This window comes from Solanum pennellii, chromosome 6 (assembly GCF_001406875.1).
Source record: "Solanum pennellii chromosome 6, SPENNV200".
Taxonomy (NCBI): Eukaryota; Viridiplantae; Streptophyta; class Magnoliopsida; order Solanales; family Solanaceae; genus Solanum; species Solanum pennellii.
In genome coordinates, this window is record NC_028642.1 from 3128443 (window position 1) to 3200305 (window position 71863).

General features: G+C 35.4%; 6 protein-coding genes across 6 annotated transcripts; 4 read left to right on the forward strand and 2 right to left on the reverse strand.

The window, feature by feature from the left end:
* Window positions 1-3731: 3731 nt before the first annotated feature.
* LOC107022064 lies at window positions 3732-4887 on the reverse strand. The gene is made up of 2 exons (XM_015222786.2): window positions 4584-4887; window positions 3732-4074 (listed from the first exon to the last, which is right to left on the reverse strand). Exons 1-2 carry the CDS (start codon window positions 4750-4752, stop codon window positions 3842-3844), a joined length of 402 nt encoding a protein of 133 aa, XP_015078272.1. The 5' UTR covers window positions 4753-4887; the 3' UTR covers window positions 3732-3841.
* A 5641-nt stretch (window positions 4888-10528) lies between these two features.
* On the forward strand, window positions 10529-22831 carry LOC107022040 (elongation factor Tu, mitochondrial-like). Its single transcript, XM_015222753.2, has 12 exons — window positions 10529-10933; window positions 12249-12324; window positions 12431-12523; window positions 12600-12674; window positions 19449-19553; window positions 19644-19734; window positions 19841-20046; window positions 20304-20387; window positions 20882-20944; window positions 21039-21101; window positions 21514-21754; window positions 22556-22831. The coding sequence occupies exons 1-12, from the start codon at window positions 10746-10748 to the stop codon at window positions 22624-22626; spliced, it is 1356 nt and encodes a 451-aa protein (XP_015078239.1). The 5' UTR covers window positions 10529-10745; the 3' UTR covers window positions 22627-22831.
* Window positions 22832-24004: 1173 nt separating this feature from the next.
* On the forward strand, window positions 24005-24855 carry LOC107022061 (heavy metal-associated isoprenylated plant protein 32-like). The gene is made up of 3 exons (XM_015222784.2): window positions 24005-24025; window positions 24164-24239; window positions 24428-24855. Exons 1-3 carry the CDS (start codon window positions 24005-24007, stop codon window positions 24853-24855), a joined length of 525 nt encoding a protein of 174 aa, XP_015078270.1.
* A 5871-nt stretch (window positions 24856-30726) lies between these two features.
* LOC107022010 (mediator of RNA polymerase II transcription subunit 33A-like) lies at window positions 30727-43884 on the forward strand. Its single transcript, XM_015222710.2, has 12 exons — window positions 30727-31113; window positions 32247-32357; window positions 35329-35676; window positions 35866-36185; window positions 36263-36354; window positions 36719-37055; window positions 37424-37634; window positions 38341-38455; window positions 39876-40037; window positions 40661-41318; window positions 41786-41992; window positions 42493-43884. The coding sequence occupies exons 1-12, from the start codon at window positions 30836-30838 to the stop codon at window positions 43662-43664; spliced, it is 4011 nt and encodes a 1336-aa protein (XP_015078196.1). The 5' UTR covers window positions 30727-30835; the 3' UTR covers window positions 43665-43884.
* A 3415-nt stretch (window positions 43885-47299) lies between these two features.
* LOC107021966 lies at window positions 47300-50207 on the forward strand. Its single transcript, XM_015222676.1, has 3 exons — window positions 47300-48073; window positions 48136-49072; window positions 49222-50207. The coding sequence occupies exons 1-3, from the start codon at window positions 47300-47302 to the stop codon at window positions 50205-50207; spliced, it is 2697 nt and encodes an 898-aa protein (XP_015078162.1).
* A 16227-nt stretch (window positions 50208-66434) lies between these two features.
* Window positions 66435-67187, reverse strand: LOC107021967 (probable serine/threonine-protein kinase irlF). Its single transcript, XM_015222677.1, has one exon. It carries the CDS (start codon window positions 67185-67187, stop codon window positions 66435-66437), a length of 753 nt encoding a protein of 250 aa, XP_015078163.1.
* Between the last annotated feature and the right edge of the window lie 4676 nt (window positions 67188-71863).

Sequence of the window (71863 nt, forward strand, 5' to 3'; positions counted from 1 at the left end):
AATTTTGAGTTGATTTGAGAAAGAGTGGAAGAAAAAAAATGAGAATCAACAATTCTGTAATATAATTATTTATTCTTAATTAGAGATCTCAGATTTAAGTGTTGAGTCTGGAGAAAAATATATTAAAAATATCGTATTTATGTAATCGCAATTTAATTATAACTTGAATATAGATATCAAACATCGAAAAAAAAGAGAATGACACAACAAATAGAGTAGGTATATCACTTTTTTTCATCTAATGTATTTATTATGTAGTAGTTGTTGTATTTATGGTGCATGTTCATGTTATAATTATGGCACACCTAGGGATGTTCATGGGGCGGATCGGATGAGCGGGGTGGATTGGAGTGAGTTTTTTAAAATTAATGTGGGGCGGAGAAAGTTACGGGTACATGTAATTTCATTTGAGTTCAAATTTAATTTTAACTTTTCACATGTATAGAGTGATAAAACATTATTTACTAAAATAATATCACTAAAACTACAAACATATTTAAGATAATAAATGAAAATGGTTCAATAAAAAATATTACAATTTCTTGCATGTTTTTCAATTGACCTCTAAAAACTAAAATTTTAAGTAACTATACTATTAAATTAATACAACTAAATGAAAAACTGATTTTTTTTATAAATTTTATTTTTAATATCAAACATAACTAAAAAAGTATTTAGAAAATTAAATGGGGCGGATATATGCGGAACAGGGTGAGACAGATTAAAATGAAAAATATTATTATACAAGACAGATTAAAAATTTTACGAATTAAACTCAATCCATACGAACCCCACCCTACACGACCCCATTGTCAACCATAGGCACATCTTTAAATTAGAAAAGGACACATGATCATTGGTATTTGGCTCTAACGTGTACTGTCTTTTGAGAAATTTGAGTAGACGTTTGGCTAAAATAATATTTTAAAAAAAGAAAGAAAAAAATGTGTAAAGAAGTCTATCAATTATGATTTCAACTATATAATTTTTTGTATTTGTTAGCACATAAATATTATCGCTTACAATGCTCAATCAATTATTTTTTTAAAAAAATTGATTTCTTATACGTAATCCTTACATTAAGCGCACTCTCTCTATTGTTAATTTTCCATTTCGGTGCACAATGTGGTATTTAAGTATAACTTCAAATAAATTAGTAAATTTTTTATTTTTGTTATTTCTTTTAAAAGGAAGAAATCGGGAAGAATCATTGAATATATTCGTAATTAATTAATAACTATATCTTGTTCATTATAAAAATGATAAGCCTGTGTTGAATTTTATTTTTTTTATAATTTAGAAAGTTTACAAGTATAAAGTATATTTCATATATATTTATTTGCTAAAAAATAAAATATAATTTTAAAAAATTATGTTGAAAAGTCCATTCAAACTTTTCCAAATGGTCCAATAATTTACACAACCAATCAATTCAAACTTATTTTTTTTATTGTATTTAATTTGCACACGATTAAGAAATAGCTAGAAGTATTGATGTGAAACAAAAAGATGATATGACAAGTAATTGGTGGGAATTAAAGATTATTTGTATATAGTGGCAAAGTCAAATATAATAGAGGAGTTTTAATTACATTGTGTAATAAGATAATAAGGAAAAATACAAAATAATTTTGTATACATATAAATTATTGAATAAAAAAAACTTTTAATTTAGTGGTGAAAGTGGAGCAAACATACTTAGATATGTTATTTTGCAATTTTCGATATTTTCTTTAGAATTTTTAACTTTGTTAGTAATTACATCAAAAGGTGAAATATAATATCAATGGGAGGAATAACTCAAAATACTATAACAATAAATAGGGTAAAATGTATTCATATTTGAATCCAAATATGTGAGGAATTTATGTTATATTATAAAAATATTTATTATTTATGTTAACATAATTTTTTAAATTAAATATAACATTTTTTTGGAATTAAGAAAATGGTACGGTCTTTGCCTCTTTCTCAACCCGTTTTTCTTTTCTTCTTTTTATTCTTCTGCTTCTTCGTCTCTTTCTTCTTTTCTTTCACTCTTTTACTTTTTTATCTCTTTCTCTGGTGTTATTTATCTTCCTCCTCTTTTTTTTTTTTTAATTCTTGTTCTTTTCTTTAAACTTTTCATCTAAATAACTATATTTCTCAAATTAGTTGTTATCCATGTCATTATTTTTATTCAAAAACAAGATGAAAAGAGGAAAAAAAGACCGTAAATTTGTATAAAATCACGTTTTTAAGCAGAAATTTCAAATCTTTAAAATTACACAAGCAAGAGTTCACCATTGATGGTCATTATAAAACTTCAAATTTTGAATTCATTATTTGAATTTTTAGGAATTTGTGATAAGTTTGAAAAGGTAGTTCCTACAAATAATTGAAAATGTCGTTTGAAATTTATATCTCAATTTTAAGAAGATGTGATTAAGTTTATAATTGATATTAGAAGAAATACTAGATTGAAATGAATTAAATATAGTATTGTCTTGCAAATGTATTAAAGTTGAATTAGATAATACAATTTAATGCAAATTTAATTCATTTTGAATTTTTTTTATTGATTTGTAACTATTGGATACTTAATTGATTCATTATTGATATAACTTATCAGTTTATTGATCATTGTCATATCTTTAGTTTGTTACGTTTTCCATTCATTCCTAATTCTCTTTTCTAATTTAACTTTAAATACCGTGTAATGCAATTTTAATGCAACTTTAATTCATTTCACAACCTTTTGATTTATTTGTTTCTATCGAATACATATTTAATTCATTATTGTACAAGTTTAATTCACTCTACAGGTCATTGTCTTGTCAGTCATAGTTACGTTTTCCATCCATTCTTAATTCTCTCTTCTTATTCAAATTTAATACCGTTTAATGCAATTTTAATACAAATTTAATTCATTTTGCAGTTTATATTCATTTGTTTGTTCCTATTTGATACTTATTTTATTCATTATTGATGTAAGTTTAATTCACTCTATAAATCATTGTCTAATATTTTATTTGTTACATTTTTTTTATTCATGCTTAAATCTCTCTTTTACCTCAACTTTAATACTTGTGTAATACACTTTGTATTTTTAATTCATTTTACAATTAATCGATTGGTTTGTTACGATTGATTACTTGTTTAATTCATTATAAATACAAGTTTTATTCAGTTTACATGCAGATCAAAGAATGCTCTTTTGTTTGCTACATTCTGCATTCATATTTAATTCTCTTCTAATGATTCAATTTTAATATGTTTCTAATACATTTTTAATTCAAGTTTAATTCATTTTACAGTTTCTTATGCCTCTTCATTTGTTACGATTATCATATTTCTCTTCTAATAATTCAACTTTAATATGTTTGTAATACATTTTAATTAAAGTTTAATTCATTTTACAGTTTTTTATGCATGTTCGTTTGTTATGATTATATTACTTGTGTAATTAACTATTGATACGAGTTTTATATAATCTAGAATCATTGACTATTCTACGAAAAGAAAGCGAAAAAGAGCAATAGTAGGAGAGGGAGAAAGGAAAAAAAAAGCAAGAAAAAAACGGACAAAAGAAAGAAAAAAAGAAGAAGAGAGAGCGAGACACACAAAAGGAGAAAGAAAGAAAGAAAGAGCGAGACAGAGAAAAGGAAAAAATTAAAGAAGTTGCTATAAATGATAATATTAAAGAGTATATTTAAAATAAGTAATTATATTTTAAAAGGAATCTATTCACGTAATTAATTCATATATAATTATACAACATAATCATGTCAAATACATTAGAATATATCTAAACATTATTCCCACAACATCAATACAATACCATATATCATAAAACAATATATTATATATGATCGCTACGATTAACAATTGTTGTAGTTCTAATCTTGAGCTTTGCTCGATTGATGTAATGAGAAATTGTATCATTAAAACTATCTCTTCTTATCGTAGGCTTTTTAGAACCACCATCATCAACCATATCAAAATTTGATGTCATTGTTCTCATCTTGTTCTTCACTCGATTAATATAACCAGAAAAGTATTTGTCATTATGACTTTTGTCACTAGACTTGTTATCTGTTAGAAAATTTTGAAGAAAAAATCAACATTCAAATAATGATCACTATAAATACAAACAAGTGTAAATTTTGAAATTCACTTCTTGTTGACAAAATAACATACAAAAAGAAGTACAATTTTCACGACTTGAATTCGTAAAGCAAATTTAAGATTTGAATTTTATGAATTTTGATTTGAGATTCTAGACATGTCATTTAACCTATTGGATCAAAATCGATCATTCTTACTTATTAAGTGTTCATATATATAAAGTCTGAACCAAAACTATAAAATTCTGATAAACTTATTATATATTAACACTTTGCATCTACCCTACTCACGGCATTGATGACAACACAACAATAATAACATATTAAGTAATAATTTCACAAGTAAAATCTGAAGAGAATAGAGTGTACACAGATTTTATTTCCATATCGTGAAGCGTAAGACTACATGATATGTTAACAATTACTAAATAATATTAAAAATGAATGAATAAAGATAAAAACATTAACAAAAATCACCTTTAATTTCCTGCTTTTGATGAACTTTTCCTGCAGCATGATTGTATTCTATAAGCACCATGTTTGATTTTGATTTCCCTTTTATTTCATCAGAACTTTGGCTTTGTTTCTTTCTATTATCCAATTTGAAAATCTTTTTATATTGGGAGTCTTTGTTGTTCTTTGCCATTTTGATTCTTGAAATTTCAAGAAAACACTAGGCAAATATTACTAGTAATTTGTGAGTTTGACAGTATTATTGTTGATAAGAAAGAGCTTGGTTTAGAGCATATTAATAAGAGGAGATTAATGATCATTATTGAGGAATTAATATTGTTCTTTTGTACATTAACCAACATGTGACACTTATGTTCTTTGTGAATAAAGACTAATTACTCCCTGGATATTCCACATAGTATATAATATATGCCAAGAAATTATTAATTAATCTTATCATTTTCGATTTACGCAAAGGTGTTTGATTGTACTAAACACGTGAGACAATAAGGGTCGATGGTATGCAATTTTATCATGCATTTTCATCAGAGATTATTTTCATAACTCGAACTCAAATCTGTTATCTAAAGTCACATGACTATAATTTTACTAGTTATGTCAAGACTTTTCTTATAAAAAAAAACAAAATTTTGAAATTGTTATTTTAAATATGTTATAAGTTATTCATTAATGGTGAAACAAAATTTTTTATTAAGAGAACTAAAAATATAAAAAAATTAATGTATACAAATAAAATAAAATAAGTTCAACTTTATCATATATATAATATAATTTTTTCGAAAAATTCGGATAAACGCTAACCTTGATGATTCTTGTTAGTGGCCTATCAATAAAGGGATCATATTCGTGACTTTCAACATGTTTTCACTTTTTATTGATAAAGATAGAGACATCTACTATTATAAAAGCATAATTAGTTAAATTCTGCAAATTATTAGAATAAATAATAATGACAATAATGATAATAATAAAAGAAGTGGAATCAGGTTCTTGAGGGGGTTTAGGTGGGGTGGGGGTGGTCTAAAGTTGTGTAGAGTATATTTTTTTTTTTTGGAGGTTGATCTTAGTTGGAGAGATTATAATATTCTATGATATAGCATATTTTTCAATTGAGTTTCAACTATTGATAAGACGGTTATATTTTTTAAAAAATTTTAAATTAGCGATTATACTTTTTGTCAAATTTCAGCTTAATTTGGAATTTTTTTTAAAGATGTAAATGCATATAAAAACATCTCCTATAAGCTTTATGATCGGACAATTTTTGTAATAAAAAAGATATTTAACGATAAACTTAACTTGTTCGAAGATACTATCATAGATAAGACATTTCTATGTAAGGGAAAAGGTATTGTAATGTATATTCCATTGCTCCTCCTTTTTGTAAAGTAATTATAATCTGAATCACTAAGCTAGCGTTTGGCCATAGATATTCAAATATTTTTGGCAAATATTATTTGGATGAAAATTTGGGTGAAATTTTACCATGTGTTTGGCCATAGAATTTGAGAAACATATTTCATTTTTTTAAGAAATATGATTTATACCCATAAAATTTTAAAACTATCAAACTAACCATAAATTTGTATTACATAGCACAATAGAAATCTCACGTAACAAGATTTATGACTTCCGCAACAAATCAACAAGAATCATTACAGTAAATATTCGTATAGTGAAAAGGTCTTGGTACAAATCATGATAATGAAAATACAACTAATATAAATTCGGGAAAAAAAAGAGAAGAAAACAAAAGGAAATAAATATTGCAATACAGCGCAAGCAACTACTATTTTCACTTGCATGTCACATTCATAGTTGTTCATGCCTTGTCTTAGTATTCTGAATCTACTTTTCCACGCACCAAAAGTTCTTTCAATTACATTGCGCAGAGAAGCATGTCTATAGTTAAATAGCTCTTTTCCATTCTTAGGCTCTCTTTCACTTCCTCGGTAGTCCTTCAAATGATAGCGCATTCCAATGAATGGAGCTAAAAATCTTCTTGTGTTCCGTATACCAGCATCAACAACGCAATATTTATCTACCAAAATAAAATAAATGCAATTCATGTTTTATTTAGTAGCTAGTTCATTAAGACTAACTGTAACAAAGGAATGTATGAAATCAAAAGAATGCATGTAGAAGGGAGCTAATTGGATTGGTTGGTGTCAATAAATATATTATTTTTGTAAAATAAAAAGTTTAGGGTAAAAATTGAATTATCTAATTTTAAATTATTATGTAAAAATATGTTTTCTAATTTTTTTTAATCATATAAAAGTCTTTTGATTTAAACTATACTATACACCAATTATTAGATATGACTTTTCTCCTATAAAGAGTATTCAACTTGAGCCAAATTAATAAATAAGTAAATCTCATTTGTTGATATTTTATAGTACTAAAGATATGAAAATGACTCTCCAATATATTTTATTATATATAGTACAAGGGATTGAAATATGATATAAATATCACATATTCAATCATCTGTATGTTATATTTATGCAAAAATACTTCAATTTTAGTTATATGAATCTGAATCACATCTTCAATCATATGTACTTTAAATTCATGCAAAAATAATTTCCGTTTTAATTATATACATTTAAAGTTTGATCATATACGTGGCCTCTCAACTTTCAATAATATTTTTACAATTTTAAAAGACGTATATATTTAAATTTATCCCGAAATTAGTAAAGCAAACTTACAAATTTTCAAGCATTGTGAATTCAACTAAAATGATGATCTCTAAATTGGTTTTATGTGTACTCAATTCAAATATAATTTAAATTTTCATACAAAGTTTGATGTATTACAAATTAAATTCAAGAACAAATATGATAGTTAATGTATTAGGCAACTCTTCATATATTAGGACATGTACTTGTTTAAAATTGGATCTTGAATGAACTTATGTAGAAACTTAATACGTGGAGAAGCTTCTAATTGAACTTTACGCTACAGTTTCACTTATGATCTTATTTTCAATCCATCTCATTTTTAATTCTCGAACTTCGATATATATATATATATATCATTATTATGGTATTTGGGATAAATATCTCGTCCTTTGATGAATTTCACATGATACTTTCCACCTTTAACTAGCAACATACATTAGGTACAACCTGAAACCTTATAGTATTCAACTCACGTTAGTAACCACTAAAATCATACCTTAATCTTTAGCCTGAACTCATTGGTAGCCCTTCTAAAATTGGCATCAATTTTTACTTAGACATCTCAATTAGACTTTGTTTATTTTAGACACCTCATGTTGAGTCTCGCTGTGTCATTTGACACTTTTTGCTGACTTGACATGAAATTTTCCTTCTTCTTCACTTTTTAGCTCTGCCACTTATTCCTTCCCCCCCCCCCCCCCCCCCCCCCNCCCCCCCCCCCCCCCATGAAAATTCATGATAAAAGACTTACAAAATATGAAAAAAATAAAACAAATTATCACACTAATTTTAAAAATGTTTATAAGAATAAATTTTTTAAAAGTCATCACACTAATTTTAAAAAGATTTTTTAGAACAAGACACACATTTATTTTCAAAAAAATTAGAAGAATGTCCTATATAATTGTCAAATCAATTAAAAAAAACCTAAAATCTAATGATTTTTTTAAAAAAAAAATGGAAGAAGAATAAAAAAAAATGATTGCAGAGTTGTTTGAATAATTTATTGGATAAATTACCTATATACACATCTTTATTTTCCATAATTTCTATTATTTCCTATCATTTAAAAATATTTCTAAAATTCCTCTTTTTCCTTTCAAACCCATTGTTCCAGATACATAAAGTTATACACGTTTTTTCTTTCTATTTTTACTCCTTATTTCACTCCCTCAACCTCTTCCTATTTTTACTCACTCTATCTCTTCCTATTTCACTCCATCAATCTTTAATTCCTTCATTTTTAAATTTTCAGATTTAATTTTCTCTATTTTCAGTAATATCTCTCCACAATTTTTTTCAAAACAACTCAAATTTTCGCTTTATAATTTTTTCCAAAGAATTATCGGATTCTCCTCCATTTTCACCTTCACAATATGCATAAGGGAAAGGTAAAAGATATGATGTATACATATTGTTTCCTGCAAAAAAATCAGTTTTAGGAGACCCTCTTTTGCTGGTGAAACTACATTATGAAATGAAAAGAAGTAGTCTCTACCAAATGTATCATTTTATCATGTATCAAGTGTTGCTATGTATCTTCTACGATTATTCAAATTTAGAAGAATATGTTTCCGTACACAATATCAAATTATATTAGTGATACATTTGTGAGCGAAGAAATCGAGGAAGGACACATGCTCGAGCTTTAAATCTATTGCTTTACAAATTTTCAAAATTCCTCATTTTTGAGCATTAAATTAATGTATCAACGTATCAGAATAATGTATTATGTATAAAATGTAATGTATCTTACTTAACGATTAATGTATCAACACTTATTTTAGTTATGATACGTAGATTCAAATTTATACTAAATGTATCTGATACATAACAATTACGAAACAATAATGTATCGATCTCAAACAATTACTATAGTGTATTTTTTGAAAAATTTAAAGTGTTGTATTTCTCAAATAAAATAACAGACATAAATAATAATGTATCAAACACTATTTTTTAGTTATGATAAGTAAATTCAAATTTATACTAGATATATCTTATACATAAAAATTACCAAACAATAATTTATCGATCTCAAACTTAAAATCTTATGGGAAACACTTACTTATTTAATGTATCTAGTAAAAATATAATATTTATCAATTCAATCGAAATGATCTTCATGATCTCAAACAAAAGAACATACATAAATAATAATATACCATACACTAATTTTTTAGTTATGATACGTAAATTTGAATTTATACTAAATGTATCTGTAACATAACAATTGCCAAATAATAATGTATTGATCTCAAACCTAAAATTTCATGGGCAACACTTTCTTATTTAGTATACCTAGTAGAAATACAACACTTATCAATTTAAACTGAAAGGATCTTCATGATGTATCTTCTCGAAAATTTTGATAATTTTTAATCAAAATTGAAAGAATCTTCAATGAACTAGGAGAATAATTTTGAAATTCAAAGTTTTCGTCAATTTTGAATCAAAATGGAAAGGATCTTCAATGACTGGAAAAGAATTTAGAATCTCAAAATTTTCGATAATCTTGAATTAAAATTAAAAAGATATTCGATGAACTTGAAGATTTACAAAAGAAATCGTTTGTCCAACAACAATTCCATACAATCCTTCATAACTCATCCCGCTTTTCAAAATTTTGACATATTTTTTTATGAAACAGAGAGAACGATGAACAAGAAGAAGAAATTTAATTTTTTGATCTTTTTAGATTGTTACACTATATGATTTTGACTTCTTGATAATAATTTTGAATGGAATAGCGTAATTTGTGGAATCTTAATCTAATTTTCAGTTTTCCCCCTTAATTAGTGGAACAAATGGATACCATGAGATTTTAAATTGATTTTATAGCTTTTTTTCCTTAATAAGTGCAACAGATTGATACATAATGTATCAACAATAATGTATCCGAATCCTTAATTATGTATCTGAAATGTCTAAAAAATATGGGATTTATGCAATTATAAAAATAATAGGAATAGAAGGTAATTTATATTTTACACTATGGTATTTATGTAAGTTATACTAATTTATTTTAAAATTATTATTTTTACATTCAAATACCACATCAGTTTTTAATTTATCGTCATGCCATATCATCCGCAAGTGTATTACACACGCTTTGTAATTTTAATTTTAGCTGATTAATAAAAAGGTGTTAAAATGACCTTGAGATGTTTAAAATGAATAAAGTCTATTTAAAATATCCAAGTGAAAATTAATATCAAATTAAAAGAGCTACCCATAGATTCAACCTAATCTTTAAACGTAAATACAACCAAATTCAGATCTAATTACATACGTAGAATCATTCAAATCTTATTCTATATGTTCAAACGGCTAAACCCGACCCATAATATCCATTTGAGAAGTCATCTAATACAGCACGTCGTCGTTTTCCTCTCGCTTAAACCCTAAACCCTTGTAAAATCCGAAACATTTCCACTACCCATTTTTTCATTTTTTTCTCAGCTCTGCGTCTTCTTCAATGGCGTCAGTTGCTTTTAGAAGCTCAAATTCAAAGCGATTGCTTGCAGTTTCACCTCAATTATACTCTTCATGCTGTAGAGGATCGGTGCCAGCTCAATTCTCACTCTCCGAAACCATAAATGTAAATGAAGCTCCTGCATTTTGTAACCATCCATGGTGGAGATCCATGGCTACCTTCACTCGAACGTAAGATTGAAATTTTTTAGAGATTTTTATATCAGTGTAATGATCCGAATTACGAAAATCGGGTTCTTAAAGGCAACATGTTGTGTTAGTTGAGGTGTAGTTGATTGATTGATTAGGGTACGCGAGCACTCATTTTAATAATTTGTTTGTTGATCCAGGTAAAATGAAATTTTTCTTGTTTAGAGATTTGTTATGATAGGCATTTATAAAAAAAAAACGCCTTTCTACAAAGCTGTGTTGTGTTAGATTGAAATGGAATTATGTGGTGTTAGTGATTGATATCCGAACTTTGTTTAGATTTGGATTGAGGTGTAGTTGTTGATTGATCAGTGTATCTGAGCACTCATTTGAATGATTTGCTTGTTGATCCAGGTAAGACAGAATTTTTATTGTCTTGAGATTTGTAATGATAGGCATTTATAAAAACCGCTTTTTGAAGGCAAAACTATGTTGTGTTAGAAGAAAATGAAGTTCAAATTAAACAGAATGTATACAAATGGTTGATGTGCTCAACCTTGGCTAGCTTTTGAATAGAGGAGTAGTTGGTTGATTAGAGCATGGGAGCATTCATTTTAGTAAGTTTCTTGTTGATTCATTCAGTTCTCACTTAATGAAAAGCTAAATGCAACTCACACTTCCTAACACACGGTGTAGATCCATGGCTATCTTCACCTGAAACTTAGATTGATATTTTTAAAAATTGTTTGGAGATTTAACTTGTAATGATACACAATTATAATATAAGCACTTTTTGAAGGCAAAACTATGTTGTGTTTGAAGGCACTTTTTGCATTAGAGTATGCAAGCACTCATTTTAATGATTTGCTTGTTCTCCATCCAGTTCTCACTTAATGAAAAGCGAAAATGCAAATTAGACTCTCACACTTCCTAACACATGGTGAAGATCCATGGCTACTTTCAGTCGAACGTAAGTTTAATATTTCATACTTTAGGATCACTGTGCAGATTACATTTATAAAGAACGCCTTAGGAAAAATTTGTTTTGTTAGAATGAAATGAAATTTGAATAGAGCCGAATATATTGTTCCTGAAATATGGAGGTTTTCGGGTTTCTCTTCACTGGTTGGATGGAAAGATAAATATCAAGAAGAAACCACGTCAAGCAAACAATTAACAAATTATGAATCACTCCTGAAGTAGCTGCGGTTATCTATATGAATCCGTGATATCTATTGCGTTCTACATTGGAACATATTTCTGTCCTCAGTCGACTATGCTAAGTTGGAAATGTTGAACTGAAAATTTCACCATCCAATTTTTGTTCTCATCTAATAACATCTTTTGGTTCCTGCAGAAAACCTCATGTTAACGTGGGAACTATCGGCCATGTTGATCATGGAAAGACTACTCTCACAGCTGCAATTACAAAGGTAAAGTTGGTTAGTTTTGGTATTTGTTATTTTGTTTTCCTCCGTTGTGACCTCATTCAGTTATCTAATCAAGCCGTGACACAAGAAGAACCTGTGCATTGTCTAGGTTCTAGCAGAAGAAGGAAAGGCAAAGGCTGTTGCTTTTGATGAAATCGATAAAGCCCCTGAAGAGAAAAAGAGAGGAATTACTATCGCTACGGTGGGTATGCTACACCATTTGTGTTTACTCCCTCTTTTTTAATTTTTTTTTTAACAATGGAACTGATGCTTCATAGGCCCATGTGGAGTATGAGACTGCTAAAAGACACTATGCTCATGTTGATTGCCCTGGGCACGCAGATTATGTTAAAGTAAGATGCATAACCTACCTATTTTGATGCTATCATCGCATTCATCGTACTTTATGACTTTAAGTGCCTATTACATAGGCCCTTTTGGTTCTTACTGAAGAAAGTCATTATTACATGGGGAATACTTATTAACGGCTACCTAGGGAATGCTTAAGGTCAAGCTAATTTAATCTTGAAAAAAAATGTGTATGCAGTTAATTTAGTCCCCACTTGTGGAATTACACTGGGTATGTTTTTGTTGTTGTTATGTATGCAGTTAATTCTGTATCACGGGGCCGTTTTCTTTTTAGGGGATTATGGCCTATAACAATATCATTAAATGGTTCCCCAAGATTTGAGTTGTAAGGTTTGAGCAGAAAGGTAACACTCAGAGATTCCAATCTGTTAATACATTGAAAGTGGTCTTTTTCTCTATCTGCTGTAGAAAATTAGTATAAAAGGTATAATATTTAGATTTTCTTTGTTTAAATTCCTATTTTTAGAAGCACCTTTCGTTGTTGCTGACTCCCTTCCTGGGCACTAGCTGTAGAGCATAAGGTAAACCTTTCTTATATATTCTTGCACAATAGAGGTAGTGTTACATTCTTTACCATTAGAAGATAAAATGTGTTAACTAATATTTTGATATTGCTTTTAAAATAACGACGACAAACCTACGTAATCCTGTAAGTGGGGTTTGGGGAGGGTAGGATGTACACAGACTTTACTCCTACCTTTGTGGGGTAGAGAGGTTGTTTTATGATAGACCCTCTGCTGGTATGCTTTTCACTATAGTTTCATATTTGATAGAAAATGTTTGGTTTGATGTGATTAACATTAAAGCACATACATGGAGCTTACTTTGTATAAACAATTACAATTACTGTTTAAATGTGGCATGTTATTCTTAGTTTGCTGCCAAGTTGCTCGGACTCCAAAAATGTTGCCTCACCCGTATTGGATCCTTCAAAAATACACTATTTTTGGAGGATCCAACACCCGTCGACATTTTTGAAGAGTCCGAGCAACATAGTTTGCAGATTTCAAAGGCAATTATCTATTTGTTTCTAGGTATTGCTTTGACCAACCTTCAAAATAAATTTCTGTGATGTTTGAGTCTTTTAAGATAAAACTTATATGTTTTGGAAGTATATGAGAAGTACAAGTTGAAAACTTTTGCTGTTCAAAACATAGTGGTGTGCTTATTGCTTAATTAGTCTTTCTAGTAGGAGACACCCTCCATCCTTATCTAAATGATCAAGAGTTCGAGTTACTAAGAGAAAAAGGAAAAATCCTTTTTTAATAAAAAGGGAAATCCATTGTTGGATCCTGGGAAGAGGGGTTCTTGGAGATGTGGGATTTACCATATCCCCAAAAAGCAGTCATTAGTCAAAAATGGAATCAGTCTGTTTCTTAAGAAGCTAAAAGTAACATGTTTTGAGGTTGAGGATGTGCTCACTCAACAGAATTACAATGGAGAGTGAATGAGAGATGACTCTTCGCAGTGGATGCCTACTGTCTGAAAAGAGCGAAGATGAAACTTATCACTTAATTTTGCACTGCAGCTTTGCTATGAAACCATGTTCGTTAATCTTTTCTAGCTCAGTTGGGTTATGTCAACCATTAAACAACTGCTACAATGCTGGACTGGCAAGGGCATAGTTAAGTGCAAGAGGAAGATATGGGAGACAATCTCTGAGGGTGTTTGGTGGGTGATTTGGAAGGAGAGGAAGCAAAGGTGTGCTGAAAGCAAATATGATAATATTTACACTCTGAAATACAAATGTATTTCCTTTTGGGTTTTTTGGTGTAGACGAGTGATAGTAACCAGAAGTAGAGATTCGACAAAATAGAACAAAGTAAGTAGATTTACTGAAAATAGTTTGTGCAAGTGTCTTAAACACAACTATACAAATAAAGTTGTCTGTATGGAGTGGACAGGACTCCAGAAAATAGTACTTTTGATTCTTACTTACATCCTACCAATAACTTATCCTAATTACATATATATAGAGAACATAAAAGGATAAGACTGACACTAAACTGCCAGATAACTGCTGCAACAGTCGTTTGTCCAGAATTCGACTCTTTATTCTTTTGTCGATATTTTCTTCTAAAGTACGTCTTGAGAGGTGGGTTGGTATCAGTGCATCTCCCCTGAAAAGATGCCTTGTCCTCAAGGCAGAACAGAGGAAATTGAACAGCAAGCAAGTCATAGTCTTCCCAACTAGACTTCAACAGGCCGTTGCCGCCCTTGAATAAGTAATTCTAGAGTTGGCACTCCTGAGTCTTTTACCCAACGATGTGATAAAACTTTTTCATGTTCCACCATAAATTCCAATTCACCCGATAGTGGTAAAGGTGGAGGGGAAGCAATATCAGAACAACCACGAGCAGGACGAAACAGCGAGACATGAAAAATAGGATGTACCTTAGATGTTTCATGAAGCTGCAATTCATAAGAAACAGGACCAACTCGTCGAACAATTTTGTATGGTCCAAAATATCGAGGTGAAAGCTTCTCATTAAGACGTTTGGCTAAACTCTTATGCCGATAAGGTCGCAAACGAAGGAAAACAGCAGCACCCACATTAAAAGACAAGTCACGTCGCTTGGAATCAGCTTGAGCTTCATTCTGGATTGAGCCTTCAAGAGATTGGAACGTATTACCTCTAACATTTGATCTCGTTCCACAAGCTGCTATTCAAGTTCAGCAATTTTAGTTTCTCCATGAACAAAGGGATGCAAGAGTGGTGGTTCTCTCCCATACACAATCTGGAAAGGAGTCATATTGGCTGAAGAATGGTATCCAGTGTTGAAAGAATATTCAGCCTAAGTTAGATATTGAAGACATGATTTGGGCTTGTCATGAGGAAAACAACGCAAGTAAGTTTCAACGCATCGATTGACCACCTCCGTTTGACCGTCAGATTGGGGATGATAGGAAGTACCCATACGAAGACGGGTGCGACTAAGGCGAAAAAGTTCCTACCAAAAAGCACTTGTGAAGACAATATCACGATCTGAAAGAATGGATCGTGGTAAACCATGCAACCTGACAATTTCCTTACAAAAAACCCCAGCCACTGTTTTAGCCATTGTTTTAGCAATAAAGGGATGAGATAAAGCAAGAAAATGGTTGTATTTGCTAAACCTGTCAACCACCACAACAATAGTAACAAAGCCATTAGAAGGAGGAAGCCCAACAATGAAATCAAGGGAGATATCCTCCCAAACTCGGTTAGGAATGGGTAAAGGTTGTAAGAGACCAGCTGGAGCTAATGTTTCATATTTATGTTTCTAGCATATCAAACAATTTCTGGACAAAGAACTTCACATCATGCTTAAACAAGTCCAGAAAAAATTTGCAGATACCCTTTTGAGAGTTTTCAAGTAACCTCCGTGCCCTCCTGTAGGAGAATCATGTAAATCTGCTAAAATCTTGATTTTGAGTTCAGGATAATCAGGAATAACCAGCCGAGATTTGTAGTAAAGATGGTTAGCAGACAACGAGAAATCAGAATGAATCGATGGATCAGAAGAGAGTTGATCTCGAATCTGCTTAGTATATGGATCAACTTCAATTGCTTCTGTTAAATCACTGAAATCTAATGGAATAGGCATCACCAAAGATAAAAATCAGCATGTTGTGGGCGACGAGATAAGGCATCAGCTCCTTTGTTTTCACTTCCTGACTTATAGACAATAGTGAAATTGAAAGGCAATAATTTAAACAACAAAGGTTGTTGTTCAACAGTAGTCACCCGCTGATGCAAGAGATACTTTAGGCTACAATGGTCAATAGTGAATAAAATATCAACCGAAAAGATAATGCTTCCATTTTTGCAATGCAAGGACCAAAGCTAGCAATTCACGATCATAAGTAGATTTAATGCGACTAGAAAAGGAAAATCCCTTGCTGAAATAGGCTACTGGATGACAGTGTTGCAGTAAAATAGCCCCAACTCCATTAGATGAAGCATCACACTCAACTGTAAACTGTTGAGTGAAATCTGGAAGACGAAGCACTGGTACTAACGTCAAAATTTTCTTAAGATTTTGGAAAACGTGCTCTACTTTTGCATGCCAGGTAAAAGCATCTTTCTTGGTCAATTCTGTTAAAGGACGAGCAATGATCCCATAGTTCTTAACAAAGCGCCTATTATAACCAGTGAGACCTAAGAAATCACGAAGTTCCTTGACATTCTTTGGAACAGGCCATTCCAACACGGCATATATTTTTTCTGAATCCACAGCTATTCCATCTTGAGAAATCACATGACCCAAAAACCCAACTTGGTGTTGACCAAATAAACATTTCTTTGGATTAGCAAAAAACGAATTGGCAGAAAGAAGATGGAGGACTGTTTGAAGGTGTTGTTGGTGTGTCTGAGGATCAACTGTAGATTAGAATATCATCAAAGAACACTAGGACATATTTTCGAAGATATGGCCTGAAAAGATCATTCATGGCACCTTGAAATGTGGATGGTGCATTGGTGAGTCCAAAAGGCATTACGAGAAACTCGTAATGGCCTGAATGAGTGCGAAAGGCAGTTTTATAGACATCATCAGGTTGGACTCGAATTTGATGGTATCCGGAACGAAGATCAATTTTTGAAATAATTGTGGTCCCATGTGATTCATCTAACAACTCATCAATATTTGGAATTGGATATTTGTCCGGGACAGTGATTTTGTTTAGGCTACGGTAATCCACACAAAATCGCCAAGAGTTATCTTTCTTTTTAACTAGCAGAACCGGACTAGCAAAGGGACTTAAACTAGGGCGAATGAAACCAAATTCTAATAAAGCTGCAACTTGGCTCTCTATTTCAGTTTTTTGACCATGTGGGTAACGGTAAGGTCTGATGTTTGGAGGTTTAGAATTTGGTAACAGAGGAATAGCATGAGAATGTGCTCTAAATGGTGGAAGAGATGTTGGTTCAGAAAACACAAATTGGAATTCATGTAAAAGGGTTTGGAATGCATTACTCGGAACCTCTGTTACCATGTTAAAAGATTGGAGAGAAGTTGTGGCAGAATCTGTCGATCTCACGCCTTGCAATTTGTAACGCTTCCCTTGCCAATTAAAAATTATGAACATATCCTTCCAGTTAGCTTGAATCGTATTGAGAGAAGCTAACCATTTGATACCAAAAACCAAATCAGCCCCTCCAATTGCAAAAGGGTAGTAATTCCTGAGTGATACTAAAGCCTGGCAATTGAATTTGAAGATTCCAACAAACTTTATTGCAGCGTATGATATCCATATTCCCTATTTGCACACCGAATGTTGGAACCATTTCTACTGGTATATTATGCTCCTCCACAATGGAATCAGCCACAAAATTATGTGTGGACCCACTATCCACAAGTATTAAAACCTTTTTACCATTGATCTCACCCTGAAGCTTCATTGTAGCACCCACTGATTGTCCCAAAATGGCATGGAAGGAAATTTCAGCCAAGTCATTTTCTTGAGGGTTATCACCAATTACTGCATTGACCTCGTCAACCTCTTCGAGTTGACCTTCTCCAGTAATCTCCATGAGAGATAATTTTGCAGATTTGCATCTATGACCGGGTGCAAATTTCTCATGGTAACGAAAGCAAAGTCATTCCCTATAAAAGTATAGTTCGCTCACGATTTATCCAAGAGAAGAGATCCAGAGCATCCCCTTCCAAATACATCGTCGCGATGTCAACTTTATGTTCTTCTTGAGTTTGATAATAGCAGAAATATTTTTTGCTTTCAAAATCCACTCTCTAGGATCTCCTCCTTCAAATCTAAGGAATTCCATCTTTGTGTATGGCTTTCGGGGAGGATTTTTTGACCAAGATGGACTATCCTGTCTTCTTCCTCGTCTTGCCAAACAGACTTTCCTTTATTACGGTTTCTGTGACTGGATTCTTCTTGTTGAGTCCACCTAGTCTGGGCCTTCAACGTTGCAACATCTGCTGCCAGTGAGTCAATCGTATTTAACTTTGACGCTATGGCAGATAATTGTTGGGCAAGAGATTCAACATTAGGAACACCTTCTTGGGAATTCGATAATCTAGTATTGACCATGTTGGATCGATCTGCTCTGATACCAAAACTGATAGTAACCAGAAGTAGAGATCCGACAAAATAAAACAAAGTAAGTAGATTTACTGAAAACAGTTTGTGCAAGTGCCTTAAACACAACTATACAAATAAAGTTGTCCGTGTGGAGTGGACAAGACTCCAGAAAATAGTACTTTTGATTCTTACTTACATCCTACCAATAACTAATCGTAATGACATATATAGAGAGAACATAAAAGGATAAGACTGACACTAAACTGCCAGATAACTGCTAGACAATTGCTGCAGCAGTTGTTTGTCCAGAATCCGACTCTTTATTCTTTTGTCGATATTTTCTGGTAAAGTACGTCTTGAGAGGTGGGTTGGTATCAACGAGAAGATGTTAATGCAGTTTATAGGATGGCAGATTTACTCAGCTTCCATCAGTAATTGTAAAGAAACTAATTGTATGTAATTTTTGGCACAATCTGTGTGCTTCATTTATACAACCTTACCATTTTTTAAAAAGTTACTACGTGTCTTTTGGGACAGTATGTGATAGTTAAAGCATGTCAGCTAGTAATGTATCTGAAGTTTGAGCTACCTCTTTAGATAAATTTGTCTGGTATTATACGTTATGCTTGTCAATGTCAAAAACTTGATTTCCAGTACAAGATAATAGTTTCTCTTTTTCCCTAATACAAACTCCCATTTTGTCCACTTCCTCATAAATTCTTTTTCCACAGAATATGATTACTGGAGCTGCCCAAATGGATGGTGGTATTCTAGTTGTATCTGCCCCTGATGGACCCATGCCACAAACAAAGGAGCATATTCTGCTTGCACGCCAGGTGGATATGTGTCAGTTTGTGATAGACTAGTAAACTACCTGAAAGCTTTATGTTGTGATTCTAATTTTACCCTGTGCCTACATTTCACAGGTAGGTGTACCATCACTTGTGTGCTTTCTGAACAAGGTTGATGCTGTTGATGATCCAGAACTCCTGGAACTTGTTGAAATGGAACTCCGAGGTAACCAGTTTTTTCGGACACGTGTGGATTTTGTTGCACTTTGAAGTCTTGGTAACTGCGATAACATCTTTTCTAAATTTCCTTCCAAGAGCTTTCCTGTTTGCAGAGCTGCTTAGTTTCTACAAATTTCCTGGGGATGACATCCCTATCGTTCGTGGTTCAGCTCTTTCTGCATTACAGAGTACAAATGAAGAAATTGGGAAAAAAGCTATTCTGAAGTTGATGGAGGCTGTAGATGAATATATCCCTGATCCAGTGCGTCAGCTTGATAAACCATTCCTAATGCCAATAGAAGATGTATTTTCGATTCAGGTATTTAGATGTTCTTTAACTTTGTGGTTTCAAGAGTTCTTTTTCTGAACTGTTTTTTAAAATTCAACTTCACTTTCACGTTTCTAACTTTTTCTTATTTTTATGTTTTTAAAGTCTAACAAATCCTTTGCTGCAAAACGAAGGAAAAATGTCTACTTGAATCGAAATAGCAAATCAATGCTTCTTAGTTGCTTGATTCTGTGGTATTCCTTATTAGTTTTTCGTTTTGTTGATTATTTCCTCTTTATGTTTCGTAGGGACGTGGAACTGTTGCTACTGGGCGTGTTGAACAAGGAACCATAAAAGTTGGAGAAGATGTGGAGATTTTAGGACTGATGCAGGTAACATGTAATCCTTTTATTTTTATTCTTTATTTGGGGAGGCAATTGTTATTTCATAATTTGACTATTAATTCCGAGGGGCAGTTATCTGAATTATATCTTTTTGTTCACCCTGTTTCAGTTGAAACAGTCGAGGACAACAATAACATGATTGTCATCACCTGATTAATAAGCAAGTGACTTTTGCTTTATCTTATTGGTGTTATGGGCTACTGGATAGAATTCTTGATAATCCTATCTGTTAAAAGTAAAAGCAAAGGGTTAGATGGTTACTATAATTTTCAGGTTTGACGACTTGTTCTATTCATAAGCTTTGGCTGAGGCCTGAGTTCATATATTTTTCTGATGATTAAGATGCTTGATCCAAATGACAGTCTTAGCTGGCTTTGAAGTTTTAATAGCTCTGATTCCTTTGTTAAATATCTGATACTTGATAAAAGTATGTAATTCTGCTCTTTGTAACACATGCTCCTGATATCAATTTTCTTTTATAGGGCACTTTAAAATCTACAGTTACTGGTGTTGAAATGTTCAAGAAGATCTTGGATCATGGACAAGTAAAAATCTAACCTAATCTTAATCACTTTTGTAATAATTTCTTACTGCATTAACTGATCATTGCCCCCCCCCCCCCTCAAAATTCTTAACTAGGCTGGTGATAATGTTGGCCTTCTTCTTCGTGGCTTGAAACGAGACGACATTACGCGAGGAATGGTACGTTTGAAATTTTGCTACAACTAATTGGACATTTTTGTGGCCAGTTTGTAGCTGCTGTGACTTCCTTCATAGAACTTTTTACCTGTCTTCATCTTTATTTTTCCATTTATTGCTACCTCTACTATTGTTCTATTCATGTTGTATCCCTATTGTCTGAAATTTAATAAAAGCAATTATGAATCAGGTTCCTTTTTGCAATGTTAGGTGCACCCTCTATCATCAGCCTAGAAAGAGTGGTTCGGTTTTCCACCTAATTGACAGGAAATAGGAGCAAATCTAATTCTATTCTCTTGTGATTGTATCAAGCATGTACTGTTATTCATGATGAGATCGGAGTCTGGAATCTTGAGAAAATAGATTTCTTTTACATACATATGTTGCAAACATTCATAGGCCTTTTGTATTGTAGGTGATTGCAAAGCCTGGAAGTGTGAAAACATGCAAGAAATTTGAAGCAGAGATATATGTACTTACAAAGGATGAAGGTGGTCGACACACTGCCTTCTTCTCAAATTATATGCCTCAATTTTACATGAGGACTGCTGACATCACCGGCAAAGTGGAGTTGCCTGAAAATGTCAAGATGGTTATGCCTGGGGATAATGTTACTGCTACTTTTGAGCTGATGTCTCCAGTTCCCCTTGATGCAGGTGAGTAAATTATTCAGGCTTTTGGTTCTATATAGAAGCAATATTCTTGTAAAATTTTCTGATTCTTATTTTACTCCCTTGAAGATGGACAATGATATATTCAAAATGTTCATTATCATTAAAGAATTACTGTTCGTTCTAGTGGCAGAAGATAAATTTTACAAATCACCTCACTTCGGGTGGCTGATGGTGGTGTCATTTTTACAAGGGATTTGCTTTTACTGATTGTCACGGTCTCACTACTGATGCGATAGTCGATCTTATTCTCAAATTAATTATACTCATGGCCGTCACACACCTTGTGCCCCATAATGCTGCTATTACATCTTGATTAACATTATACCAACTCACTGGCCTATTACTATGCAAGATAACTCAATGGTGCTGATGAATTTGATTATCGAATAACTTTGATCAGTCATGAAATTTCTTTGATGCACTTGTGATGATTAGGTCAGGAAAGAGATTCTTTTGGCTAGTAAATCCAGATATATTTTTATTTATAACTGTGGGCTTGTACACTTCTCAACCAATTCCACGGAGTACTTGCTACTTATAGCCAGTGTATGTACCGGGTAATTTGTCCACCTAGGCTTGGACAAGATGGAAAGAAATCACCTATTATATATGTTGTCTTTGCATTTGAAAAGAATGAAATAGGCGTTCACTATCATGCAGGCTGTGTTATCCAGTCAAGTGAATTTATATCTTAGACATGATACTCAGTTTATGTGTTTTTATTTATCGTAGAACTAGAACGGATATAATTGTTTTGATGCCATTTTATGTAAAAATTTGCAGGACAAAGATTTGCTTTGCGAGAAGGTGGTAGAACAGTTGGCGCGGGCGTTGTTTCAAAAGTAATAAACTGAGGCTTCATGATTTAGGTGATTTTAGGTTCACTATGGTTCTCTCTAGGCAGGTTGATGATAGAAAAGACTTTAAATTGTTCATTGTGGAAAATACAAGACTTGATAATTGCTGATGCAAATATTTTTTTTTATGAAAGTGTCAAAAGAAATCCAAGTCTTGTTCATTTTTTATGGTATTACTAATAATATATGTTCTTTGCATTTATTTGAAACTCTACTCTAATTTCTTGAATGAGTTTATTTGCTTTTTGTTATTCAAGGTGTTGTTACATATGATGAGATGAATTAGTGTTGATGATTTTAATACTTCTCTGGTCTTGATAGTATCATCTTCAACCTTATCATTTGTGTACGTGCACTTCGATTAATTTATCTTATATATGTTACTTCTTATCAATGAAATAACATTATCTATTCTAGACCGTTTTTAGCTTTAAGGTGTCTAGACCATACCCTTGGGTTTTTAAATCTTTTAGATGTGCTAGTCATTTCAATATTGAAAATTGACCGATTGTTGATTATATTTATTCGATAATATAAAGGATCTCTACGTTATCATATCAAAACATGCTAATAGTGTAGAAATTTATACACAAATAATACACAACTTAAGACTCTTTTTCAATATAGTAAATTATATCGTTAAACTTATTATAGGCTGATATTTATAGTTAATTTTTTGAAAAATAATCTTATAATATAAAGTTCTTTATATTGTCGGTGTAAATAATCATAATTTTACGTTGGATTTAGTGCTGACATTTTTGTTCCCCTAGTCATAATATTGTTCAAGTAACAAATTTGAAAATTAATATACTTAAATGTATATTGATAAGATATTTGATTTCTTCTTTTAATCTCTACATTTATTAGTTTCCATTCTCAAAACCATTTCAAAGGGAACAAATCTTTATTTTACCATTTTTAGCCATAAATAAAATCTTGGAAATTATATACACCATTTGCATAATCTCATTATTAAAAACCTTATTATCACTCCTCTTAATCGTAATATCTTCCATTTTGCAATTTCATTATATTCTAAGGTTAGTTTTCTCAACCTATGTTCGGATATTCCTTTATTCTCGTGCAGATGTGGAGTCAAAAATTAAAACTTACAAGTTCAAAATTGCTCTTAGTTTTTGATTGCTAATGATATGTACATATTTAATAGATTTGATCGAAGCTACTGAATTTTATTGGACTTGTATTTACTCTAACTTCGTCTTTTTTTAGCGGTGAACTAATTGTAAAAAACATTTTACATAATTACATAACATTGAATATTAGTTGCATGTAATATATCTTCTCTCCTCATACTGATTTTTTTTTTGTTAATTTTTTAAACCAGTTGTTTAGACACCAATAATTAATTTCAATGGAGCCCATTGCAGACGTGGTAAGAGAAAAAACCTTTATTTTTTTTTCACTATATAATATTCCTTTTCAAAAATTTATTTCACGAAATATTTTTAAAAATAAGCAGATTTTAAAAGTTTGATCGAACTCAGTTCAACTGTTTATTTGTTTATCGTAGAGTTGCAATTTGAAAGTGAACATCCATTGTGAATCCTGCAAAATGAAGATGATGGAAGTGTTGCACTCCGTACGAGGTAATTAGTATATATAACTTAAATTCTTCGTTTGATATAAAAAAAAATAAAGTTGATCCGTTTTGAGGTGCATGTATATACTTGTCATGACATGTGTGACTTTTTATTCACGTGTAACTAAGTGTTTACTTATCAAGATGTATATTTTATATTATCTGACTCTTGATTCTGAATTCGATTCTGTATAGGAGTGTATGCATTGACAATAGATGCAGAAAAAGGAACAGCAAATGTTTGTGGAGAGGTGGATCCCAATAGGTTGTTATTAGCATTGTTAAAGTCAGGTCAACATGCAGAATTAATAAATGTGAAATTGAAGCATCCTTCTATTATTAATAATACTCCAAGAAATCAACATGGACACTATAATTATGGCCATGTTGGCCATGGTTATAATAATAACTATAATTCACTAGATGGACCTTATGGCTACAATCATGCATTGAATGAGCCAACTTCTTACTATCCTACTAGAGGAGGAGCCATGTTTGATCAACCTTATTATGGTTCAACCTACTACAACTCTTCTCCTTATGTTGGCTACGAATCGAATCGATCTCTAACGATGGATCATGTCATCAAAGAAGAACCTATGAACTGGTGTAGTATAATGTAAATGTGAGAGTTTATAGTATTGGACTTGTCTAAGTTTTAAAATGACAAGAGTTCAAAATCTATTGTTGGTTGAAATTTTAAGTATTGAACTCATTGTATATAATGCCAATAACATAAAGTGAATCTTTCATTTTGTATTTTTATCACTACATTTTGGCCATGGATATAACAACTACTTCCACTAATAATGCACTAGATGGCCCAATGGCTACAACCATATTCAAATGCATTGAATTTTCTACATTGATTGCACTTTTAGAATTATAAATTTAGAATCTACTACCATTTTTGGAATCTTAAAAAGATATTTCATATGTATAGTTATGTTATTCATCCAAAAGTGCTCGATTAGACATAACGAACGATTTATTTAACAATTTACGTATATAAACTTCTATTATGCTGTTAGTCGTTCTAATTTATAGTTCTTTTATTTGATAGGTCTTTTTGAGAACAACTGATTAATCTAATAAGCATATAAATAAAATTTTGTTCTAATGATTCTTTTCCAAATATACTAATATAAGATGCTTTATGCAGTAAATTACCTTTTTTTTTCCTTCAAAATTTGCTTTATTTTTATTTTCAGAATCCTTATTTAATTAAACCAAGTAAAATAGTGCAACGAACTAGCCTTTTGTTATCTTTACTTGAGGTCTAATTTGTGGAATTAAAAGTCTTAACATAAATATTTTAAGTACTACTACTAGGAGTGCGGAGCCTAAAGGGTATAAAATGTTAACAAAAATTTCAAAACGGTATATGAATTTTTATTTTAACCAAATGCGCAAAATCACTAGAAGAGCAGTGATATCATTCGCCGGAAAAAGCAAAATTTGATTTTTTTAAAGCGATTTCCAAAATAACTTTTTTTTTAAATAAAACTTTTTATTTATTTATTTGAAATTAAAAAAAAAAGAAGATAAATTAAGAGCAAATCGCTGCAAGTGCAGCAATTTGTCTCCAATTTTTTTTTTAAATCAAAATTTTTTTAAATTTTGATTACTACTTATTTTAAAAAATCATTAATTTATTTTGGAATAAGTAGTAAAAAAATTTAAAATTAAAATTTCTAAAAAAAATTAAAAATTTATTTTAAAAGTTTTAAAATAATTTCTTTTTTTAAAAATTTGATTTAAAAAAATATAAACATTTTTTTTGGAGACTTGCAGCGATTTGCTCTTAATTTTAATTTCAAATAAAAAATTAAAAAAATATTTAAAAAAAATCGCTGCTTAGGCAGCGATTTATTAAAAAATCATTAATTTTTCTTTAAAAAAATATCAAATTTTGCAAATCGATGCTATTGCAGCGATTTTGCTTTTTCCGACGAGCCAAATCGCTGCTCTTCTAGCAATTTTACCCTTTAAGTTAAAATAAAAATTCATATATCATTTTAAAATTTTTATTAACATTTTATACTCTTTAGACTCCGGACTCCTACTACTAGCATTATCACTAGTTCTTAATTATCATAGTCAAGTTGTAGTTGCATATCCTGATTTTAATATATGCTTAGTTCATAAAAGGTCCAAAGTTATGCGTAGAACATACGCATAAATTAAGATACATTTATTAAAAATTAAGACTGAATTAGAGGAGTATAGCTTACAAGTCTAATTAAAATAATAGCGTTCATCCAAATATTATTTTATCAAATATACACAAATTAGTAGTTTGAAATGACTTTTGAATTTGAAAGTCGTAAATTTTAAATCTTAAATTTATCATTGTTAATGTACTATGTATTTTAAGGACTCGTTAACTGTCAATTTGTTGTAACTTTCCGTTTTTATCTAGCTTAAATTTTGAGAAACTTTCACATATAACCACTTAAAAATAGCCTAATTATTCTCCATAAATTATAGTTTGATATTTACAATTCGTAGCTACATGTTATATGGAGGAGAGAGGCGAGCGAGACTGGGAGAGAGAGGAGAGAGGCGAGAGAGATGGGGAAAGAGTGGGAGAAAGGTGAATTCTATATGTATATCGATTAGATAATTGTGTATTAAACATATGTATTAGTATATATGGCAGGTGAGAGTGGGAGAGGGAGAAGAGAGGCGAGTGATATTGGGAGAGGGAGGAAGAGGCGAGCGAGAGAGGGAAGAGAGTGGGAGAGAGGTGAATTGTATATGTATATAATTGTATATTATACATATACATTTGTATATATGGCAAGCGAGATTGGGAAGGGGAGGAGAGAGGCGAGCGAGAGAGGGAAGAGAGTGAGAGAGAGGTAAATTGTATATGTATATAGGTTACATAATTGTATATTAAACATATGTATTTGTGTATTCTGCGAATTATACATATACAAACGTGACTAATTATACAAACTCGAAGTCAACTCAGGTAATTAAAGTATAATGTTAGTCGCGAGTGGTAATTATAGCAAAATATAGCTATGATGAGTAATTAAATAATTAATTTGCTTTATTACGTAATTTCGTATAATTTAATTGAACCTTCATGTTTCTTATCTATATATAGGGTAAATAAAAAGTAATATAATCAAGCTCACGCTCACGCTCACGCTCACGCTCACGCTCATGCTCACACATATAATTTTTTAAACATGTTAAATAGTTAAATTAAACTAGAATAAAAAGAACTACAACTAACAAGACTTTGTTTTTTTCATGTACACTAAATAAAATACACTTTTATAACTAGATTTTATAAAGGGATCAAATCCATTTTTCGACGATTAATTAATAACTAAAGTAGGGGTAATAGCTAGTTATTTACTTGTATGACTTTCTTTAAAAACTAGAAATTCTTATTCTTTTGCTATAATTATTCAATATTCGTAATGAATTATTTTAAAATTTATATAATTTAGTATAATTTTATAAGTGATTTGAACAGAGAAAAATGTATACATAAATGTATAAATCTTTGGCGGAGTGAGTATATCACCAATTAAGTAGGTAAAACAAAACAATTACTGTCACGACCCAAAACCGAGCCGCGACAGGCACCCACACTTACCCTCCTATGTGAGCGAACCAACCAATCTAAACCCTAACATTTCAATATAATATCAACAGAATGTAATGCGGAAGACTTAAACTCATTAATAAAAACCGATTCAATAACTTCTAAAATTCAATATCTATTATTCCCCAGAATCTGGAAGTCATCACCACAAGAACATCTATGCTCAAATTACTAAACTAAGAGTATTCTAAGAAGCTAAAATAAACAAAAGCTAGTCCATGCCGGAACTTCAAGGCATCAAGACATGAGGAAGAAGATCCAGTCCAAGCTAGAAGCATTAGCTCACCCTGAAATCCGGTGTAATGAAGACTGGCTAGAGTTGCGGTTGAGTTGAAGACGACGGTACGTTTGCTGCACTCCACAAATAACAAAGAAAACAAATACAAGTAGGGGTCAGTACAAAACACGGGTACTGAGTAGATATCATCGGCCAACTCAAAATAGAAAACAGTATATATCAGATAATATCATAAATCAACTACAATACTCAACGTGTAGCAACAACAAGTTCTATAATCATTAATAAGCACCGCCAAGTTCACACATGAGGACTCAAGCCTCAATACCATACTCATTTGGGAATTAGGTTCATTAGATTGAGTATATTAACATCTTTCAAGATTCATTATCTTTATTCCTCTTGTGTCGGTACGTGACACTCCGCTCCACTACTACTATGTGTCGGTACGTGACACTCCGATCCCCTAATTCTACGTGTCGGTTCGTGACACCCGGTCCCCCTAATTCTACGTGTCGGTTCGTGACACCCGATCCCCTAATTCTACGTGTCGGTTCGTGACACCCGATCCCCTAATTCTACGTGTCGGTTCGTGACACCCGATCCCCTAATTCTACGTGTCGGTTCGTGACACCCGATCCCCTAATTCTACGTGTCGGTTCGTGACACCCGATCCCCTAATTCTACGTGTCGGTTCGTGACACCCGATCCCCTAATTCTACGTGTCGGTTCGTGACACCCGATCCCCTAATTCTACGTGTCGGTTCGTGACACCCGATCCCCTAATTCTACGTGTCGGTTCGTGACACCCGGTCCCCTAAATCTACGTGTCGGTTCGTGACACCCGATCCCCTAATTCTACGTGTCGGTTCGTGACACCCGGTCCCCTAATTCTACGTGTCGGTTCGTGACACCCGATCCCCTAATTCTACGTGTCGGTTCGTGACACCCGGTCCCCTAATTCTACGTGTCGGTTCGTGACACCCGATCCCCTAATTCTACGTGTCGGTTCGTGACACCCGGTCCCCTAATTCTACGTGTCGGTTCGTGACACCCGGTCCCCCTAATTCTACGTGTCGGTTCGTGACACCCGCTCCCCTAATTCTACGTGTCGGTTCGTGACACCCGCTCCCCTAATTTCATTCTATTAATTCATCAATCCTTCTTTTATACCAAGGCATCATCAACCCCATTACTTTAGTTCATCAAGCCTTCTTTTATACCAAGGCATCATCAATCTCATTAACAAAGTAGATTAGGGTTTTTCAAGATTTGGGATTCAATAGCTTCATCATGCTTATTTTATCACAATTATATACAAAATCACATCATGCATGCACACAATTAAGCATATAGAAGGGTTTACAATACTACCCAATACATATCATTCGCTATTAAGAGTTTACTACGAATAGCATAAACCATAACCTACCTCCACCGAAGATTCGTGATCAAGCAAGCAAATTCCCCAAATTCTTGTTGTCCTCTTCGTTTCTCTCTCTCTCTACTCGTTCTCCCTCTCTTTCTGTTCTTTTTCTTTTTCTTATTCAAACCCTCTTTCTTTTACCCTAATTAGCATATAATTAAGTATAAAGATGGTAATAATATCCACCAATTAACTTAAGGTTACCTCTTTTAACCCCCAAGTAATTAGACTTATTAACATTAACCCTCTAACTTTATAATTAAAGCAGGAATAGTCCAAAACGCCCCTTAAATTACTTAACAGAAATCCGACCCAGCCTGGGATTACGCAGCCTGTGACGGGCCGTCGTGCCTGCGACGGTCCGTCCTGCTGCTCCCTCACAGAGTTCAGAGACTAGATTTTTACCAAGAGTCTGTGACGGCCCGTCACGCCTGTGACGGTCCGTCCTGCCATTCCGTTACGAAGTTCAGAGAGTCGATTTCAGTACCCAAATTTCAGAATTCTAAGTGTTTTGGAACGAGACCCCCTCGACGGTCCGTCGTGCCCATGACGGTCCGTCGTGGGTTCCGTCGACTCAGACAGTTTTTCCAGAAATAAAATCTGCTGCTTAAAACGACTAAACAGGTCGTTACAATTACAAAAAGTATGGTAAAAACTATATAATAACAAATACTATAATAATTGGATTAAAAAAAAAACCTTATACTCATTAAGTGAATGCTCAAAAATATTTGATTATCTATTAATTTTGTAGCATAATTTTTTATTTTTATGTATTTTTTAATTATGTTCTCGATCAATTGCAAGTGATTGATGTCTTGTCTAATCACATGCCTCCTCACTATAACATCTGTTATAATTTCTTCGTATGTCAAAACAATTTCAATTTCGCATTTTTCACACATATAACTATCCTTATTTTATTTGAACATAACTTATTCTTGCTCCTGTCTCATTTAATATTCTTATTTGAATTATTTATAAGTTTTTAAGCGTGTAAACTTTTGATCGATCGATATTTATTTTCAAACGACATAACTAATTTGACCTATCATATTATTTTAATTTATTTATCTATTTTTAAAACTTTAGTCCAAAACTTTTGATTAAAAATTGCATTATCATTTTAATTTATTTTTAAAACTTTAATCCAAAATTTTTGATTAAGAATTGCGTTTTTTAATTTATTTTGAGTAAGTTTTTTACCCTAAATACTTATACCGTGGACTGTGTTTCCAGCAAGCCAACATACTCCTTCGACATAATTGCCGGCGTAACCCGCCGGAATCCAATTTCCCGACCGGCGAATCCATGGAAACGGTAACCGTACGTTCGAGCCAATGGGACAGAGTGACGGAGCTGACGAAATTGGCTCAGGAAAGAAATACCGATCCATTGGTATGGGCCATGGAGCTTTCCTCCAGTCTTAACTCCGCCGGCATATCTATGCCGTCGACCGACGTTGCCGAACTTCTCGTATCTCATATTTGTTGGTCCAATAATGTTCCTAATGCTTGGAAGCTTCTAGAGAAAGCTTTGGTGTTTAGAATTGTCCCACCTTTGTTCGTTCTCGCCCTTCTCTCTACAAGGTTATTTTCTTCCCCTTCAATGTTTCAAATTTTGTGCTTTTAGTTTACAAAATTTATTTCATCCCCAATTGATTGAAAGGAGAATTGCATTAGGTTGATGTCTGACATTTGATCAGCAATATGAAAATGGAGTTGAATAGAGCTGAACAGATGGGGTTAATATAATCCACATATAGTATAGGAGTGTAAGTTATATGCTAGAATTAAGTAGGTGTTTGGCTATGTAATTGTGTTTGGCCATGAGTACAAATTGGAGTTACTTTTTACTCTTTGGGAGTAATTTGGTGTGGAAAAAAGTAAAAACACCTTTTTGTTGTTTATCAAATTCATAAAATTTCTGGTATACAAATTCAAGTTGAATTTATGAGTTTTATGGCCAAACATGAATGGATCCGAAAAAAAAGAAGGAGAATTGCATTAGGTTGGTGGCTGGCATAAAAAAGGTACAACTTTGATCACCAATTTGAAATGAGTTGAGTAGAGCAGAATGAATATTGGGGGATTTGAGGCATAACTAATTGATTTATTCATTTAGTCTATTTTGTTGTATCGACTTTATTTCCTTGTGATTTCGGCCCGAATATAAAAAAAGAAGAGAATTGGATTAGGTTTGATAGCTGGCATTTGATCAGCAATTTGAAAATGGAGTTGAATAGGGGGGAACAGATGGGGGATTTGAGTCAAAGTTCAGGGGGTTAATATGATCCTCACATAGCTTAGGAGTGTAAATATTATGGAAAAGTTAGTGGGTGTTAGGTCATGTTTCATTGTGAAATTTGAAAAAAGTAGTTTTTGTTTTCAACTCCAGAAAAAAGTGAAATTTTTTCATGGTGGCTAACATTGACCATTTGGTAATCTAAATGTGTAACTAACAATTTCGTCATAATATTTATGCACCTACGTCATTTTCTTGCCCTTCAATTTTTCAATATTGTGCTTTTTACCGACAGAATGGAATTTGAGGAGAAATGCATTAGGTTGATGTCTGGCATAAAAAAAGGTCTAACGTTGATTACCAATTTGAAATGGAGTTGAATAGAACAGAATGGATAGTGAGGAATTTGAGGCATAATAATTGATTTAGTGATTGAATCTATTTTATTATTTTGACTTTATTTCCTTGTGTATTGCAGAGTAATTCCTGCTCGAAGGAGCTATCCGATGGCATACAGGCTGTATATGGAACTTCTAAAAAGATATGCTTTTTCATTACCATCTCTAATTAATGGTCCAAATTATCAAAAGTAAGTTTCATTCTCCTATTTCAAGTCATTTTCTTGTATTCTTTTAGTTTGATCCATAAGAACTAGTTTTTTTGTTCTTCTGTTAGGTGCTTTAGACTATATTTTTCTAGGATCGGTAGTTTGATGTTCTTCTACCTCTCAAGGTAGGGATAAGATCTGCGCACACACTACCCTCTCCAAACACGACTTGTGGGACTACTCTGGGTATGTTGTTACCGTTGTTTGTGGTGGTGGTAGCGGTTTTATGTTTTGAAAAAGCTTTCTTTAGTACTGAGGCTTCATGATTCATATCAGTCCTACTATCAAGTGCTATATAATGGCAAAAATTAAAAGATATAGTTTGTGTTATGTTACTGTTTCAACTCAACACAAGAATGGAAATGAACTGATAGATTGGATATCACTTCAACTAGATTACAAAATATAGAAAATCAGTGGAACAATAAAAGAAGGGGGATAAGAGGAACATATTCAGAGGAACTGATAGTTTGTGTCCATGTGCTTTTTCATTTTTATTTCTAACTAATGGTACAAATTATCAAAAGCATGTTCCGTTCTCCTATTTCAAGTCATTTTCTTGTATTCTCTTTAGTTTGATCCATAAGAACTTTCCCCCCCTGTTATTAGGTGCTTTAGACTATATTATTTATTTCTAGGATGATGGTTTGATGTTCTGTAAAAGCCTTCGTTGGTACTGAGACTTCATGGTTCATCTTTGTCCTACTTTCAAGTGCTATATAATGTCCCAAAAAATAAAAAAATGTAGTTTGTGTAATGTTTTACTATTCCAACTCAACACAGTAAAACGGAAATGAACTAATGGATTGGATTTCATTACTCAACTGGATAACAAAGGAAATATAGAATCGATGGAACAGTAAAAGAAAAAGTCACCATACTATATTTCTGCTGCTACTTCATATTTATAGCTAGGTCTTGCTTCTTCCAAATCCTTCCTCACTCTTCACGCACTCCTTATCCAGGCTGCCAAACGAGATCACTGTTGGAGATTTGCGTATTCTTATGCTAAGACTTAAAATTTCGTTCTCCTGGAAACACATAACCTGGCTGCTGAGTGCTGACTGGGTGCCTTCTCAGAAACTGTAAAAATAACCTATCTTGTTTGTGTTATGTCACAACACCCAGTCATATGTCTAATTAATTCAGTTGACATCATCAATTGATAGGCCAATTCGAATTGCAATTAAACAAGTCTTATCTACAAAGGCCCAACGGCTAGAAACTGCCCATGCATGTGTGAGACGCACATGGGCAACCTTCAAATCTGGCGCCAAATTCTTTCTGGCTGCCCCATCTCGCACCTGGCCATGTGCCTGTCCTGTGCGCAGCTCCTGCCTCATCCAGCTTGCCATTGTGGTCCAGTTTCCTGAGTCATCGCCCTTGCCCAACACTTAGCCGTCAAACTTGTTTAGCCACGATCACAGCCTTGCCTTAGCTTGTCCAACCCTTGTCATGCCGTAGCCACGGTTTGCCTTACATGCCTTAGCAATGTCTTGCCTTACATGCCTTAGCTTGAGCTTAACCTTGGCTAAAGTGTTTGGGACTTGTCTAGGTTCATCATGTAAATCCCAAGCCGTTCAAACCATCAAACTGAGGGTCTAACTAGGGATCTACCGATATGAATATTTGACTCCTTTATGAAGAGTTCTCTGTTATTGGTTACTTCTTAAAGAAGAAAGTCACACTGATTAAGTTACCCTTGTCTCATCAAAAGAAAGTCACACTGATTACCTGATTCATTCTTGGAAACCTCCCAAAATATAAGATTTGATATGAAAGTATACTGAGTTTATTTCTAAATGGTTAAATTGAAACGTTTCTTACATGACACAGACAAGATTGGTTATCTTTACAGTTTTCTGAAAAGGCATTTATTTCATGATTTTGATTATCACACCAGCATATTTTTTTGGCTTGTCCCTCATTAAGAAGGTTGTGGTTAAATGTTATTACTCACTGTGCTAGCGTCTCAGCCCCCACTAATATTTTTACAAAGAACACGGGGAACGTTGACGAGGATTTCATTAACTAGAGCTAGCAAGTCAAAATTCCATGGTGAGCCCCACACTTGTTCGTGTAGGCAACAAAATAATCTATTTGTTATGGATCTTTCTTTGAACTCTTAGACTCGCTCCATTCTTTTACTTGAGTCATGTATTCTTTTATTTTTATAGACACATGACTGATTAAATTTTTTTCCGTATTTGGAGATGGATTAGTATTATAGTGTGGCTAATAGATTGTTAATGGATATTGTGTACTACTTTGGTGGTGTTGGTTAGTTGTATTGATGATTTTAAGATGGAAAAATTGAATAGGCCCAAAAACAAGGGAATTTTTGCCCGATTTTCTGTAGATTTCTGTCAAGGCTTGCTTGGGATTCTCCCCTGTAGCGCCGGTCACAATCCTTGAATGGGTAGTAACACTGGACCTCTTCTGCTAAGGTGTTCATAACAGTTTGAATTACTCTGGACAGTGGCTCATGTCTTCACTGTTTTAATAATTTCCTTGGACACTCATTGAATCGTCAAACTGTTACAACATAGTCTATGATGTGTCCCAGAGTATCACCTTTTTTGCTGTGGAAGTATTAATTTGGCACAACTCTTTTTCCAATCTCTTTTTGTCAATGGAGGTTCATTCGTTTCTTTTCTGGTTTTCAATATCTTCTATTTTTCATTCGGAGTGAGATCCTGTAAATTTATGCCTCAATCTGTTGTGCAAATGCTATCTGAAGTGAAATTTCTTGGAGATAATTTTTCATTGTACTATCCGGTGAATGTTTGTCCTCTATATTTCCTGGGAGATAAACAGATATCCATGTGGATGAAAACCAATACTAATATTCATGACTGATTCAAATTTCCCTAATTAATTTTTGTTTTGAGCTAGTTTAGTTTTTGGATGAATTTCAGTAGAAGAATTAACATGTCTGGAGGTGTTATTGCAGGATTATGGAATCGATAAATGATACTCTTCATCTTTCCCAGATATTTGAACTCCAGGGATCTGAAAGTGGAATGCATGTGATTGAATATGTTTTTGCAGTTGTATGTCAGTTACTTGATGCCTCACTTGATGATGAGGGGCTGCTGGAACTGACTGCCGAAAAGAAGTCTAGGTGGCCAGTTGCAACTCAAGAAATGGAAATCAGCAACCGTGATGGCTTTGCTGGAAAAAGAGTTGAACATCGTGAAGGATTATGTAGAATGAACACTGTACAGGCTATTGAAATAATTGGCGAACTTTTTGGAGACAAACTGACATCCATGATTCTTTACTTGGCACGTAGGAACATGTAAGATGAGAAGCTGACAGCTTTCTTCAATAAGTTGTGTGCTGTATCAAATATCAGCATGTCTATTACTAACCTTGTTTCTCACAGTTCTGTTGAGCTATGAGAGAAGTAGTGCTTAACAAAATGCTCAGTATGCTAGCCTAAGAGATATTATTGATAGCTAAACATGCATTTTTTTTCTTTCTTTAGGCCCACACATTGGGATTCTTTCATGCAGCACTTACACCTTCTAGTGTCAAACTCGTCAGCTTTAAGAAACTCTAAGAAAATTTCTCCGGAGGCTTTGGTACTGTTGATATCCAAAAACCGTGGAGTCCTCTCCCGAGAATGCAAAACAAGCTCACGGAAATTTCTTCATGCTGTTATGGCTTCTGGATCATTTGCACTTTCTGCTAGTCGGTGTGATGATGCTAGTACATCAGTTCTCTGGCTACCGATTGATCTCTTTCTTGAAGATACGATGGATGGATCAAAAGTGGCAGCTACAAGTGCTGCTGACACCCTTACTGGTAAATACTGTAGTCAATGGTCTAATTCAATATTGAATATACTCTGTTCTGTTTGCTAAACTGGAGTTATTGTGCAGGTCTGGTGAAGGCTCTGCGGGCAGTTAACTGTACATCGTGGAAGAACACATTTTTTGGGTTGTGGATTTCAGCCCTAAGGCTTGTTAATAGAGTAAGAATCAATGAATATATCCCTTCTTTCATCAGCTTTATCCAGGTTGCTAGATGGCAGAAAAACTACGCTTCCGATCCATCCCGCCATTTTCCATCTTCAGCTCTAGGTCTTCTTTTGTAATGTAATTTTGCTCATAAGTGCGTGCAAGTTCCAAAGTTCTGTAAACCACACTAATTTATTAGTTAAGCATTAACTATATGGTTTCCTTCTTACCCTAGAATTTCATTCCTTTGTGTAGAAGGTTAAATGAAACTACGTATCAGAATTGAAACTACAGTTCGGTATTTGAGCTGGTCAAATTTAATGTTAGCTTCATTTCGATGTTGAAAATATACTAAAATACTGTTTTTGGTCAATTTAGGAAAGGGATCCCAGTGAGGGACCAGTACCTCGTCTTGATACTTGCTTATGCTTATTGTTGTCTATTACACCGCTAGCAATTACCAACATTATTAAAGAAGAGGAAAATGATAGCAGCACTAGTGATCAAAGAACAGAGGCCACAGGAAAACATCGTCAGGCCTTGGTTTCTAGCTTACAGCAATTGCATGATTATGAAGGCTTGTTGACCCCACCACTGCCTGCAATTCCCTTGGCAAACCAAGCTGCTTTGAAAGCAATGATGTTCCTCTCAGGGATAAGTGGGGGAAGTGAGTATTTTGATGGGTTGAGATTGAATGACATGCCTGTTAATTGTGGTGAGTCCAGTAGATTTCAAGAGAGGCTTGTGTTGTGTCAGCCTTGTGTCACTTGCTGCCTGGTTTCCATCTTGTATTCTTTTCAATTTGACCTAGTTCTAGAATTTGCTTCCTCTTTATTCCCACAACCCCATCCATGTGGTTGGTAACCTTTTCGAGAATATTTTACCTCCCTCAGTTATTCCTCCGTCCTTCACCCTCACCTTTGTTTTACTTTTTAAATATTTTTTCTTTAATTTTTTGGGCAGATTGATTTTAGACTATATGTTGGAAACTCTTAACCAATGTAATGCATCTATTATTTAACTCTTACATGCATAAGTATGTTATACTGGTAGTGTGTGCTAATCATCTGTAATTATTTCTAGCTGGGAGCTTGTGGCACCTTATTGTTGAGGCTTGCATTGCTAGAAACATTTTGGATACATCTGCTTATTTATGGCCGGGATATGTAAAAGGTCAATGCAATCAAGTGCCTCGTAACATGTCAGCCCCATCGCCTAGCTGGTCATCATTGATGAAGGGGTCTCCCCTCACTCCTCCAATGGTCAGTGTATTAGTTTCAACACCCGCTTCAAGGTATAGAAGTTGACTATAATTTTTTTTTATTTCTGGGTTGATCACTTCATCCCATCATCTGCCAAGGTTAGATGGTCCATGCAGTAGTGGTTGTTCCCCAGTGGCGGTTTTTGATTTCAAATTAGGAGTTTTCCTACATATCAGAGTTAATGATATAAAATCTGTTTGTAGCTGGAAAATAGCGTGATACTTAAAAAGAGTCTAGATTTAAGTAGTAATTATATCCCATGCCACTGATTTGTGGTTTCTTTTAAGGTCGTATTTGGAGTTCTCAAACATATGCAGAGTTAAAGAATGTGTTATAAAAATTAAAAACAGTTTATAATTAGGAAATAATGGGTTTATACTTAAGAAAACATCTGCAGATGGTAAGTATTAGTATTCACATTTGGTGCACTCCGATTGAAAGAGAAGCTGACCTTTAACATCAAATATTCCCTGTGGCTATGATCTTGAAACTGCATCTTCTGGGGCTTTCGAGCAGATTTAAGGATAGATCAACCAGTTGGATTTCTGTTTTATCAATCTAAATTGCTTAGAGTATGTATTTCGGTACCATATATCGGGAATTGCAGTCATATCATTAAGTAGAATTATTTTCCCTTGTTTCTCTTGGCTACAGTCTGGTTTTCAGTTGAAAATCCTTTTCTTTCTTGAAACCTATATGGTATGACAACTGAATTTAAGCTCATGGATTTGATGGAAGCTTAGCAGAAATAGAGAAAATATATGAGATTGCTGTCAATGGTCCAGCTGAAGACAAGATTTCTGCCGCTGCTATTCTCTGTGGGGCTTCTCTTGCTCGTGGTTGGAATATTCAGGTGATACTTGTGATCTCCCTGATATTGAACTAGTATTTTGTACTATAGTAGCAATAAAACCTTAACTATCTTCAGCTCCAGGAAACCTCTTTGTGAGCCTGCATTTTTGCTCGATTTTTTTCTAGTAAACCTTGTTTTCTAGTTTCCCTTTTCCTACCCTCCCATAAACCCATGACAAGAATAAAATTCATGACCTTAGCACAAGTGTCCTCACAAACAAATGATTACTGCACAGAGGAAAGAACAACCTGATTAAATGAATAAAAAAGAAAAACAGCTATAGTTAAATGAATAATGTAATTAGAAAACAAGGCTGAGAAGCACTGCCAATTGCCAAATGGTTTGGATCCACAACCCCCTGATAAGGTTAAATTAAGGAAAGATTTTAACATAGTTGGACCAGAAAAACACTCACCTGCCACCATCACTAATTTTGTAAATGACAATGAAGAGGCTGAATGAAGGTATTGATCTCCATATCATCTCTGGTGGGTGGGGTGTTTGTGTGACTGGGAGAGTGTATATCTTGTATTCTCTACAAGAGCTGAATTAGATAAAGCAGGCTGCTCACTTCTAGTGGCTCACAAGCAGTGTTATTAAAAATGAGAAGTGCAAAGCCAGAGTTCTTTTTGTAAGCTCAAATGCCATATCTTGTATTATTTGCATCTTCTTGATGCTGTTATTAATACCACTTACCTTATCCAAAAAAAAAATGAGAAGTGCAAAAAAGCTCTAAGGTTTGTTGGGGCTTTAAGCACAAATGAACTGTGGGCTTTATTGAGAGAAGACACAAATGGAGAAAACATATACATATATATATATATATATATATATATATATATAAAGCCTTGATGATGATATTGAAGCGCACATTAAGTAAGGTGATGCGCTCAACGCGTTTTGAGTCTTGCTTAAGGGTTTAAGTGCGCCTTTAATGACACTGCTCAGTGCTCACAAGAGTTTTTAATAGAGAGATATAGAAGAAGGGAGTAGCTGTGATTAAGTGTTTGCTGTTAGAAGTGAATGGCAGATGATGAAGATTAAGAAGAGAATAAAACAACATTTTCTATTGAGATGAAGTGCTATCTGTTTCTGAAGGAACCCTCCTTTTAGATGTTGAGAAATAGTTTCCTTTTGCTTTCTCAAAAAAATAGTTTAACTTTTGAGAAGCTCTCACTGCAATCCTGCTGAAAATTATTTGGATCTTGGATCTGAAAACTACACAATATACTCTCTTGAGGGATAGGATGATTTTTCACATATCTTTAGTATATTTGGTTGTACTTTGCAAATAAATTCAGATGAAGGTGTACCCTGTTCAGAAAACTGGTGTCCTAAAGTCATTCTCAAGTTCAAAATATATGTTCCATTTCTTGTCTTTCACACCCATTTCACTGTATTTTCATCTACATGCTTGCAGGAACATACGGTTCTATTTATCACTAGGCTGCTATCACCTAGTGTTCCTTCTGATTATTCTGGAAGTGATAGCCATTTGATTAGCTATGCTCCATTTCTGAATGTTCTTATTGTTGGTATATCATCTGTCGACTGTATCCAGATACTTTCTTTGCATGGATTGGTAGGTAATTCTTCAGCTGTACTTTTCTTGTTCTGAATTATGTTTTCTGCCTTTCATATGTTAGTGTCGGTGAAAATCACTTTGGCACAAATCAGATACTGGCATATAGTTGCACTACTGATCTCTCCGATTGACAGATGTGCAGAAGCAGTTTGTCCTATCTGAACCATTTCAACATTTGTTGTTGGTTTCACCAATGGATTAATCTGTGCAACATTTCAACGTTTATTGTTGGTTTAACTAATGAATTGAAACATGCCCATTAGTTACTTCCTGTTCTACATGTTGAAATCTGTGTATGGATGACCTATACAACATGTTTGAAACTACACCAACACTGAAGCCGGGGGCCCTGGACATGTATATTGCTGGCATTTCATATATCTTGTTGATTCTGGGCCAGAAATGGTTGTTAGAAGTGTGTTCCTGTCAAATTTTGATGGTCGCCTCTTTGATGTACTTTTGCTAGTTCTATAGGCAATTGATAACTGAACAATGATTTGAAGAACTAAATTCTGTTGACAATAGGTTTTGAAAAAAAGTACCACTGAGTAGCAACTGGGCTTAAGATACAGATGGAAAAACCAACCGATGTGCTGATGTTGTACTTAAATTTCTTTCAGGTTCCTCAGCTTGTTGGTGCATTGATGCCAATTTGTGAAGCCTTCGGTTCTTGTCCACCCAATGTTTCTTGGACTCTAATGTCGGAAGAAATTACTTCACATGCCGTTTTCTCGAATGCATTCACACTTCTATTGACATTGTGGAGGTTTGATCAGCCACCGCTTGAGCATGTCACAAGAGATGTTCCTGTGGGATCCCATCTAACTCCTGAATATTTATTGCTGGTTCGCAACTCTCAGTTGGCATTCTCTGAGGATTTGCTGAAAGATCAAAGCAAAAGCAAGCAATTGTCTAGAGTTCTCAGTCAGTTACCTAGAGAACCCATATTTATGGATTCTTTTCCTAAACTAAAATGTTGGTACCGGCAACATCAAGCATGTATTGCATCACCTCTCTCAGGTCTCGTCCCTGGAACTCCTGTTCATCAGATAGTTGAAGCACTGCTGAACTTCATGTTCCGAAAAATAAATAGTGCTGGGCAGTCACTTATACCTCCAACTTCAAGTGGTAGTAACTCATCTGGGTCTGGAAATGAAGAGATATCTCCTCATCTTAAGCTGCCTGCTTGGGATATTTTGGAAGCTGTTCCTTTTGTGCTTAACGCTGCTCTCACGGCATGTGCTCATGGGACCTTGTCACCGCGTGAACTAGCCACAGGTTAGTCATTTGACATAATGTCTACAGTTAGACTTCAAGGACAGTCGTTTTGCTTGATAGGTACACATCTAAAAATGGTATATACTAGAACACCCACACAAATGGAACACTTAATGTCAGAGCTACAGCCTACAAGGCACATAGTACAATGCCTGAATGCTAACACCCCCACCCGACCATAAAGAGCAAACAAAAAAGAAAAGAGTCAAGTCTTTTAACTTCCTTTTAATGAGAGAGGAGTTTTGATGTGAGATATATTATCCCCTTTCTTCACATTACCACCACTTGGTAGACCTTATCTATTCACCATGCACACACATGCAACACAGTGAAAGAAGATAGAAAGAGGAAGAAAATTCACATGACACTCTTGAACTTATTTCATAGCTGATGTTGTGTTATTTTTATTTTTTTTCCGATGAGTTCTATGAGTTAGTATATTAAGTGCTGCACTTTCTCCATCTCAGGTCTTAAGCATCTAGCTGACTTTCTTCCTGCATCTTTGGCAACAATTACAAGTTACTTTTCAGCTGAAGTGACACGGGGTATTTGGAAGCCTGCTTCTATGAATGGAACTGATTGGCCAAGTCCTGCTGCAAATTTAGCAACAGTGGAACAACAAGTTAAGAAAATCCTAGCTGACACTGGTGTTGATGTCCCCAGTCTCTCTGTAGGTGTGCACTTATCTGATTTCATTTGATCACCTAATTCTTTTAAGACGAGGAACTATGACATAAGAGACATACTTTCCCTCCTCTTTTCTTCTAACCTATGGGCTAAGCTACCACAGTGACAAGTTGATTACCCCTTAAAAATCTCTCAAAGGAATGGTGAGGAATCAGACTGTAGTAGACTGAACGCAAACCTACTCCCACACCCTTCTTTTTCCGTTCCTTTTTGTCATGGCATTGAAGTTTGGTTTTGGGGGATTAGATCTCTAATCTCCTATTTCGACATATTGAAGTATATTGCCTGTGCTAAATAGCTGACAAGGGTTGTCTGTCGATTCTAACATTGATGCATCAGTTAAAAAAACCGTCCTGGCTTGCTATGCTATAGATCTGGACTACCATATCTATCTAATATATAAATCTGTGTGTAGGAAGAAGTAGGTGCAGGGAATTCAACTGTTGATTCATTTATCTCGATGTTTAGCTAATGCTATGTTTTGTAGGTGGAAGTTCTCCAGCTATTCTTCCTTTGCCCCTGGCAGTCCTTGTGAGCCTCACCATTACATATAAACTTGATAGAGATACTGACCGCTTTCTGAACTTGATGGGTGCAGCAGTGAGTAACCTGGCTACAAGTTGTCCTTGGCCATGTATGCCTGTTATGGCTGCCCTATGGGCTCAAAAGGTTAGAAGGTGGAGTGACTTTCTTGTTTTCTCTGCGTCCCGGACTGTTTTCCACCACAGCAGTGATGCAGTTGTTCAACTTCTTCGTGTCTGCTTTACAGCTACACTAGGTTTAGGTAGATCTTCTATAGAAAGCAATGGTGGGGTCGGTTCACTTCTTGGTCATGGATTTGGTTCGCATTTTTCTGGTGGCATTTCTGCTGTTGCCCCTGGTATACTCTACTTGCGTGTTCATAGAGCTGTCAGAAATGTCATGTTTATGTCAGAAGAGATAGTCTCCCTTTTGATGCATTTTGTCAGAGATATTGCGGATAGTGGAGTCCCTGCTAAGGATTTGGAGAAACTGAAGAAAACTAGAGGTGATATAAGGTCTCTCTCTAGTCAGAAAACAGATATTGGATTCCCTGCATCTTGTCACGTCTCTCTTGCTGCAGCAATGGTCCGTGTCAAGCTTGCAGCTTCATTGGGTGCTTCATTAGTTTGGATTACGGGTGGTTTAAGTCTAGTCCAATCTTTGCTGAAAGAAACATTGCCATCTTGGTTTATATCAGCACATAGGTCAGAGCCTAACGGTGGTGTCTCAGAAGGAATGGTTGCAAGGCTAAGGGGTTATGCCCTTGCATACTTAGCAGTGCTGTGTGGAACATTTTGTTGGGGGGTGGATTCATCATCACCCACATCCAAATGGCGACCAAGTATGCTCGGAGCACACTTGGACTTTCTTGCGAGTGCCTTAGATGGCAAAATATCACTTGGTTGTAACAAGGCTACATGGAGAGCATACGTGTCGGGATTCGTAAGCTTGATAGTAGGATGCACACCAAGCTGGCTTCTTGAGGTGGATCTTCAAGTTTTGAAGAGGCTGAGCAAGGGATTGAAACGGTGCGATGAAGAAGTATTAGCTCTCGCGCTTTTGGAAGCTAGTGGTGTTGGTGCTATGGGTACTGCTGCTGAAATGATTATAGAGGGGAGCTTGAACTTTGCTAGATGAGCTCTCAAGGAGGACTGGTAATGTAACATAGTCTTTTAGAATATCAGTAAGCTTTTTACAATCTTTTATTGTGTAAATGTTGGAGGACAGATATAGAAGTTAGCAACCCTTCTCTAGATAAGTTGAGTTTTGATTTGACTACCTCACTTGAAATGTTTAGAATCCTCCCCTAGCTTCCCTTTTTCCATAGATATGAAGACTATAAAACGTCGATTATAGAGCAGGGTTGTTTCCTAACATATAATACAAAAAGGACTTTTGCCTTTCGAAAATAATGTGTTATTTAATAGGTTAACTAATAAACTCGCAACATTAAAGTTCATATAAATTCATCGATTAATATACACGAAAAATTGAGATAATTCTTATTTTTGGTTTTATGAAACATAAGCTTAAAAAAGAAAAATGGTTTGTGTCTTTTAAAAATAATGAGTATCATTCAAGTATCAATGGATGCAAAAATTGGAGCTCAAATAGAGTAGGTCGTACATGTTTAGAAAAATGTATGAACTAATACACACCAAAAGTTGAGAAAAAAAGTGACGGTACGCATTTTGAAAATAATGAGTATCATCTAATACGTTGTCATTCAAGGAGCAACATCTACATATTTCAAAAAATGAATTGACTAATAAAATCAAAAAGTTCAAAATTAATTCCATATTTCTGTTTTGTGAGACATAAAGTTTGAAAAGTAAGTGAGTTTGTCTTTCTAGAACAATGAATATCATTTATTAGGTTTTAACCCATGATTTACAAATGTTGAGCTCAAACAGAGCCGGTCACACAGATACTGAAAATCTAATAAACATGAAAATTTGAGATAACTTCAAATTCTTGTTTTGTTACACATAAACTACAAAAAATCCACCCTTTTTGAAAATAATTTATATCATTTAATAGATCGTCGCTAATGAATTCACAAGTTTTGAGCTAAAATAGAGTCAACACACATGTTTCAAAACATTCATGGACTAATACACATGAAATATTGTAATGACCCTTCTTGTCATTTTTAGTGGTTTATCTTTTATGCATCGTTTAGAGCGTTCCTATAGCGATCCCAAGTCATTTATGACTTGCTGGGACTGACAGATCGGTCACCTGGTCATTCGTTTGGTTACTGTGTGAGCTTTAGTATTTTTTGAGCTTACGAACCTTGAACGATCATTTTCGATCAAAAGTTCAAGAAGATGACATCAGAATCCAATTTTGACGATTCCATTAGTTCCGGAAGGGTCATTTTAGGCTAGTAGCATTGTCGACATGACTCTTTAAGTTTTCAGTGTGAGTTGGTGTGATTAGGCGTTTTAACTTTAAGTTAAAGGTTAAGTTTGACTTTAGTCAACTTTCTGAGTAAACGCGCTCGGATGAGAATTCTGTCAGCGCGGCTAGCTCCGGAATGTCGAGTTTGGTCTAGTTTGACCCTTCTTTCGGTTTTTGATACTTTTCCGAGCCCTTTTGTGGTTTTTGACTTAAAATGACCAATGGAAGTGGGACCCACATTTTATCGAGATGACCTCTGATGGAAATTTCGACTGCGCCATTGAGTCCGGAATGTCAACTTTGGTAGGGTAGCATATCTGTTTTATTTTTATCAGGTTCCGAACGGATTCCGAGCAACCGTCAGAGACTTTAAAGAAATTAGACAAAGCTGAAATCTGGTGCAGCCCTTTAACGACCAGAAATTGGGGTTTTAACGACCAGATTTTTGGGTTTATTAGCGACCAACTTCGTCCTTGTAAAAACCCAATTTTCAGCCTTTGTGTTTTACTTAAAAATTTTGATATTTTGAGCTATAGAACTCCAAATTGGGCGATTCAAAAGGCTAAGTTGTGAGATTTTTCGAGGGCAACGCATTGGTGAGCTTGGAATCTGATTTGGGGACCCGATTTGAGTGTATCAACGTTTCGAGGCCTTTTAGAAAGTAAAAGATCCGGGGAAGTGAATTTTGGAGCGCGAGTGATCTACGTTCAGGTAGGCTACGGTTTCTCTTCTTAGATTGAACTCGAACATGTTAATGCATGTTGATTAGTTGGGATTTGGGTTGGATAGTTATTGGATCATGCATAGGTGTTAAAAATCATATTTTCGGCCTTTTTCTGAGAATTATCGGGTAACTGTGAGCATGTTTATTGTTATTAATTGACCTTCTTTGCTATATGGATTACTTGTATGTTTGAATACTGGTTATCAGAAGTATGTTGGGCCTTAGTTTAGGTTTGACTAGGGTTTTCCTTAGAAATGCATGATTCAAAGTCGGTAGGACTTAGTTTAGCCCCGACGTCGCTCGGCCGACTTAAATCCTTGTAGACTGATGTAGCAGACTTGAGTCTGATAGTTTGGTATTTATCTAGACGATGAGCTCGCTCCAGCGGTAGTTACTCTTATTTCTTCGATATTACGGCTTCTCGAGTTACGTCAGTGACAATGAATTTCGCTCCGTGATTCAAAGTTGAGTTTCGATTTGGCTTTAAGGACTTACATGGATTAGCTAAGTCTGGATGGTGTTCCACAGGTATATNTATACACTCGTGTGCAATACTATGTTACTTAGCCTTCCGTTCTTGACCTCTAGCTTTGTGATTCTGTCTTTTCATATTGCTTTACTTTTCTAGTTCAGTCGGCCTATGATGCCTACTGGGTAACTGTTATTTGGTACTCATGCTACGCTCTGCATCTATTTTCGTGATGCAGGTCTGAGCACCAGTAGTCAGTGTTGATCGAGTTTGGAGCATTTCTGGTCTGGAGACAGGGGTGAGCACACGGCGTTTTGTACAATTTCAGTCTCCATCTGTTTATATAAAGACTTGTCTTTTACTTTTCGAGACAGTCTAGTTTCGGTGGTCCACTGTAGGGACTTGTACTCGTTTTGTTGGAAGCTCTGTATTAGTGACTTCCAGGCTATGGGAGGGATCCTTAATTGTATTTATGTTTTGGTTTGCTTATGTTGTTATAGTAATTTTGCTTAGTTTTGTTTAGTTTCTACCCTCTCATCCATTACGTGTTGTTCTGGGTTACGGTTTGGCTTACCTACTGGTGGGTTATAGTAGGTGCCTTCATGGCTCGAGAAATTGGGTCGTGACAAGTTGGTATCAGAGCCCCAGGTTCAACGGTCTCACTTTTACAGAGCTAACGTCTAGTAAAGTCCTGCGGATCGGTGCGGAGACGTCCGTAACTTATCTTCAGGAGGCTACAGGATGCGTTTAGGAAGATATCCATTTTGTTTCAAATTTGTGCCGCGTGTGTCTTGTTTGTTTCTTAAAATCTCAGTTGTTTCACTCTATTACAGGATAGCTCGCACGCGAGGCGGTGCGTTCGAGGGAGATGCACCCGTAGCCTCAGCTTTGGGTAAACGTCGACCCCGAGGTCGAGGTTGGGCCACAACACCGGCCTGGGATAGGGAGGAGGAGCCTCATGCAGCCCATGTACCGCCACAACCAGTGGGGCCGAGGCCAGCCCAGCCACCACCCGCACCAGTTGCAACACCAGATCTTCGTTCCCTCTTGACTCAGATATTAGCAGCTATTGGGGATATGCGATAGGCACCAACACCAGCAGTACCAGCACCAGCGCTGCAAGTTCAGCCGCCACCAGTTCATGTGGCCGCCCCACCAGACTTAGAGGTTAGAGAGATGCCACTACGGGATCAGAAGATGCTTGCGGTATTTCAGAGGTTGGCACTGCCTATATTCTCAGGGGCGATTGGAGAGGACGCTCACGAATTCCAGCTCACTTGCCAGGAGCAGTTACAGTCATTAAGTCTTTTAGAGTCGAGAGGAGCTGACTTTACCGCTCATCATTTTGGTGGGCCAGCCAGGCAGTGGTGGCGCACGTATCGAGAGTCTAGGCCAGCTGGATCTCCTCATATATCTTGGAGTGAGTTCTCAGAGGCTTTCTTGGCCCGGTTCATGCCACGGAGCGTCAAAGATAGGCTTCGTGATCAGTTCTCTAGATTAGAGCAGGGATCTATGACCGTTTCAGAGTATGAGGCGAGGTTCCATGAGTTGTCTCGCCATGCTACTATGATCCTGCCCACAGAGGGAGAGAGAGTTCGTTGTTTTGTACGTGGGTTGCGATATCGTTTGAGGGTTGACACAGAGCATATGGTTTCAGCTGGCCGTTCTTTTCTTGATGTGGTCGATCATGCCCGATCCATGGAGCATATTCATCGTGAGGCCCAAGGGGGTAGCGATAAGAGGGCACGCTACCAGGGCAGCTATAGCGAGTCGCAGACTAGGGGGAGAGACTCATATGATAGGGCCCGTCAGAGGTTCCAGCACGTTCAGAACAGTTGGCCTGTTCAGGCGGCATTACCTGTTTCTGAGGGAGGCCAATATCAGCAGAGTGGTCCTAGTACAGGCCAGAATTCGAGGGGATCAGATTCCTTTCCTTCATGCCGCGGTCGGGTTACTACAGGGCGTTCAACTTCGGGGTGTTATGATTGTGGTGCTCTTGACCATTGGTCTAGAGAATGCCCCCGGCGAGGTCGGGGGCGATTGTACCAGCTCCACCTACATCTAGACCAGTTTCAGCCGTGTCTTCTTCGGCTAGAGGAGGTGGTCAGGTTCAGGACCGTCGAGAGAGTCGACAGGGTACCAGGGGTGGCGCTTGGGGAGGCAGGTCAGGTGGTAGATCGGGTGCACCAGGTAGAGGTGCTCAGGGCCATTTCTACGTAGCCCCGGCAAGGGCGGCGGCTGAGGCATCTGACGATGTCATCTCAGGTACTCTCTTCTTATGCCATCAGCCTGCTACAATATTATTTGATCCAGGGTCCACATTCTCGTATGTATCTATTTATTTTGCTCCCCGATTGGGTATGAGGTCCGAGTCTTTGGCAGAGCCGGTTCATGTTTTGACCCCGGTAGGTGAGTTCTTAGTAGTGGATCAAGTATTGCGATCTTGCTTAGTGACTATCCAGGGTTATGATACTAGAGCTGATCTTATTATGCTAGATATGATTGATTTTGATGTGATTTTGGGTATGGACTGGTTATCCCCATATCATGTGGTCTTGGATTGCTATGCCAAGACTGTTACCTTATCCATGCCTGGTGTTCCCCCGGTATTGTGGCAGACTGCTTATAGTCATACACCGACGGGGATAATCTCTTTTGTTCGGGCTAGGCGGTTGGTTGCTTCTGGGTGTTTAGCTTATTTGGCCCACATCAGAGATGTGAGTAGGGAGGGCCCTTCAGTTGACTCAGTTCCTGTGGTTAGAGAGTATGCAGATGTGTTACCTACAGAACTACCTGGCCTATCCCCAGTGTGTGACATTGATTTTGCTATAGTTTTAGAGCCTGGCACCCGTTCTATTTCTATTCCGCCTTATCGGATGGCTCTTGCAGAGCTCAGAGAGCTCAGCGTTCAGTTAAAGGACCTCTTAGGAAAGGGGTTCATTCGTCCGAGTGTGTCGCCTTGGGGTGCTCCTGTTCTGTTTGTGAAAAAGAAGGATGGGACTTTGAGGATGTGCATTGACTACAGGCAGCTGAACAAGGTGACGGTGAAGAACTGTTACCCTATGCCTCGTATAAATGATTTGTTTGATCAACTTCAGGGTGCCACCGTATTTTTAAGATTGATTTGAGGTCCGGGTACCATCAGCTGAGGATTAGAGAAGCAGACATCCCTAAGACCGCATTTAGGACTCGTTACGGCCATTATGAGTTCCTTGTGATGTCTTTTGGGTTAACTAATGCCCCAGCCGCCTTTATGGACTTGATGACTCGTGTGTTCAGGCCATACCTTGATTCATTTGTTATCATCTTCATTTATGACATATTGGTATACTCGCGGAGCCGGAGTGAGCATGAGCAGCATTTGAGGATAGTGCTCCAGACTTTGAGAGATCAGCAGCTTTATAACAAGTTCTCAAAGTGCGAGTTTTGGCTTGCATCTGTAGCATTCTTAGGGCACGTGGTGTCCAAGGAGGGTATTAGGGTAGATTCGACGAAGATTGAAGCTATTCGTGATTGGGACAGACCCACTTCTGTTACTGAGGTTCGTAGCTTTGTCGGGTTAGCGAGTTACTACAGGCGTTTTGTTGAGGGCTTTTCTACTATTGCAGCTCCTTTGACTCGGTTGACTCGCCAGGATATTCCCTTTGTGTGGTCGGAGGAGTGTGAGATGAGCTTTCTGAAGCTCAAGGAGTTGCTTACTAGCGCTCCTATATTGACTCTTCCGATTGAGGGCGAGAGTTTCACGATTTATTGTGACGCGTCTGGTGTTGGTGTGGGTTGTGTATTGATGCAGCAGGGTCGGGTTATTGCGTATGCGTCGAGGCAGCTTAAGGTCCTTGAGCGCAACTACCCCACCCATGACTTGGAGTTGGCAGCGGTAGTTTTCGCGCTTAAGATTTGGAGGCACTACTTGTATAGAGTTCGATGTGAGATCTATACTGACCACAAGAGTCTTCAGTACATCATGAGCCAGAGGGACCTTAATTCGAGGCAGCGTCGTTGGATTGAGCTCCTGAAGGATTATGATCTCTCCATTCTCTATCATCCGGGCAAGGCGAACGTGGTAGCAGACGCCTTGAGCTGAAAGGCGGTGAGTATGGGTAGTCTAGCCTTCTTATCTGCGGGTGAAAGACCCTTGGCTTTGGACATTCAGTTTTTAGCCAATAGCATGGTTCGATTAGATATCTCAGATTCTAGACGCGTCTTGGCTTATATGGGAGTTCAGTCTTCTTTGTATGATAGGATCCGTGGTTGTCAGTTTGAGGATAAGGACCTGGGGTCCCTTAGAGATCGAGTGTTAGCGGGTAATGGTGATCAGGCTACCTTAGATCCTGATGGAGTGTTGAGATTCTCCGGTCGCATTTGTGTCCCGAGAGTTAGAGATTTGATACAGTTGATACTTTCTGAGGCTCATGAGTCTAGATATTCTATCCATCCGGGTACAGCAAAGATGTATCGTGATTTGAGACAACATTACTGGTGGAGTGGCATGAGACGAGATATTGCTTGTGCTGCCAGCAGGTAAAGGCTGAGCATTTGAGGCTTGGTGGTGAATTTCAGGGATTACCCATTACGGAGTGGAAGTGGGATCGCATTACTATGGATTTTGTGGCTGGTCAAGGAATTCTAGAGGAGTTGATAGTATTTGGGTCATCGTTGATCGATTGACCAAGTCAGCACATTTCCTTCCCGTTCAATCTTCATTTAGTGCCGAGAGGTTGGCTCGTATCTACATTCGGGAGGTGGTTCGACTTCATGGGGTGCCATTTTCTATTATATCAGATCGGGGTTCTCAGTTCACGTCTAGATTTTGGAGGACCTTTCAGGATCAGTTGGGCACCCGGGTTGACCTGAGCACAACTTTCCACCCGCAGACTGATGGCCAGTCAGAGCACACTATTCAGGTCCTTGAGGACATGCTACGGGCTTGTGTTTTGGAGTTTGGTGGTCAATAGGACCAGTTCTTGCCTTTGGCGGAATTTGCATATAACAATAGCTACCATTCTAGCATTCAGATGGCCCTGTTTGAGGCTTTGTATGGTAGGCGTTGTCGCTCTCCAGTGGGCTGGTTCGATCTACAGAGCCTAGGCCGCGAGGTACAGTTTTGATTCAGGAGGCTTTCGAGTAGGTGAGAGTGATTCAGGATAGACTCAGAACAGCTCAGAGTAGGCACCAGAGTTATGCGAATCGAAGGTATCGACCTTTGAGATTCTCTGTTGGTGATCGGGTATTTCTCGGTGTGTCGCCCATGAAGGGTATGATGAGATTTGGGAGGCGGGGTAAGCTTAGTCCCAGGTACATTGGGCCTTTTGAGATACTTCGGACAGTTGGGGAGGTTGCTTATGAGTTGGCCCTACCTCCAGCATTTTAAACCATCCATCCAGTTTTCCATGTCTCGATGCTACGCCGATATATTTCTGATGTGTCCCATGTGCTCCAGTATGATGCAATTGAGTTGGATGATCATTTGACATTTGTAGAAGAGCCAGTTGCCATCCTAGCCAGAGATGTGAGGAAATTGCGCTCGAGAGCCATTCCTATTGTTAAGGTCCGTTGGAGGCATCGTTCAGTCGAGGAGGCTACCTGGGAGACCGAGCAGGAGATGCGAGAGCAGTTTCCTGGCTTATTTGAGCCTTCAGGTACTTCTTGACCCTTACTTTCGCGGATGAAAGTTCTTTTTAGTAGTGGCTATTGTAATGACCCTTCTTGTCATTTTTAGTGTTTTATCTTCTATGCATCGTTTAGAGCGTTCCTATAGCGATCCCAAGTCATTTATGACTTGCTGGGACTGACAGATCGGTCACCTAGTCATTCGTTTGGTTACTGTGTGAGCTTTAGTATTTTTGGAGCTTATGAACCTTGAACGATCATTTTCGATCAAAAGTTCAAGAAGATGACATCAGAATCCAATTCTGACGATTCCATCAGTTCCGGAAGGGTCATTTTAGCTAGTAGTATTGTCGACATGACTCTCAAAGTGTTCAGTGTGAGTTGGTGTGATTAGGCATTTTAACTTTAAGTAAAAGGCTAAGTTTGACTTTAGTCAACTTTCTGAGTAAACGCGCTCGGATGAGAATTCCGTCAGCGGCTAGCTCCGGAATGTCGAGTTTGGTCTAGTTTGACCCTTCTTTCGGTTTTTGATATTTTTCCGAGCCCTTTTGTGGGTTTTGACTTAAAATGGCCAATAGAAGTGGGACCACATTTTATCGAGATGACCTCTGATGGAAATTTCGATTGTGCCATTGAGTCTGGAATGTCGACTTTGGTAGGGTAGCATATATGTTTTATTTTTATCAGGTTCCGAACAGATTCCGAGCACCCGTCGGAGACTTTAAAGAAATTAGACAAAGCTAAAATCTGGTGCAGCCCTTTAATGACCAGAAATTGGGGTTTTATCGACCAGATTTTTGGGTTTATTACCGACCAACTTCGTCCTTATAAAAACCCAATTTTCAGCCTTTGTGTTTTACTTAAAAATTTCGATATTTTGAGCTATAGAACTCCAAATTGGGCGATTCAAAAGGCTAAGTTGTGAAATTTTTCGAGGGAAACGTATTCGTGAGCTTGAAATCTGATTTGGGGACCCGATTTGAGTGTATCAACGTTTCGAGGCATTTTAGAAAGTAAAAGAACCGGGGAAGTGAATTTTGGAGCGCGCGTGATCTGCGTTCAGGTAGGCTACGATTTCTCTTCTTAGATTGAACTCGAACATGTGAATGCATGTTGATTAGTTGGGATTTGGGTTGGGTAGTTATTGGATCATGCATAGGTGTTAAAAATCATATTTTCGGCCTTTTTCTGAGAATTATCGGGTAACTGTGAGCATGTTTATTGTTATTAATTGACCTTCTTTGCTATATGGATTACTTGTATGTTTGAATACTGGTTATCAGAAGTATGTTGGGCCTTAGTTTAGGTTTGACTAGGGTTTTCCTTAGAAATGCATGATTCAACGTCGGTAGGACTTTTTTTAGCCTCGACGTCGCTCGGCCGACTGAAATCCTTGTAGACTGATGTAGCAGACTTGAGTCTGATAGTTTGGTATTTATCTAGACGATGAGATCGCTCCAGCGATAGTTACTCTTATTTCTTCGATATTACGGCCTCTCGAGTTACGTCAGTGACAATGAATTTCGCTCCGTGATTCAAAGTTGAGTTTCGATTCGGCTTTAAGGACTTACATTGATTAGCGATGTCTGGATGGTGTTCCACAGGTATACATGATTATAGATAGATAAAGACTCTTTCAGCAGCTATATCGACATCTTTGTCGGGTATCCGGATTTAAGGTCCGGCCTCGACCATCCACATACTTATGGAGAGCATCCGGTTAGAGGTCCGGTCTCAAGTATGTAGAGCATCCGGTTAGAGGTCCGGCCTCAGTTACTTATATTTTGCAATTGGCTACTTGTGTAATTCTGGTGAGCGTCCGGTTCAAGGCCCGACCTTCGTACCGTCAGATTCTACTTTTTGGTTCGGTGTTCTTTGGCCTCGAGTTCTATTCTCCTTAAGTTATAGTTATTTTGTGTACTCGTCGGGCTTATGGGGGTCCGTTCGGGTTTTTATTTAAACTTGCGCACGAGTGTACCTTCTAGGCTTATGGTGGGTCCAGTTAGGTGTAGTTAGCTTATTTATATTAATTTAGTTAGATCTTTATACACTCGTGTGCAATACTATGTTACTTAGCCTTCCGTTCTTGACCTCTAGCTTTGTGATTCCGTCTTTTCATATTGCTTTACTTTTCTAGTTCAGTCGGCCTATGATGCCTGCTGGGTACCTGTTATTTGGTACTCATGCTACGCTCTGCATCTATTTTCGTGATGCAGGTCCGAGCACCAATAGTCAGTGTTGATCGAGTTTGGAGCATTTCTGGTCTGGAGACAGGGGTGAGCACACGGCGTTTTGTACTATTTCAGTTCCATCTGTTTATATAAAGACTTGTCTTTTACTTTTCGAAACAGTCTAGTTTCGGTGGTCCACTGTAGGGACTTGTACTCGTTTTGTTGGTAGCTCTGTATTAGTGACTTCCGGGCTCTGGGAGGGATCCTTAATTGTATGTATGTTTTGGTTTGCTTATGTTATAGTAATTTTGCTTAGTCTTGTTTAGTTTCTACCCTCTCACCCACTACGTGTTGTTCTGGGTTACGATTTGGCTTACCTACTGGTGGGTTATAGTAGGTGCCTTCATGGCTCGAGAAATTGGGTCGTGACAAAAATTGAAATAGTTCTGAATTCCTACTTCGTGACGCAAACTTCTAAAAAATGATTTATGTCTTTTGAAAATAATAAATATCATTTAATAGGTTATTTCTAAGGGAAACACAAAATTTAAGGTCAAACACAATCACTTACACATTATATAGAAATTCATTGATATAAACACATAAAAGAAAGATAATCTTGAATTTTCGCTTTGTGAAACATAAACTTCAAAATTTGTGTTCACCTTTCATAAACAATAAGTATTACTTAATAGGTCCTTAGCAAATGGACCCCAAATTTGAGCTTAGAAAGAGTCAGACACACATATTCTAATTAATCATATTATATTATAAGTGGGAAGCCTCTACTTCAAAAGTTGAATTACAAAAATGTCCTTATAACATCATAATATTTTTGGATAAAAATGTAAATGTATATTATTTATAAATAAAAGCTATTGTATTTTCTATTAAATACTACACATTGATTATAATAAAAAATTAATATTCTAAAAATGAAGAACTTATCATCTATGACATGGATTTATCTTTAGATACAATGAACATTTGTAATTAAATGACAAAAGGAAATCAAAAGTTTTGTAACTGTTAAAATTATCATTTAAGTGTACCTCCTTTACTTCTACAGGGTAAAGGTATACAATTTTTCAAATTATATTCATAACATTATATTAAATGCTAAGTAGTTGCTTCAAAAATACTTACAATGGAAGCTTGCAATCGTTGGGCTTTCAATTTTCTTTCTGTTATAATTAGCACAAACTAACAATGAATTATATACTTGGTAAATTGATTAAACTTATCTTATAATATATATCATATTATATTAAAAATGAGAAAGCTTTTTTTGGTGCAAAGTTAGATTTACCAAAATATCTATCAAAAATTAAAATTTTATACCCTTTAAGGATGAAATTAGTCATATAACATTAATAAAAATATATTAATTAAATTTCTTGGAATTAATAATATTGTTTCAATTTTTTAAACAACTTAATATGTCATATATGTGAATTATTTATAACTTCAAAAGTTATACTTTTCAAATTCCAATACCTTAATCATTTTCCCATCTTCTTTTTTCAGATTTTTTTTTATTAATTATTTAAAAAACTAATCATACTCAATCTTATTTAATAAATTTCATTAAATCTTAATTAATAATATATTTGATTTCTTATCAGTTATAACTTCAAAAGTTATACTTTTCAAATTCCAATACCTTAATCATTTTCCCATCTTCTTTTTCAGATTTTTCTTTATTAATTATTTAAAAAACTTATCATACTCAATCTTATTTAATAAATTTCATTAAATCTTAATTAATAATATATTTTATTTCTTATCAGTTACAAATATTATATATTTTCATATTAACTTCAATTGTATTTGTCTTCTAAGAGCTTCTCTAAAATTGCATCATATTATAAAAAGTTCAAAAGTTAAGAGAGAAAATAATCAATTTTTCAAGAGTTTTTTCTCTTTATAAGTTCCTCCAACTCTTTCACCCCTTCCCTTTTTAGGCAATCTATTTAGTTATTTGACGTGTTTGTAGCTGTATCTCTTTTGTATAGACTATTCGTTTGTAAGAATATATTTGTTGCAACTAATCGTTACTCTAATAATATGTTTGTTGTACTTTTTAATTGTCAATATCACTATTCATTGTTGATTTTTGTTTGACTTTATGTGTTTCTTCTTCTTTTTCTTATCGACACACTCTAACAATGTATTTGATTTTCTTCCTTCCACAGATTTACGGTTAATTTCTATCTATGTGATTGGATTTAGAAGGTCTTCACGGCTTGCAAGAATGATGAGGGAGATGGTAAGTTAGTTATCAGTTTCTCTATATTTTCACAACTTTTATCGTATAAATTATTCTAGCTAGATTGTGTTGATTAATATATTGATGTATAGACCTTGAAGTAAGAATGCAAAAGAAAAAAGGACAAGAAGTGCTAAAATATTGTATATGAAATAGAGAATGCATTGAATTCATATATTTTCATTAATTAATATGTGAAAAGATGGATATATAAAGAATGACTAAATATCATTCGAACACATCAAAACAAGGTGTGATTCGATAACTTTTGTAATAACAAATATATTTTTATTTTTTTACAGCACTCTAATATATATATATCCAAAGTTGAGAAGTTGAATGAACAGTCATTTTTCCCTTTAATCTAAAATAATTCCTATGATAAAAAATGGGAACATCAAAACTTCAAAGTTGGATTATTATTTTGTCGTCTGTCCATATACTATAGTTAAATATTATACTAATTAAATAGTAAGTATTAGTTGTAATTCCTTTTTCTTCCTGTTAATATTAATTAAACAATAAGTTAGTTGTAATTTTTTTTCTCTGCATGTTATTTAATTTTCTACTCCTTAAATTTTTAATTTGATAATTAGTTGAATTTCTATTTTAATGCTCCTCATAATGCTTACTTTAATTCTCCATTGGATTACTATTTTATCTCTATATCAAATCGAATGTTATATAATATATGGTTATATATAAAATTTAAATTATCACTACAAATTTTCAGATGAATTAAAATTATAGATCATTTTTTAATTTTAATTTCTAGAAATATCTCAACAGTTTTATTTGTAGATTAGTACATTTTTCAGGTTGATGCATCATTCACTTTAATTATAAGAATAATTCAAACTTTCAGAGTGTTTAATTATTAATGTAGTATTATTAAATACTAAGCAATGACTACAATAAAATATTTAAAGGAAAAAATATTTAAGAATAAATAGTAACATGTAATCACTATATGATAATGGTAAATCACTTAAACTATTTGTCATTGATATGCACTTCAAAACTCAATATAGAATTGAATTTTTAGATTAATATTTGCATATTTGTCTTCTTAATAAAGCTTTCACTAAATATATACTTTAACACTTTATCATCCCATTATATTTTCTTCATTTACAGAAATCTGATATTTATAATTCACTTATTTTGATACAATAAAATACAAAAATGAAGTGTTGTAAAAACAATTAATTATAATATTAGTAAAAGCTCTTAAAAAAAGTTTTTATTTCTCCATCAGATACAAGATATTACAAATATAATACTACAGAATTATTGTAATAGATTGTTTAAAAGTGCAAGTCAATAATTTATAGGTTTAATTTTTATTCATTATGTGTTTTATTACTATACACCTTGACTATCTCCTCATTAATCTTCCACACTCATATAAACTTTTCCACATTCTCAAGAAATTAATGTCATATTTAAAACACTCTTTGATTTTACTTAATCATATCCGAAAAATGGTGTCATTTTATACATTATGAAGAGACTTTTGCCCATTCGAAGAAACAAAAAAAAAACATCTCTAACTGTCACTATATTTCTGTTGGTTTTATCTTTCAGTAGTATTAATTTTAGCTTCATTTTATAACACTAAGCACTTTGTTACTCATATATTCTTTTGTTGCTTACAAAAACAAAATATATTGTGTACAAATTCTTACTACTCCTAATCGAGCCTGCAATGAGAGAAGGCATGTTGAAATCTTCAAGGAGACTGAAATCAATCTTTTGACGATCGATGTGGAATGTTAACAACTTAATTAGTAAATGCGATTATTTTTATATTTATAAAGTTAGGCTTATGTAAATATTATATAATAGTAGGGATGAAACGTGCAATGCACGTTTCCAAGACTAGTTGATATATTAACACAAAAAAAATTGAGATATTGGTGGATTTCTTATTCGAGACTCATGTATTTCAAAAAAAGCAACTTTTGCCTCTCGAAAATAATATGTATTATTTTATAGATCATTAATAATGAATCCACAAAATTTGAACTCAAATAGAGTCGGTCACACATATTCCTGAAAATTCATGAAAAATCATTGATAAATACACACAACAAATTGAGATAAAGCCAAAATCCTCTTTTGTGAGACATAAAAAAATAATGAAAAATAGTGTTTGTCTTTCAAAATTAATGAGTAACATTTAATAGGACGCTGTCAATGGACCCACAATTAAGCTCAAACTGAGTCGTTCACATGTATTCTAGAAAATTCATGGACTAGCACATGAAAATCGAGATAATTGGGTAGTCCTATTTTGTGAAATATAAACCCAAAAAATATTATTTGCCTTTTTTGAGAAAACTATATGAGGACCTCCGTAATGAGTTGGGGAAGCATTACGTATAGTGCCATTATTTTTCACACATAGTATTACATTTACAAGACAATTTATAGGAATTACTCGATTTTCGCCAATTTTCTTGTGTATTAGTTCATGGATCTGGCGCCTCTGGGAAATTTGATTTTATTTTTGAAACAAACTATACTAGAACATCCGCAATGAGTTGAGAAGCATCATATATAATCCAACCATTTTCACGCATATTTTCGCATTTACAAGCCAACTTTTTAGTAATTATTCAACTTTCACCACTTAAGTGTGTATTAACCCATGGGTCTGACACCTTTGGGCACACAAATTTTTTTTCTTACACAGAAAATGACTTTCACCACTTAAGTGTGTATTAACCCAAGGATCTAACACTTTTTTGACATTCAAATTTTCTTTTTGCAAAAACTACATGAAGACCTCCTTAATGAGTTGGGAAAACATTAGGTATAGTCCCATCATTTTTTTCACGCATATTTTCGCATATATGTATCAACTTTTAGAAATTACTGGACCTTCCCCGTTTATCATGTGTATTATCCCATGGATTTAGCGCCTTTGCGGCACCAGAGATATTTCCTGAAAAAACTATATGAGGACCTTTATAATAAATTGAGAAAATATTAAGTGTAGTCCCATCGAGTTTCAAATAAATTATTGCATTTACGAGACATTTTTTAGAAATTACCTAACTTTCGAATTTTTTCGTGTGTATTAGCCCACAAAACTAGCGTCTTTCAAGCACCGAAAGTTTTTTTCTTGAAAAGATATATAAGAACCTCTGTCATGAGTTGGGAAAGAATTACATAGAATTTCGCCGTGTTTTTCACGCATATTTTTGCACTTATGAGTGAACTCTTAGAAATTACCTGACTTTCTCCTTTTTCCGTCTGTATTAGCCCATGAATCTAGCACCTTTGCAATACCCAAAAAAATTTTCTGAAAAAACTATATGAGGACCTCGCTAATGTGTTTGGCAAAAATTACATATAGTTGTGCCATTATTTTCACTCATCTTTTGACATATAAGAGCCATTTTTTAGGAATTATCCAACTTTCACCTTTCTCGTGTGTATTAGCTCATAAATTTGGTGCCTTAAAGGCACTTGAACTTTTTTTTTAAAAAAAAAACATATGAGGACCTTTGTAATGAGTTGGAGAAACATTATGTAAAGTATTGTAGTTTCATTTACGTATATTTTCGCATTTATGAGCCAACTTTTAGTAATTACCCGACTTTCACCATTTAAATGTTTATTAACCAATGGGTCTGAAACCTTTGGGTACACAATTTTTTTTGCTCTTAAAACTATATAAGGACCTCCGTATTGAATTGAGGAAGCATTACGTACAATCCCATAATTTTTTTCACGCATATTTTCGCATTTATGGGCTAACTTTTAAAAATTACCCTTCTTTCATCATTTTTCGTATGTATTATGTCATGAAATTGGTGCCTTTGGGTCACAAACAATATTTTTTTGAAAAAACTATTAAGGACCTCCGTAATAAGTTAGGGAAACATTATGTATATTCCCTCCATCTTTTTTCACAGATATTTTTCATATTTATGATCCAACTTTTAGGAATTATCCGACATTCCCCATTTTTCATGTGTATATTAGCCCATGGATATGGCGTCGTTAAGACACTTGAAATTTTTTTCTGAAAAAACTACACGGGGACCATCGTAATGAATTGGGGAAGCGTTACGTATCATCCCTCCGTAATTTTACACATTTTCGCATTTATGAAATAGCTTTTACGAATTACCTTTAGTCATTTTTCGTGTGTATAAATCATGAATTTAGCGCCTTAGGCCATTCGAATTTTTTTTCCTGAAATAACTATACGAGGACTCCGTAATGAGTTGGTAAAATATTATGTATAGTCCCGTCATTTTTCATGCATATTTTTGCATTTACAAGCCAACTTTTAAAATTACTCAACTTTAATTGTTTTTCATATGTATTAGCCCATGAATCTAGCGTCTTTGAGCACCCAATTTTTTTCTGAAAAAAATTATCTAATTAAGGATTGAAGACTTCTGTAATGAGTTGGGGAAACATTACGTATAGTTTCGCCATTTTTTTACGCGTATTTTTGTATTATAAGCCAACCGATAGAAACTACCCTATTGCCTTAAGGAACCCGGAATTTTTTTCTGAAAAAATCTATAACAAGACCTCTGAAATAATGTGGGACGGACTACATATAGTCCTTCCGTTTTACACACATTTTCGAGCCAACTTTTAGAAATTGACCGACTTTTGCCATTTTTCTTGTGTATTAGCCCACAGACTTGGTGTCTTTCGGACATCCAAAAATTTTTCTAAAAAAAACTATATAAGGACCTCCGTAATGAGTTGTTGAAACATTAAGTATAGTCCTATCATTTTTTTACTCATATATTTACATTTGCGTGTTAGCTTTTAGAAATTATCCTACTTTCATCATTTTTCGTGTGTAATAACCTATGTATTTGGCACCTTGGTGGGACCCATTAATTTTTCAAAAAAAAATTATATGAGGACCTCCGTAACTAATTAGGGAAGCACTATGCATAGTCCCGCCATGTCTTACATGCATATTTTCTCATTTACGAGCCAATTTTAAGAATTATCCGACCTTTTTTTTTTTGGTTAAACGACCCTTGTGGTGGGTCAGGGGTTGAGCAACACCCCCAGGCTTTATTATTAATAACAAAAAAAAAAATACAAGGAGGGGGGCATAAACCTTACCTCCTACCTAAGGTGGTTCGGAATCAACTTCCCAAAGGAAGTCAACTCTTCCCCTTACAAAAAAGATGTAATCAAAATACTAAGCACTAATGAGAGGACTCCTCTCAATACATCGTATCTAGAAAACATAAACTAAGGAGACTCTCCCTTTACAAGAAAGCCTATAACTAAACTAGTCTATTCAAAGTAGCTATAATTCTAGTTATAGCTAAGTTGAAAAGAAGTGAGAATAATCAAGGAGGTTCCTTAATTCTTTTGGTCTTCTTCCTTCTAAAACTAGGCATCTGCAACAAGTCAAGATGATAGTATGATCTTGCTTCCTTAGGCATTTGTTGGATATTGAAGTACACTTGTGGAGAGGTTGTCTTGTGACTGTGTTTTGAAAGTGCATCAGCCACCCAATTAGCTTCCCTGAATACATGTAGGCACTTGAAGTTATGGTCTTGAGAAATGAGGTTTTGTAACCTTCCCAACTGTGCGATGATGTTCCATTGAGGGGCAGCCTTCTTTAAGATCCAATGTACAACCAATCGGGAGTCAAGTTCCAATATTATATTTCTATATCCAAGTTCGAGTTCCCAAGTCAATCCAAATATGGCTGCCTCTATTTCAGCCTTATTGTTTGTTCCTTCTCCAAGTGGTGTTGTGAATGTCATCACCAATCTACCACTTTTATCTCTCAAAATACCACCAGCCCCCAGCTTGCCTGGATTGTTGATTGCGCTGCCATCAATGTTTACTTTGATCGACTGATCTTTAGGTCTAATCCAAGTCACCATGTTCACCTTGATGTCATGCACGCACTTTTCACTCATTTGTATCAATTCTGCCCATTTTGCTGGCCATTTAACCTGTGGGAAGGCATTAGTAAGCATCTTGTAATTGTCCTTGTATATGACATACTTGACCCTGCTTATGTTGGTTGTTTTGCCCCCGTATTTGGCTGCACATCTGTTCTTCCAAAGGTACCAGCAAATGAAAATCGGCGTGGCTTGTAGTAGTGTCTTCTGTGCTGCATTCCTTGGCCTGGCAGTCGACCATTCCTGTAATAAGGCCTGCATGGAGGAGCAGTCCGGCAGCATGCCTGCAGTAGCAGCAAAACTGCTCCAAACTGCTGCTGCAAATTTTTCAGTGCTGAAGATATGATCTATGTAATCCATTCTCGACCTGTCAAAATAGCAAACACAAGTTGATGGCTCAATGCCAAAATTAGTAATCTTATCATTAGTAGGGAGTTTACCCCTAAGGGCTCTCCATAACAAAAAAGAAGATTTAAAAGGAATGTTCTTATGCCAAAGAAGAGAGTTGAACTGATTCTTAGGCCTTTTTTCTCTAATCTCTTCCCAAGTTGATGAACAACTGAAGCCACCATGTGTGTTGGGTTTCCATACTACCTGATCTGGTAGGTGCTGGAGAGGGGAAAGTTCTGTGGCTAGAATGTTGGGGAGTTGACTGGCTGGTGCCTGCTCCAACAGTCTGCTCCAACTCGATCTCCCTTCTTCCCAAAAATCTGCAACTTTGGAATTATTGAGTCTGTTGCTGCTGGAGGTAAAGTGTGTTAATGGTCCACTACCTAACCAATTATCCCACCAAAAAGAGCAGTTTCCATTGGATGTGTTGTTCCACCTGCGGCCTGTTAATCAACAAGTTTTTTTTCAAGTTAATGAATCCCTAGTATCCCTTTTTTTGTTGACTGGATTGGACCTTTGGAAATATTTTGCCTTCAAGAAATCACCCTACAGTGTTTGCTTTGATTTGAAAATCCACCATCATTTGAATTGGAAATCCTTGCAAATATCTTTTAAGTTCCTCATACCTACTCCTCCCTCATCATAAGGGAAGCTTAGGTTCTTCCATGACACCCAATGATATTTCTTCCTATCACTATTCCACCCCCAGAAAAAATCAGCCATAAGCATTTGGATTTGCTTAAGAATAGTAGTAGGTGGAGTTACTGCAGACAGTAGATGGATAGGAAGAGCTTGTAACACATGCCTTGTAAGAATTGCCTTGCCCCCATAGCTAAGTTGCTTGGTTTGCCACCCTGTAATTCTGCCAACGACTTTATTAACAAGGTCAGAAAAATAGACAATCCTAGGCCTGCCAACAAATAAAGGGCAGCCTAGGTAAGTAATAGGACCTTGCTTATGTTTAAAACCTGTAAGTCTTTTTATTCTCTCTCTAGTGCTACTGAAAGCATTAGAGTGTAGCATAAAATGACTTTTATTTCCATTGATGAGTTGCCTAGAAGTATTTTCATACTCCTTTAAGGTAGTCATAAGGAGTTTCAAAGTTTTGCATCTTCCTAAAGTGAAAAGAATTATGTCGTCAGCAAAACTCAAATGATTCACTTGGGGCCCTCTCTTTTCCATGAAGAAACCATGGTAATCCGGGTGATTGTGAAGCCTGTTAAGAGATCTTGATAATACCTCAACACCTAAAATAAATAGGGCCAGGGAAAGAGGATCACCGTGTTTGAGGCCTCTAGTAGAGTGGAAGAAGCCATACCTCTTACCATTAACAATAATTGAGTACCGATTGTTGGCCATGATTCTCCAAACCATATCAATAAACACCTCATCGAACCCCATTTTCTTTAGAACTAAGCAAATATATGACCATGAGACCCTGTTGTAATCCTTTGCCATATCTAATTTAATAATGACATTACTTCCAATGTTGGGTTTCTTTATTTGATGAATGATATCCTGAGCCAACATAATATTTTCAGAAATACTTCTCCCTTTCACAAATCCAGACTGGTTAGTTGAAATAAGAGAGGGGAGGATAGGACTAAGTCTGTTACTTACTAGTTTACATATAATCTTACTAGTGAAGTTACTCAGACTTATAGGCCTAAACTCAGTAAGCTTGTTTGGATTATTCACTTTAGGGAGCAGCACAATGCAGGAATGGGAGAAGTACTTAGGAATCATTTGGCCACTAAAAAAAGCATGAACTACCTCCACCAAATCCTTCTTGATAATGTGCTAGCACTTTTGAAAGAAGTACCCATTCATACCATCAGGACCAGCTGCAGAGTTAGTATTCATAGAAAATACTACCTCTTTAAGCTCATCCATACTAGGAATATTGGTAAGATGAGTATTTTGATCCTGATTAATCATCATTGGAATGCAATCCAAGGTGTGCTCATTTATATGCTTGTCTTCACCTGTGAAAATAGTTTTGAAGTGCTCGCAAACAACCTGAGCAATATTGTCCTCACCTTGTATCCAATCCCCATTTTCATTGACAATTTTGTGAACAAATAATTTCCTCCTTCTTCCCCATATAATAGAGTGAAAATATTTGGAATTGGGGTCACTTTCTTTAAACCATTGGAGTTGGGTTTTCTGTTTCAAGATTGTATCCTCCAATTTGAGAAATTTAATATATTGAGCATTGAGTTCATGGAGGGCACTCCTGTTTGAATCACTTTGGTCAAGGATGTATTTTTCTTCGGCTTCATGCACTTGTTCCTCATACATCCTAACCTTTTGAAAAATATCACCAAATTCATTTCTTGACCAAGCACTAAGGGTATTTGACAACCTTTTCATTTTCTGGTGGAATTTCCACATAGCATTACCTTCCACAGTCCTATCCCAGCAATTTTTAACAGTAAGCATGAAGTTGGGATTTTCAACCCAACAATTGAGAAATCTGAAATATTTAATGTGGTCAGATTCTGTGGATACCATTTCCATGAGTAAAGGACAATGATCTGACCCCGTAGTTAACAAATGAGTTATGGTGGTTTGAGGCATTTTTTCTAACCATAAATCATTAACCAAGGCCCTGTCAAGTCTCTTCCAAATTCTATGATGAATACCCCTCTTATTAGACCAAGTGAATTTTTGCCCACTGAATCCAATGTCTACAAGACCACAGGCTTCAATGACAGCAATGAAGTCCATGCTCTTCCTCATATTGTATGGTAGACCTCCTAGTTTTTCATCAACATCAAATATAACATTGTAATCCCCCACTGCACACCAATGATTGGTACTCACTGAGGCATGATGAAGCATTTTATCCCAAAGAGGTCTCCTAAGATGTTCTTTACATTTTGCATAGATAAAACTACTAGTAAATTGGTATGGTAACTCATTGTGTTTCATATCGCAAGTGATTAGTTGTTCATCTTCATCAAGAATATTACAGTCAATGTCACTGCTCCAGAAAACCCAAATCTTACCATTACAATTACTAGTAGCTTTATCCATGTTCAACTGTACTTTGAAGCTTTGAACATTAACACTGTCAGAGAAAGGTTCCAGAATGGTAATCACTGATAGATGGTGTAACTTCCTGAGCATTTTGAGTCTTTCCAACACTTCTTGAGTGTTGATCCCTCTCACATTTCATATAATTGTACTAATCATTGGGATGATCTGGAGGAAAATAGCCTGGTATTAGGTCTGCCTGCACTGACAGTATTGGTATCCTGTTTTTTGAAGTAGAATCAGTCTTGTTGAAAGACCCTTGGAGATAAAAACTGACTTTTAGTTACTTGTTGGATCTCATTCTCTAGTGTCTGATCATTATGAGGACTAAAAGCCCTAATAAGAGCCTCACTAGTTTCATCATTATCATCCTGATCATCTAGAGATTGATTATCTCCATCAAGTTCATCTTCAGAATTCACTACAACATATTCATCCAAAATAGGTTCAGTATTAACCTTACCCTTTTGTTGCTTCTTATCTGGAGGTTCTGTTATTGGATGAGTCATATACTGAGCTTGTAAGGGGGGAATATCCAATCTTTGGCTATCATCAACCATTACAATTTTTTTTACATGATTCTTCCCCTCCTTCCTGCTCATGATCATTGCCCCTGTTTTGCCTGTTTTGTTTACTGGGCTTATTCTTACTCTTAGGAGTGTTGTCAGTATCCATTGTGTCACTTTGTTTCCCTTGATCATTATCATTCCTTTTTTCAGATTGTTTTTTCTCTTTTTTTTGCCTTAGCAGTATGTTGGCAGATTTCTCTGTTCTGTACCTGTTGCTGAGGCTGTTGTTCCCTCTGTTTCTATTTGTTTTGAACCTTATTAGGATCTCTATGGTCTGTCCTAGGGTCAAAATCCAACCCCTCATACATAACATGAGGCAAATTCCCCCCTTTGGTTGCCCCTTCCTGCAGGTTAGTGGCTATCTCCTGACACCCCCATCCATACCTCCAGAAACTTCTTCAGAATGACCAACATCAACAATAATAGTACTGGGGGTTTTGGGTTTGGGAGAGATAAGTCAATACGTGTGTTTTTATTCTTGTTGTTAGTAATAGTCTGCTGAATTGGTGTCATATAGGTGTTGAGACTGTTCATGGCAGTTTGGTCGGCAGAATTTCCATTTTTTAATTGCTCCTTCTGAATTACTGTGTCCCTGGCTCCCTCCTGCCCTGTTTGCTGCACTTCATGTTGTTCCTGCATTTCTAGGTTTGAAAAAATATTTTTAGTTGGAAATTTAGATATACCTGTATTTTTCTGTTCTTGTTGCTGGCTGCCAATGGTTCTCTGTCTTGGGGGAGAGACAGGTCTCCAAACAACCTTGGAGTTGGTTTGTTCCTGACTTTTTTGGTGCCTCCTCTTTTGTATTTGCCACTGTTCTTCCTGTATCGCTTCTTGCTGCCTTTGTTCACCTTGACTATGATTCTTTTGGCTTTGTTGTTGGCCTGTCATTTGTGTCTTTTGTTGATTTTGCTCATCCTCTGTTGCAGCTCCTCTCTTTTGGCTTTTGTTTGGTTGATTTGATGACCTTGTTGTATCTTCAAATGCCTTCCTTCCTTGTTCCTGTAATTTTCCAGAATTCCCTTCTTCCTTACTGTCTTCAAATGCCTTCCTTCCTTGTTCCTGTAATTTTCCAGAATTCCCTTCTTCCTTACTGTTTTTTTCCATTTCCAGCTCCTTCCTTTTCTTGATCTCTTCATCCCTTCTTTTAATTGTGCATTCTTCATCCTTGTGTCCTTGGTGTTTGTAGTAGAAGCAGTAACTAGAAATCCCTTCATATTCAACTTTTAACCATCTACCTTTGTTTGGGTTTGAGTGTTTGAATCCCAACCAAACATGAGAAGGTCTTTTCCTTCGTGAGATCAACTTGCACCTTCACTCTAGTTGTACTGCCTCTAGTCCTTTGGGATGTTGGAGAGTCCAAAAACAACACCTTCCCAATACTCTCCAAAATAGTTGACAAAAAAACCTTGTTGTAGCAGTGCCAAGGAAGGCCTGGAATAGACACCCATATAGGAACAATTGGAGTTTCCTCCTCAGGAGTAAAATTTGGGGTCCAAGTTTGAATTCTCATAGCTTGTCCTTCAATGTTCATTTTCAGTTTTGTCCAGACAGTTTGATAATCCAGCTCATTGTCCAGGTCGATGTAAACATGCCTAGAGTTGAAGAGAGTAATCTTAACACCCCCATCAGTTGAGTTTGTAGAATGAAGTTTCCTCACTTGTTCCATTCTAGGCATTGTATTAGTAAACTTGCCCACAAGAGTATATTTGCAAATTTCCGCCAATTTAACATAATAGTCATCTTCATCTAGAAGTACAGCAGGCCCTTGTCTAGTAGTATGGACTGGTTCATTCAAGACAATAGGAGTTTCATTTTTTGCCTGATTAAACCTCAGTTTAGCAGCAAAAGACAGTACAACAGTGTAAGGTGCAGGTTCCGATCTTTGATCATTTTTGTTGTCGTTAGTAGTTGTTGGCCATGTTGTTGGTTAATAGTATGACTCGTAATATTAACACCCTGCCCACCTTGCTTGTTAGTTCTATCAGCTTGGGAGGTAGATTCATACCTTGAATAACTGTTGGATATTTTGGGAAAGTTGCTGTGATATTCCCCTCTTGCTCTAATGTTCTGATCTTCTGAATTACCTCCCCCCTGCTTGTCGTTGTGTTTAGCTTGATCAGGTTACTTCTTTGCCCCTATTTTGAGTTGTGTTTGCCTACCACCAAGCTCCCTTGTTTTTCCACAGCTTGCTGCTCCTGCTTGCCTGGTTGATCAGCCTGTTTCTTTATTTGTTCTTGCCTTTGATCCTTTGAATTCCCATCCTCTTCGTTCTTGTTATTACTATTCTGTGAATTACCTGCATTAAATGTAGGAGTTAGGTAGGATGAATTACTTGTCATGGCAAAAGAGAAATTTGAATTATCATTTGTTGAAGCTGCATTCGTTGAGTCTGCTGTGTGTGTCTTCAAATTGCCCTGCTGATCAGTCGAGTTCCTCCCCTATTGAACTTTGTTTTCTTTGGTCATTGTTGTTCCTTCAACTGCTTGCGAGACAACAATATTGTGGTTTTGTTCAACTCTTCGAACATTGTCTGAGGTTTCCCCTTGACTCTCATGTCGTTCATGTTGAGAATTAGACATAGAAATAGTGAAGAGAATTGGATTGTTATTATTAATGGTTTCTCTGTTGGATTGGATAGTAATATCTGTTAAATGTATGTTTTTGGCCTGAGAATCCGATTTATTTGACACACTTCCATTGATTCCGGCGTTTGGAGCTGTAGTGTCACCGGAGTTCTCACCACCGGCGATTCCACCGTCCACTTGCTTCAAAATTTGGCTGAGAGAGACCTCATCATTAGGGGAACAAACCCTAGTGGTCAAGTCCCTTCGAATTTGACTGGAACTCGATCGAATTTGAGGACGCGACTCCAGCGATTCTGTTGCAATTCCTTCAAAAATTGCCTCTCGATTTTGAGTAATTAGGACGATGGAATTCGCTGATTTTTGGATCACTGATAGATCCTAATGTGGGGAATTCATTTCCCTAATTCGTTCTTCTCGCTTCAACCCAAAATTGCTTGGGGAAATATCTTTTCAATCATCATCGAACTCCCCTTCTACACTCGCAGGTTTCATCGCATCTTTGACCTGCAAATTCGTAGAGTTCTGAGGTTGTTCATGGAGAGTGATCTGCAAGGGTAGGTAGCCTTCTTTAAGGCGCTTCCTTTGGGTTTGGTTCGGCGGCCATTTGACGGCTGTCGGTGGCCCACGCGCCATTGCGGCGCTAGGCGAGTCTGAAATTCCAGCCGTTGTGAGAGAGAGTGTCTGCGAAGAGAGAGAAAATCTAGAAAGAGAAAAATTCCGGAAAATGGGGCACGATCCGAATTATCCGACCTTCACCATTTTTCAAGTGTATTAGCCTAAGGATCTGACGCCTTTTAGAAAAAAATTTCTAAGAAATTTATGAGGACCTCCGTAATGAGTTGGGTAAGCATTACGTATAGTCCTGCCATTTATTCACGCATATTTTAATATTTACGAGTGAACTTTTAGGCATTAAATGAGTTTTGTCATTTTAGTGTGCATTAGCCCACGAATCTGACGCCTTTGGGAAACCCATGATATTTTTATTAAAAAAACCTATATGAGGACCTCCATAATGAGTTATGAAACATTAAATATAGTCTTATCATTTTTCACCACTATTTTCGTATTTACGAGTAAATCTTTTATTGTTTTTCTTGTGTATTAGCTCATGGATTTGACGTCTTTGGGAACCCAAATTTTTTTTTAGAAAAAACTATATGAGGACCTTCATGATGAGTAGGGGAAGCATTATGTATAGTCCTTCCATTTTTCACGCATATTTTCAGATTTGCTAGCCACCTTTTTCAAATTAATAGCCTATGGATTTGACGCATTTAGAGTTGACGATTTTTTTTCCTGAAAAAACTATTTGAGGACCTCAGAATGAGTTTAGGAAGAATTATGTATAATTTCATCATTTTTTTCACGCATATTTTCGCATTTACAAGATAACTTCTAAGAATAACCTGATTTTTACCATTTTGTGTGTGTATTAGCCCATGAATCAGGCGTCTATAGGCCTTCAAAAAAAATTTCTGAAAAAACTATAGAAGGACCTCCTTAATGAGTTAGGGAAGCATAACGTATACTGTCATAATTTTTTCACGTATTTATGAGCCAACTTTTAGGAATTACCCAACTTTCACTATTTTTCGTGTGTATTAGTCCATGGATATGACGTTTTTAGGGCACCCAGAAACTTTTCAAAAAAAGCTATAGAAGAAACTCCGTAATGAATTAGGGAAGTATTGCGTATCGTCCTGTTTTTTTTCACGCATATTTTCGCATTTTTCAGTCAACTTTTAGAAATTATCTAACTTTCACTGTCTTTTGTGTGTATTAACCCGTGGACTTGACACCTTTGGGGCATCCAGAATTTGTTTTCTGAAAAAATTATACGATGACCTCCATAATGAGTTGGAGAAGTATTATTTATAGTTCGTCATATTTTCACATTTAAGGGCCAACTTTAGAAATTGTCTGACTTTCCTCATTTTTCGTATGTATAAGTCAATGGATTTGGTGTCTTAGGGCACCCAGAAGCTCTTTATGAAAAAACTAAATAAGGATCTTCGTAATGAGTTGGGTAAGCATTTGGTAGATTTCAACCGTGTTTTACACGCATATTTTCATATTTACAAGTCAATTTTTAGGAATTACCCGACTTCACCATTTCTCATGTATATTAGCTCATGGATCTGGCGCCTTTAGACACTTGAAAAATTTTCATAAAAAATTATATAAGGAACTTTGTAATGAGGGGAAACATTACATTTAGTCCTGTCGTTTTTTCACGCATTTACGAGCTAACTTTTAGGAATAAGCAAGTTTTATCGTTTGTTGTTTATATTAGCCCATAGATCAGCTGCTTCGAGGCACCCCAAGATTTTTTTTGAAAAAGTTATACAAGGACCTTCAAAATGAGTTAGGGAAGCATTATGCATAGTCTTGCTCTCTTTATGAGTTATTTTATTAGGAATTACCAGACTTTCACCATTTTTCTTGTGTATTAACCTATGGATCTGGTGCCTTTGGGGCAGTCTCAATTTTTTTTTCTAAAAAACTATACGATGATCTCCATAATGAGAAGAGGAAGAAAAATGTATAGTCCCACCATTTTTTCATTAATATTTTCGATTTGTAAGTCAACTTCGATTTTACTAATTTTCATGTGTATTACCTCATGGATAGCTCCTTTGGGCACCCAAATTTTCTCTTAGAAAAAACGATATGAGGACCTCTTTAATGAGTTGAGAAAGAATTATATATAGTCCCGCTGTTTCTTATGCGCATATTTTCGCATTTACGATCTAACTTTTAAGAACTACCCGACTTTCTCCGTATTTCATATGTATTAGCTAATGGATCTAGCGTCTTTGGCACCTGAAAATTTTTCCTGAAAAAAAACATATATAAGGACCTTTGTTATGAGTTGGGTAAGCATTACTTATATTCTCACCATCTTTTTATATGCACACTTTCGCATTTATGAGCCAACTTTAAGAAATTACTCGACCTTCACGATTTTCGTGTGTATTAACCTATGAATTTGCCGCCCTTGGACATACAAAAAAAATTTCTAAAAAACTAATAAATTCCTCTGTAATGGAGTTGGGGACGCATTACACAGCCCCACGATTTTCACACATTTTTGTATCTACGAGATAATTTTTAGAAATTACCTATATTTCATTGTTTTTTTGTGTGTATTAGCCATGAATCCGACGCCTTTGGACACCTAGAAATTTTTTT

What these genes read in the sequence shown, in the direction of transcription:
- LOC107022064 (XM_015222786.2), bottom strand. Translation starts at nt 4,752, where the DNA reads ATGGCAAAGAACAACAAAGACTCCCAATATAAAAAGATTTTCAAATTG. An exon ending in TCAAAAGCAGGAAATTAAAG is followed by an intron (nt 4,075 to 4,583) that starts GTGATTTTTGTT and finishes ATTTTCTAACAG; the next exon opens with ATAACAAGTCTAGTGACAAA.
- LOC107022040 (XM_015222753.2), top strand. Translation starts at nt 10,746, where the DNA reads ATGGCGTCAGTTGCTTTTAGAAGCTCAAATTCAAAGCGATTGCTTGCA. An exon ending in GAGGAATTACTATCGCTACG is followed by an intron (nt 12,524 to 12,599) that starts GTGGGTATGCTA and finishes GATGCTTCATAG; the next exon opens with GCCCATGTGGAGTATGAGAC. An exon ending in TGTTGAAATGGAACTCCGAG is followed by an intron (nt 19,735 to 19,840) that starts GTAACCAGTTTT and finishes TCCTGTTTGCAG; the next exon opens with AGCTGCTTAGTTTCTACAAA.
- LOC107022061 (XM_015222784.2), top strand. Translation starts at nt 24,005, where the DNA reads ATGGAGCCCATTGCAGACGTG. An exon ending in TGGAGCCCATTGCAGACGTG is followed by an intron (nt 24,026 to 24,163) that starts GTAAGAGAAAAA and finishes TGTTTATCGTAG; the next exon opens with AGTTGCAATTTGAAAGTGAA. An exon ending in AGTGTTGCACTCCGTACGAG is followed by an intron (nt 24,240 to 24,427) that starts GTAATTAGTATA and finishes GATTCTGTATAG; the next exon opens with GAGTGTATGCATTGACAATA.
- LOC107022010 (XM_015222710.2), top strand. Translation starts at nt 30,836, where the DNA reads ATGGAAACGGTAACCGTACGTTCGAGCCAATGGGACAGAGTGACGGAG. An exon ending in TACTTTCTTTGCATGGATTG is followed by an intron (nt 40,038 to 40,660) that starts GTAGGTAATTCT and finishes AATTTCTTTCAG; the next exon opens with GTTCCTCAGCTTGTTGGTGC. An exon ending in ACCGCGTGAACTAGCCACAG is followed by an intron (nt 41,319 to 41,785) that starts GTTAGTCATTTG and finishes TCTCCATCTCAG; the next exon opens with GTCTTAAGCATCTAGCTGAC.
- LOC107021966 (XM_015222676.1), top strand. Translation starts at nt 47,300, where the DNA reads ATGCCACTACGGGATCAGAAGATGCTTGCGGTATTTCAGAGGTTGGCA. An exon ending in TTCCTTCATGCCGCGGTCGG is followed by an intron (nt 48,074 to 48,135) that starts GTTACTACAGGG and finishes CCATTGGTCTAG; the next exon opens with AGAATGCCCCCGGCGAGGTC. An exon ending in AAAGGGGTTCATTCGTCCGA is followed by an intron (nt 49,073 to 49,221) that starts GTGTGTCGCCTT and finishes GATCAACTTCAG; the next exon opens with GGTGCCACCGTATTTTTAAG.
- LOC107021967 (XM_015222677.1), bottom strand. Translation starts at nt 67,187, where the DNA reads ATGGAAAAAAACAGTAAGGAAGAAGGGAATTCTGGAAAATTACAGGAA.